General features: G+C 49.2%; 1 protein-coding gene across 1 annotated transcript; it reads right to left on the minus strand.

Moving 5' to 3' along the window:
• Positions 1–23,913: 23,913 nt before the first annotated feature.
• On the minus strand, positions 23,914–54,802 carry LOC149332580 (neprilysin-3-like). Its single transcript, XM_089555814.1, has 10 exons — positions 54,653–54,802; positions 49,779–49,922; positions 44,018–44,197; positions 43,031–43,196; positions 40,195–40,293; positions 37,770–38,090; positions 35,496–35,693; positions 29,294–29,526; positions 27,798–27,941; positions 23,914–24,267 (listed from the first exon to the last, which is right to left on the minus strand). Exons 2-10 carry the CDS (start codon positions 49,887–49,889, stop codon positions 23,914–23,916), a joined length of 1,806 nt encoding a protein of 601 aa, XP_089411940.1. The 5' UTR covers positions 49,890–49,922; positions 54,653–54,802.
• Positions 54,803–72,089: the final 17,287 nt, after the last annotated feature.

Here is a 72,089-nt window from a genome sequence, read left to right on the forward strand (position 1 = left end):
GAATAACCTACAGTAAAAGTGTCGGCAATGACAATTTCTTTACCAGACGCTGCTGAGAAATGGCCGAAGTAGTTATTACTCGCAGCTTGAAAAATTCAAGCATCTTGTTTACTTCAGTAGCCCAACGCCAGTGCTTCAAGCGCCAGTGGTTAGGGCGTTTTGTTGCTGAGCTCTAAGTGATAGGCTTAGTGTAAGTTAGCAGTAACAGTTGTACATGAGAGAGAGAAAATAACACTGGACCGCTGTGGATTGAATGACCTTGTGCAGTGGAGTCAGCCTAGCCGCCTCAAGTTCAGTACTCCACAGAACACCTGAGCCTTAATTATAAAGGTGATTTAGTGCCGACAAATTTGAAGGATTTCATTTTTTATTATCCCTGAGGAAAACACACTTAAAGCGGTAATGTAATATTATATCAGTACCAACTTGGAGGTGTATAATGTGTTGCTGTTCTGGTACGTGCAGTATAGTACCAACGACGCTTTAGAGCTGAATTCTAGCTATCAGGATAAACAAAAAATTATGTTGAAGTTTATGTACTCCCCTTCAGCGAATAGCAGACGTATGGGCGAGTTAGTGTACAGGCGCGGACAAAAGTAAACGGAACACGCAACTGTCTTCGAATATTTTTCACACGTCACCTAACTGAAATTTCCAGCAGTGGTGCGCGCATGCTGGTAGCGTAGGTTGGTGGGCTTTCTTGTAGACAAACAACGCTTCTTAATTACCAATGGAGAAAGCGTGATTGCACTTCGAACGCAATAGCATGCTCCGTTTACTTATGGCCGCGCCTGTACGTTATAACACTGCCTATGTCTCGAATGCTTAAAACTGCTTTTGCTACGGTCTTCAACCCTTTACTAGTTATATCAAACAGTTTTACGTAATAAGCAGTTTATTTGCACAGCCCGAAAAACCAACTTTTGCACAAGTTCCTTACTGGTATTTGTAGTACTGTATGGTTGGGTCCCTTGCTCCTGTGCGAGGAGTCACGTGATTACTTTTCTTCGGTGTGTACAGTACGGTCCATTGTTAAAGGGAACATGCGATCGCGTGTACTCTGCGCTTCACGAAGCCCTGCCGCTTAGATGCGGCGGGAAAAGGCGGCATCAGGCGCATATCGCTGAATGACCAGCCATCATGCTTACTGTGCATGCGTCTTGGGCCGACAATTCCCACAAGTTCTCGGCGGCAGCGCTCCGCGAAGCGTGGAGGCCACGCGATCGCATGTTCCCTTTAACAGTGGGCCGTACTGTACATGCGTACTTTATAAGTCGGGTGATTAGTCGGTAGTGTACGCTATTTAGTCTTCTGTCTTCTGTTGCTTGCTTCCGACCTTCAAGTTCATAATGTGTTCTTTCAGTTCCACGATAACAAAAGCATGCGCCTATCGAGGATTAATAGGCCAGCAAGAGTGAAAATGGTGCAAAAACCAGAACTGGCCGAGGAAATCAAGCACAGTGGAAAATGATGAATATAATCCAAATGATCTTATGCACAAAAACATATTACCAGTTTCGTGACTTACCTTTCAAAAGCCGTCGCAAAGTGTGAAACCAAATAAATCTCTTTTCTTCTGCAATGAGCAAGAAGGCCTCTGGTATTTATTTTTTTTGTGTGTGCGTGCTTAAGTGGGTCACAAAAAAAAAGATGCCCAGGCTTAGCTTGGTTAAGCCAAGAATGCGTTGCATATTGCGCGGTCTTTTTGCGCGAGGTATTGCTTGGCGGCACTCGATTTTCTCAGCAGCTTTTCCTCCGTGACGTATGGATGGATGGATGGATAGGAGCGCCCCCTTTGAAACGGGGCGGTTGCAACCGCCACCATGCTCAGCCGTCCATTTTTTTTCTTTTCTTTTTATTCATTTTGTTTTTGTTTTGTTTTGTTTTTACGTGGTTTGGTGATGTCACGTGACGTCACCAAACCACATTACGCCATGTCACATGGTTTGGTGGCTGCCAGGCCGCGCCCAAGGGCTGAACTGAGCGATTGCAATATGCTACGCATAAAAGTAAGGCTTGACGCCAATGGTATGATGTCACTACCTAAACAAAAAGGTGAGACGAAAGAAAATGCGAGAAATATGACTGGAAAAGAGAGAAAGACGGCAAAAACGGTGCACGGCGTCAAAATCTCGGTACAACCGAAAATGGGCGGGAAAACGTATGGAAGTCACGAGGTAATGGTAGTCTGAACCCTCAGTTGTCTATGTGAATGACTCCACATTTTGAAAAAGCATCTACGTACACTCACTAGATGCGAGATGCCATGGTAGCGCAACGAATAATTTCATAATTTTTCGTGGACGGGATAGCGCTTGTCCCGTCCACGTCTCCACTTTGTCTTTTTTTTTGCGCTCTAACTTCCTCATCATGAACTACCAACAGGCCCAAATTACTACTCTGCTGAATAATTTCAGTCGGCGATCTCGTCCCCATCAGCAGTTTGCTTCCGCTGTACATTTTGGCTTCGAAAAACTTGGTGTTATATGAAAGAAAGCGGTTATGCCGGCGACGATTAAGACAAATAACCACCTTCATAATTTGCATGACTTTCGAATGTTCAGTGGAGAATTTTGTGGCACAACATTATTGAGGCGAACATACTGACTTGAGTAGGCCAACTGCGATTCTTCCCAACTGACATCCACCAAACTCAGTTTGCAGCCGCGTAAGTATTTTTTCTCTTTGCCAGCAAGCCCATCGTTCCTTGAGGCAACAAACCTCTCAGCATCGTCGGTGTCGGCGTACTGGATGAACTGGGCAGGAGGAACATCAGGAAAAATTTCGAAATCATTTTCTTGTCCCCTAGCTAAAATTGCTTGTGGTTTAGCCCCGGTTAAGCCTAGAGTTAGACTCGGGTTCAGGTCTTCCTCTTTTGTGATGGTGGAGATGGGGGTCCGTTTGGGCGCGACACGTTGCAGGAGGGAGATGAGACGTAGACGAACTTCTTTGTGGAAATGTACAAGCTGGGTTTATTTACAACTATTTACACATATACACATCGACCAGGGCGGTCGCTAGGATTCAGGACGATCGGGAGCGCCAGGCCAGAGCTCGCCCCTACGAAACCCTGTCCTGCCTGGCCGACTGAACTCGCGCTACACGTAGCGGCTCCTCGTCCTTCGGAACGTGGCCAGCGCAAAGCTAGACCCTGTCCGTCTCGCGATTCCGACTCTCCACCAAGAGTCCCTGCCCAAGTCTCCCCCTTTGGCGCCAAAACGCCTCCTTAAATAAGTTTCCCCAGCATGCTGGGGACCAACTTAGTGACCAATGAGAGATGGGCTTCTTACAACCAATCAGAGCGTTTTCTCTGCAACTCAACAGACCCACGAGCTTGTTTGCTCGCGAGGGCCGCATGCCTTTGAAGAAGCCGACAGCGCTTTTGCGCTTTTCCACACACAGTAAAAGCACTTTGACAACACCACAAAAGCACGCAAGCACCACTTCCATCAGCTGTGGCTCCAAACACTACAGTGGGCATCTGAGCCCTCTGGCCAGAGGCAGAGTAATCACAACTCGTTACCCGAATGACCACTTTCATCAGCTGTGGCTCCAAACACTACAGGGTGCATCCGAGCCCTCTGGCCAGAGGCAGAGTAATCACAATTCGTTACCCGCCATCCGGCCTCACGACCATTCGTAATTACACTCAGCTGCCTCCCACGCAAGCTTCCCCCTCACGTGTCCCTGAAGTTTTCTTTCGCACTGTTCGACGCCGCCGTCGAAAAGCCATTGAACTTAACCCCGACAATAGCCGGGGTACGCGACTCGTACGCACTGTCCGCGGAACGGGTTCCCCTTCCGGCACCCCTCGCTGTCATTGCTGCTTTTACCTTTTGGGGCGGCAGCCCTTTGACCCCAGCGTTTCCTCTGTCTGCTTAAAAGCTACGCCGCCTAAAACATCTTAAGATAAGGACCAAGTCGGCGGCGCCCGGGGGGGATATGGAGATGGCCCGCTGCCCGGCGGCCCGCAAACTCAACTCCTAGTAAGACGCGACAGCTTCACATGTTAATCTTGGTAAATCCCTTTATTCCGCATACTTCATACGGTGGTTGTAACTTCGCAGCTCGACGAACGGCTACGGCGGGGTGTCTAGGGCGGGGTATTCCATCGCGCTGCATATGGCCTGGGGGCGCTACGCGCTCCTCCTTATATTCACAAATCATGACGTCATCAATCACGTGGATCACGTCATGTCACGTATGCGATGACGTCACGCATCACACGACCACCCTCTTTTGACCCTGACCTTGGGTACCAAGGGGTAGCACACCATGGTAACACCATAAGCTCTTCATGATTTGACCTCTGGCTCACTTCATGGTCAAAACTGAAATCACGACGACGTTTGCTTTGCATGGCCTAGTGAAGGTATCGCTTCAAAAGTGTACTGCACTAGCCTATAAATGCCACAAATGCACTCCCAGTCTCCTTTCGTTCTTGGTGATCGTCTGTAGCGGCGAGGCGTACTGCTAGTGAACCCTAGAGCGCTGCTCCGATTCCTGGCTACGGAGGCAGTATTGGGGACGCGGGCGAAATGCGGAAACACCATTGAGATTCCTGTGCACATCAAAGAACGGAGGTCGCCGAAGTTAACCATGTTCTCTTCACGGTGGGCCTCATCTCGTCACAGCGCGGGCTCCTTACACCGCAAAAGCAATGTTTTAATGTACGCGCAGGCTATTTGGCACTAACCAATAACTGCGCGTTGAGGCCGACCGTTTAACTTTACCAGGCGGTGTAGTTAACAATGCGGTCAGCAGTCGTGCGGATAAAGGAAAAAACCTCGGAATGAATGCTTTTGGATAACAAGCTCCGATAGACCACAGGACGGCATTCTCGCTCCTGTTCCGCCCATTCACGCAGTACCGGCAAACAGGACACGAAGTAGCGTAAAATGACTCGGTGTCGACGACAGTTTCGATCCATCTGCGCTTTGCTTAAACAAGCCCACGAACGATCTCGCAACACCTGCAGTATGGCCGCCGCAGCTAGGCGACTTGTCAAGCAATGCACTGCGTACCTTAGGGGGTGGCCTGCAGAATCTCAACGAGATCGCACACGAGGCGGCGCGAGGGCTCATCGGCCGCGTCCCTCCGGTTTCCCCCGCTACTCCACATATCGAGTACAGGGATCAATTATTCGCGTACAACGAGCTCACTAAGCACTTTTATCTAGGCAGACGAGCGTTTCCCCTCCCGGATAAGAAATTAACCCGCAGCTAGTCGGTCACGTTACGCTTGCTCCAAACGAACTCATACCAAAACCCCTGGCGCATGAAGCACATCGACCCAGACTACGACGGACAGCATGTGTGTGACCAGTGCAGTGAACGTGTAGACTTGACCCATATGCTGTGTGGTTGTGCATCAAGTGACGCCTACGCCCAGAACAAGGAACATTGGGACAAAGTACTAAAGAGTGCTTCACTTCACGACCAGCTTCGGGCTGTCCAGGAGGCCCGCGCGGCGGCGGAGAGCTTCGGGCTCTCTGTGCCTACGTGGGAGCTGCCTTCTACACCTGGCGCCTAGCCGAGTGTCCTTCAGGACCCCTACTGTGGGAAATAGTTTTACCACCACTGCGTGGCGCCATATCTGCGCTTTCAAAAGAGGCACGAGGAGAGGTGGGTAAGATCTAATCGGACCGTCGAACGGAATGTCAACACCTGAATATATTCTAACTCCATGGTATGAAAAAGTTCGCGTTCACGTCCTTTAGTGCACGTTTGGCCCCCTCGCTTGTGTGCGATAGTCACATGTTTATTTCTGTAGCGTATAAATATGTGACCTCATATTTCGAATGAATAATCTATTGTGTCATCTAGTCATATGGTCATTTGTATTTTATTGATTTAGCACCTTCAAGTTCAGAACATGTTCTTTCAGTTCCACCTGAACCAGTATTTCTCGGGCATCGACAGGCGCAGTAAGAGTGAAATTAACGCAAAAACTCGAAATTGCAGAAAAAAGCCCAGCCATTGGAAAATGATTAAAATAATCCAAATAATCTCATATATAAAGGCATAGTATCAGTTTTTTTTTAGGAGGGTAGATGTGTAGGCCAGTTGGTGAGACATGAAGGAGCTAGACACCGCAGGGGACACGGGACAGAGAAAGAAGACGACACAGGGCGCCCGCCCTGTGTCGTCTTCTTTCTCTGTCCCGTGTCCCCTGCGGTGTCTAGCTCCTTCATAGTATCAGTATCGTTCAAAAGTTTGAAAATAAATAAATTGTTATCTTTTGTAATAAGCATCAGGTTGTAGTTTGCGCACATTCTAAGGTAAGTGTTTTTGAAAAGGAAGGCTTGAAGCAGTTGATAGTGGAAAGAGATATGAGGCGCAAGACGTGCCATAATACAACGGAAGGATATATTGCTCGCGGAACCAAGGCCCTTTCTATTTATGGAGGGGACGGGGGGTGGGGTGTAGGTAAGTTGGGGGAGTAGTTACTCCGCCGTCAGCAAGGCAGCGTTTAACCGCATTGCACTCGAAAAAGCGGACGTAGAGAGCGGCGAAATAAAGTAAAAGGAAAAGACATCACATGCCGCTAAGTGCGGCCTAGGATTAGGAAGTAAAAGATGGAAAATTGTGAATCGCTCGACACCAGCAATCCTGTAAGGTGAACCGTTCCACGCAGGGACACTGGACGGGGCAATAAGCGAACTCTATCGCAGTTTGGTCACCTTTATTCTCGAGAAAGTGCAGAGGTTGCCGGCTTCTAAATTATGCTAGGAGACTGTTCGCCTCCATTTTCTTCATTGTCAGGGCAACGAGACACGCCTTCGTTTCCACTCAACCACAAGCATTCCATGCGCAGGTCTTTTCTTTTTTACACTATCAGTGCATTATCAGGACGCGATACCCGGTCTTTTCTGGCTTATAGAAGCTGCGTTTACGGTGAAAGCATGCTAATTAGAACGCGGTAATTTCTTCACTCAATCGACCCACATCTAAGATCAAGACTCTCACCCAGAATTCCTCGACATCTGGAAACACTTTATCATCGACTTCGTCTTAATGCTGCATATACAAACGGCTTACGATACCATTTTAGACAAATGGACAGTCCGCACTGTGACAACTGTGCCGCGATAGAAACTGTGGAGCATATCTTGCTTGAGTGCCCTGCATATGCTAACGAGCGTGCGTACTATGAACATTGCATGCAGAAGCTCTGCTCAGTGCCCCTTACAATGGACAAAGTTTTAGGTCCCTTAGCCTGCCTTAGGCAACAGAGACTTGCAATGACTTTTCTATTCACATATTTAAAAGACATTGGACATCTCGATAAGCTTTAAATTCACTTGCACGCCACCTTCATGCATTCTTCATGCAGTGAACTTCGTCAGCCCATTTGACGGACTATGCACTCCATCACTCCATAGGTTACATCAATACTCGCCATTGCATCCTTAGTACCCATTTCATGGCCGCATTTTATCTTCGTTTTTTTTTTACCTCTTCCACTCTGCTCTCCTTCTGTCTTTATCTCCAAAATTCCCCTCCCTACGCAGAGTAGCATGCCAGCGATTTTTAAACGCCGGCTAAATTCTCTGCTCTTCATTAAAGAGTCTCTCTCTCTCTCTCTCTCTCGATACTGCCAAAATTGAATTTATTCTCAGTGTGCCTAGCGGTTGGACACAAGTGTTGTGGCGGGGACACGTCCCATCCGCTAGTCCAAGCTTTACCATCAGTGCAAGTTCCCCGTGCCCTTATTGGTGTGAAAAGAAAAAAAAAAGACGAAAACTTCACCATTGCCAGAGAAAAGCCTCAGCACGTCCGTTAGTCATATCGCTGGCAAAATATGCAAATTATCTAGACAGAACGAGCTCCCCCCACCAAAAAAAAAAAATCCTTTCTTATCCGCCTTGCTCCTGCAAAAATGAACAACAGGGTCGTGGATGTGCAAAGCTGTAGTGACAGAAAATGCTGCTTGACAACACCTAGACACTACAAAAGAGGTCAATGGAAAGAAACACGGCAAATAACTCCATATGCAAATGTGGCTGCAATTTATTCCCAGCTTTTTACCGTACCTTCCTCGATGTGTGTTGCTCAAAGACTTCCTACAGTGGTGGATCGAATGGGCGTCGACTGTTTCTGATTAATTCGAAAAGACGGCATTCTCTGCCACCATAAGCAGTAATGAAAGCAATTGCGGACTATTTAAACGTGCATTAACGGAGCATTATATGTGTGTGCATGTGTTTGCTTGCTTTGGATCATGAGCACAAAAACGCAATGTTTTTTTCCTTCGAATCTTAGGCTCTAGTCCACTCACCGCAATTATTGTGCGCAAAGACAAGAGGTGCTATCGTAGCCGATGCGATGTGGTCGATTTGACGCTTCCTTTCCCGCTCCATATTGAGAGATGACTAAGATATTGCCCTTTCTCAACTATATTTCTACTCTGTCTCCTGCGTTTTCCTCGTAATAACTCTTCTGTGGCCGCCGGCTTATGCATTGTATTGTATTGTACTCGTATAGTACTGTATTGGGTTTTATGGAGCAGGAGCAACATGCGTCAAAGCACCGAGTAAGAGTTTTCGAATTTATATTTTATGTTATATTATAGCTTGTTTAAGACTGAAAACAGATCAAATATCTAGAAGAGGATTATCTTCTAAAAGTTCGTTGAAATGGAAGGGAATGTGTTCATTGTAAAATACAGTAAAATAGTTTTCCTTAGCCGTTAGAGTTCTGTGCACGAAAATAAAATACGATTTACTGCGAGTTCACCTCGAAATTTCTCACATAGAGGTTTGTCAGTAGAAAGTTATGTTTTAAGTGTGCGTGTGTGTCCGATGTATTTTATTTTCTTTGGGAGGTTCTGTTTGAGCACTCGGATAGGATGAATGTAGCGAAAACGTAACGAACAACATAGTCAACGTGCACAATAAGTAGCTTCGAGGATGGAGCGTTAAAAACCCGTTGCCTCGTGAAGGACAGCAATTGCAGATTGAGGCCCATCTCAACAGGCTATATCCATTAGGGCTAATTGTGATGTGTTGGTGAAGTCTTTTTCGAGAATGGAGAAAACATCACGCTCATCGACATTGTTCATGAACGGAAATGTGTAATGAAGCTAAATATCCTGCTGAATTGACGTACCCTTAACGTGTTTGTTGCCTTCGCCTGCCTACCTTAAGTGATGCTCTAAACAAGAATTTGCTTATTTTGCAAATTTGTTTTGAGAAAAGTATTTCATTGAAGCGCGTCGGAATTTGGTATATTTGCAAATACAAATGCAGAAAAAAAATACCAGCACCGAGGTATGATTTCGGGATGCATAAAACAAGCGCAGTGAGATGTGTGTCAGCGGAATTCGCTAGGTACAGCCTTTGTCAAATGCTTAGAGCCCAGGGGGTTTGCTTCTAAGCACTATTGTGGCGCTCCTGTAGCACTAATGGAAGTCCTACGCATCGGAGGGAGCAGGACCAAATATCTTCTTGCCTTCAGGAGATTTGGTATGCTGAGGACGCATTACGAGCAAAGCAGTGTGGCCCAGAAGCAAACCCCCTGGGCCCTAAACTTCTGACAGAGGCTGTACGTCTGTTTATATGCCTGCTATGAATGCGAAGCTTCAATGAGCGAAGGACTCGACCAAGTGCAGATGCCGGAGATATTCGTTCTACTCCCCAACGGAGGCGCCCCTTTTCGCTGAATCGGCATCAGAACAATCCATTGCAAGCTTCGCGATAAAGTGCGTCTCATCTCAACCCCAGGAAGGGTTGTAATGACGTCGTTTACCCCTGAGTGGCTCGCATCCACATCCCGAAGAAGGTGAGCTTCCTTTTCCGACCTTCGCTTTCATCTCTTCCGGAGACCGATGCTCGTCATCCGCTCAAATCACATCCACCCATGCGGGGACATGGGAGAGCGCTGGCATTAAGTCGGGCCTGGAAGGCTCGGCGAGTCCTCTAGCGTCACTCTATACGCGCCGAGGAAACTGAAGGGCTCCCCTGGGTCCTCGGATTGCTTTCGCTATCCCCGTGTGACATTTTTTTTTCCTTTTGCACTCTGCGGATTACACCGTTTCACCCAAAAATGTAAAGCTCAAGAATTCTTCAGGCGGCTGGAATTGGTCAAGTACGAGACCTACACGCTGGCGCTACGACAGTGAGCGTCTCCGAAGCTAGAGCTGTCTTTCGCTGTTTGCAGACAAAGCGCACGAAGCTCTCCATCGGTAATCGTCCCTCCCTCCTCCTCATGCCCTTCATAGGTAGCCATTCGTCTATCATTTAAAATAGGCCCTTGAAGCCCAATCGGTATATCTCATTTGCGCGATATTCATGGTTACACAGTTGAACGGACCTCTAGTTTTTTTATATTTACAATCAGAGATGAAAATACAAATAAAAAAAAACATATCTCGCGGGTTGTATTTCGGGCACATAATGAACTCAAACTGACTGCAGCGCTCTCTGCACCTGCCTCTTGCACTTCTATGGCAAGAAAGTAAAAACAAATTCTCCCCTACAGACGCGAGGAATTTCGACAAGAATAATTTAGACAATGCAACCTTGGTTTTACGGGGGCAAGCCACACGCATTTTTGGTTTGCTCTTGTACTGAATCGGCCACATCTGTGGCTTAAGTAATTATTCGCTTGCATTCTTTGCGGCAACATGACTATGTCTGGTTTCCCTAGGTACCGTCTAATCAGGTTAGTGCGCTGTAGTTTTCCCCAAAAGTGGCGCAGGACATCGGCCTAGCAATGAAATGCTGTTTCTACCCGTTTCCCTTGCTACACCTCAATACCTCTCTCCCTTTTTTTTTTCGGGAAAGTTACTCTTAAACATGAGCTGATTTCGTATCATCGAAGGGGGAATTTAATTAATCCCTCTCTCACTTCGAAAGGTAGCGCCTGAGCCAGTTTTGAAGGCAGGTTCTGGAGGCTGCAATTACAGTCACTTTTTCTTGTCCCTTCATTGGCGCATTTATTAAACTGGTAGCACATAGCAATTACCATAAATTACGGGGCTGCCCGTAGAACACCGGTAGTGAGGTTCTTCTAGACTCCTAATACGTGACATGTCGTTCTTCTATTCTCTCCGAACATAGCTGCATATGATTGGTATTATTTTTGCTTCAATGGTGCATGACACCCGTGCCAAAATATTGCTGCGATTTTTGAAACATTGATTTTAAAACTGTGATTATCATGTTCGAAGGAACGAGAAGTGTGCCTGCAGTGAATTGTAACACAACGTTAATAGCCGGGCTGTGTTCCTCTCAGCCTCATCAAGTCAAGTGCTGTCAGCTGGCCCGCGGATGGTTTCTCTAAAGCAGTTTTACAACGCCCACCCGCAAAAATAAATACGGAGTAGAGACGAGCTCGAACCTTCAATATTTCAACACTGGGGTTGAGGTAGAAGAGAAACTTTTCAAAATCAATGACAAAAAGTATTGTGAAGAATCAGTGTTCTGGCGGAGGTAGGATTATTAAAGTTGATTGAAGTAGTACTTAAAACACTCAGTTGATAAGTGCTGAACGCCTTGTTCAAATCATAAAAAACAAAACTCAAGTACAATACAAATGACGCAATCAAGAGCACAAGCCATAAGAAGAAGGGGCATAGCCGCACTCAAGAAGTCACTTGTAGGCAGCGCTTACAGGGAGCGAATAAGACCGTACTGATATCTTTCACGTACAAGAACACCCCGGTCGAGTTTTCCTACACCCTCAGTGACCTGACCGTTACGAGGGTAACTGCTATCTATGACCTATAAGTGTCCAGGTGTGTACCCGTTGCAAGTTTTGCTCATATATTTGGGGCCAAGAACACGTGTTTGCATCTGCTAGGCATAGTGACTCAGTGGAGCATGCTGTATAGACAAATGAACCGGAGCCTTGTAATCCTAGACTTGAGTATGCCAGCGTTGGCTGGAGTGTAACCTGAAACACCTTTTCCCTTCTCCTCTATAACGTACAGAAGTGGTTCGTAAGGAAAGCCATAACTCGTCGGAATTCCTTAACTGGTCATATTACACCAAATCGCACCCCCACATTACAATGGCACATCCCGTGGCGAGAAAACAAAATGCAACGCAACGCAACACATAACACTACGCAAGTGTACGCCTATTCCTAGGCGCACATAGCAGAAAAGGAAGGTGAGAATGTTCTCCATCAACTTTTAGGCGTGCTTGTTATTTAGGGCCGTTTACTGTAAAAAAAAATTATAGTGGTTCATGCCAAACTCATAGGCAAGGATACCAAAGTTTTGTTCTCGGCAAGGAGACGCTATGCACCGTATACTGCCGGTTGTCTACCATTGCTGAAGAGGCGTGTTAAGCTCTTTTTCTTTATGCAGCGGTCGCAATCTCATGGAACTCGGACCCACCCGCTGTTTGTGGAGACAAGCCATCGGTCCCGGTCTCCCCTGGCTTACCATTTCTTCGCCCTCCTGCCGAATCTCCCATATTCCTTCGCCACCCCTTGGTGCGTTCATTTTTCACCGGGAGGGGTCGCGCCATTCGTGACCTCCGAGAACTGCGTGACGGGCGTTCGAGTCAATACTGCTATCAGCAGAGCCGCGCGTCTTTTATGGTGCTGGACATGGAATGGGTAAACACGAACGCTTGTTTTTACGGATAGGCAAATCGTCGTCTTTTTCGGCTGTGCATGTAGGAAAAGCGAGCCAAGGGACGCTTTTACCCAAGATTGGTTTCGGCCGATGACAGTTCGCGCATCGGGGCAGTGTTTGATACCAGGTTTACTCTTTTCTTTTCGCTTTGCTTCGGTAGTCATTCCTCTCGGCTACTTTTTTGGAATGTTCGTGCTGTCGGGAGAAACAAGTGGTGGATACTGCGAGCGGTGGCATGGTTGGCTGCTCTGGCGACGCCAATTGGCGCTTTCGGTAAGCTGGAGCGCCAAAGAACGGAACGAGCTAAGTAACATAACTGAAGACATAAACGGCCACTCAGCTTATCTTGAAAGTAAACGCTCCCGGAAAGTCGGGCAGCGAAGCACTTAAGTCGATGCTCACATGGTGTAAATTCTTTTACTGCAGACCGTTCAAGAAAACACTGGTGCGCGGCCATTTTTTGTTTAGGCCCAGACCCCAAGGAAGAAAAGGGTCGGTACTGAAAACCTCTCACAGACAATGTCGCCAGAAGCTGTGGACGGTCTCCATTTAAGTTCCTTCCTAAGCTACAGACCAGCCTTCATGCCGTGTAATACCGCCTCTTCTAAGCGAGGAATAGGCCAAAGTTTAGCACGTCTGTGTTTTAGCGATATTCTTTATACATGCGAATCTCGCGTCTTCCTGAAGAATACTAAGATTCATATTCAAGCTTTAAAGGCGTACAGATACGAAATTTAGAAAGCTAGCTAACTGTTTGATAATTTTCATGAATGTAGGAGGTGCCTTCTTGAAGGTTTCAATCACATGCACTCAGTGAAACATAATGTAATTTTTTAATAATGGCCGAGGTGCCACTGGACATTTTCACCCACAGCAAATGACGTCAAGGGACACAGACTCAAATACTGTGTCATCATCGAACTCACCCGTCAACAATCGGTGCTTGCCGACGACGCCGACGTCGGTGGGCTTGTCTGCAGAGCCCGTCGCTAAACGCACTGGTCTCTCACACTCAAGGAAAACATCTGTGGTCACAAGTCTTGCAGGTTCAATAACTGAGTGCAACTTATTGTCATGTAATATAGGGAGAATTGTGGGAGAGGAATTCTCACGGCTGTCGGGAGAATAACAAAATGTTATTCTACCGGCAGTTATCATGTGACCGTGTACAGCCAATCAGAGGCGAGTGCCGTGAGAATTGTGGGAGGGGAATTCTCACGGCTGCCAGGAGAATAACAAAATGTTATTCTACCGACAGTTATCATGTGACCGTGTACAGCTAATCAGAGGCGAGTGCCGTGAGAATTGTGGGAGCGGAATTCTCACGGCTGCCAGGAGAATAACAAAATGTTATTCTACCGGCAGTTATCATGTGACCGTGTACAGCCAATCAGAGGCGAGTGCCGTGAGAATTGTGGGAGGGGAATTCTCACGGCTGCCAGGAGAATAACAAAATGTTATTCTACCGGCAGTTATCATGTGACCGTGTACAGCCAATCAGAGGCGAGTGCCGTGAGAATTGTGGGAGGGGAATTCTCACGGCTGCCAGGAGAATAACAAAATGTTATTCTACCGACAGTTATCATGTGACCGTGTACAGCCAATCAGAGGCGAGTGCCGTGAGAATTGTGGGAGGGCAATTCTCACGGCTGCCAGGAGAATAACAAAATGTTATTCTACCGACAGTTATCATGTGACCGTGTACAGCCAATCAGAGGCGAGTGCCGTGAGAATTGTGGGAGCGGAATTCTCACGGCTGCCAGGAGAATAACAAAATGTTATTCTACCGGAAGTTATCATGTGACCGTGTACAGCCAATCAGAGGCGAGTGCCGTGAGAATTGTGGGAGGGGAATTCTCACGGCTGCCAGGAGAATAACAAAATGTTATTCTACCGACAGTTATCATGTGACCATGTACAGCCAATCAGAGGCGAGTGCCGTGAGAATTGTGGGAGCGGAATTCTCACGGCTGCCAGGAGAATAACAAAATGTTATTCTACCGGCAGTTATCATGTGACCGTGTACAGCCAATCAGAGGCGAGTGCCGTGAGAATTGTGGGAGGGGAATTCTCACGGCTGCCAGGAGAATAACAAAATGTTATTCTACCGGCAGTTATCATGTGACCGTGTACAGCCAATCAGAGGCGAGTGCCGTGAGAATTGTGGGAGGGGAATTCTCACGGCTGCCAGGAGAATAACAAAATGTTATTCTACCGACAGTTATCATGTGACCATGTACAGCCAATCAGAGGCGAGTGCCGTGAGAATTGTGGGAGCGGAATTCTCACGGCTGCCCGGAGAATAGCCACTCCCTAAAAATGAACATGCAGAAAACCAAGGTAATGTTCAACAGCCTAGCAACGGAACAGCAGTTCGCAATTCGTAGCCAGGTGCTGGAAGTACTAAGAGAATATGTCTTTTTAGGGCAGGTAGGGACAGCTGTTCCCGATCATGAGCGAGAAATAACTAGAAGAATAAGAATGGGGTGGAGCGCATATGGCAGGTTCTCTGAGATCATGAATGGCAGTTTACCAATATCCCTCAAGAGAAAAGTATACAACAGCTGTATCGTACCGGATCACCTATGCGGCAGAAACATGGAGGCTAACAAAAAAGGTTCACCTTTAGTTAAGGACGACGCAGCGAGCTATGGAAAGAAAAATGATAGGTGTAACGTTAATGGATCGGAAGCGGTCGGAGTGGGTGAGAGAGCAAACGCGCGTTAATGATATCCTAATTGAAATCAAGAGGAAGAAGTGTATGTGGGCAGGGCATGTAATGCGAAGGCAAGATAGCCGCTGGTCCTTAAGTGTAACGGAGTGGATTCCAAGAGAAGGCAGACGTAGCAGTGGGCGGCAGAAAGTTAGGTGGGTGGATGAGATTAAGAAATTTGCGGGAATACGGTGGCCGTAACTGGCGAAGGACAGGGTTAATTGGAGAGACATTGGAGAGGCCTTTTGCCCTGCAGTGAGCGTAATCAGGCTGCTGCTGATGATGATCCTGGAAGGGATGTGCTGCACCTGAGGGGATTAAGGGTGACGTCGAAAGAGCAAACACGCTCTGGGCCTGGCAATAAGGCTCATGATTTCGCTGGTCGCTTCGATATTTTAATTCGCGTCCCTTTAGCATGTAGATAAGCTTTCGCAAAAGTGTAATTAAACCTGATTGTTTTTGTTTATCCATGCATGGATGGAAACATTTCATTTTGACACAAAGCAAATGTGGGCGATTCCGTGTTAGATAGCCATTAATCCATGGTTGACGGCGACAAGGGTGGCACTCCACTTCCTTGGTCTGGACCTTGGTCTCCCACTACTGGAGATAAGGATCCCGCATAATATCCGCCGCGGTGGCGTTATGCTACCCTTCCATAAGATATAGTCATAGGTAGCTAGCTCCTGTCATCAACTGCTCTCTGGCTTAACCTCTTTCCGGTACATTACAACACATATGGATTGAGGAAAGATCTAGTCTGCTGTCTTCTCCAGACGCAATCCTGTGCCTTGAGCAACTGCTTGTCCAAGGGCAGATAAATCGTCCGTTCTAGTTTATAATTGTTTGTAGTGTCATCAATCATCAGCCCATCTGCGTGAAGCTGCCCGGAACAGGCGGCTAACCTGCTCTGCTGATGAAACCTCCTGCATTCATATGAGTCCTCTCGTTCCCAGAGTTTGCAGTGTGTGCCGGTATGCAGAAATATTCCACCTCCCTTTGGTCCCTCACCCCTTGGGCCGTCCAGCAGTCGGACCACTGCGACAGATAATCCGCCACTCGCGAAGTTTCGGATGGCTGTTTTAGATCGCAGCTCTTTGGCTCCCGTTTCTGCGTTTCGCGGCGTTGCCGTCGCCGCTGTCCGTTGTAACCGGCAGTGGACACCTTAGTCGCGTTTTGAGCTGCGAAACCAATGGAGCGGAAACTTGGAAAGCAGAGAGCAAAATGGGTAGATTGGTTTTTGAGGAGAGGAAATGACGCCCTATCTGTCTCACATATCTTGTGCACATCTGAACCAGAGGTAAGCCGCTCAATTACCCTCTTGTCTGTCTGTCAGCAAAACTTTGTTATTCTTCCATAATAGGGAGGAAGTTAGAGGTATCCCGGAAAGGGCCACCTCTCACAACGACTAGGTGCACTCGTTAGTACAGGAGCCCATTGGCAACCGCCGCGGCTGGGGCGCCCTCGACCAGGGCCTTCTGGCTCACCAGGTCGGAGCAGCCGATAAGGGGTGCCTCCCATTCCTCCCAGGTGGGGTTGGGTTTTGGGGCAAGGTTCGGGGTCGTCTGACATGCCCATATCATGTGGAAGATGTCCGGAGATTTCTCGGCCCAGTACGGACACTTTGCTGTACATGCAGGATCAAAGTGCCTTAAAACTGCCGGGCACAGCAGTGTTTTCGTGTAAAGACGGAGGAGTGTGGGTTCCTCCGTCTTTGTAAGGCCCTTATAGGGCTTAGGATAAATTGCATGGCCGGATTGGTATAATTCAGTAATTTGTCGAAAAGTAAAGCCGGATTGGGTTCAGGATCCGTTTCGCAAGGGCCTGAAGGCGTTTCTTGGAGAGTGACCGCTCGGGCGGCGGCATCTGCGTTTCATTGCCTCTGAGGCCCATGTGAGCAGGAGCCCATGCGATCGTTCGAGATGCGGGGACCCCGAGGTAGTCGCTATTTTGAAGGATGCAATACGCAAAGAAAGGAGCGTATCCCTGTTGAATATTTTGTAGGCCTCTCTAGAGTCGGTAATGATGACTCGCGAGTCCTGGTCTACGACGGCTAGCGCAATGGCGCTCCCTCCTCCGCATGTGTTATGTCTTGAGCTCGGAACGTTAGGCCAACACCACGACGTTTTTGTGGGCGTCTGCGGCTGTGTACCACCCCGTATTGTGAGGGCCGGAGGCGTACACGTAGAAGATTCCGCGTTTGTTTCCATAGTGGCAGGTCAGTGCCTCCGTCCGCGCAAGGCCTCTGTGGTCGTTACGTGTCATGTTGGCCGGAAGAGGACGCACGTATAGGGCGTATCTCCAGACTTCGGGGATGCGTACGCGCTCTTCCATCAGTGTTGGGTGGTGGATGTGTAGTCGGGCTAACAGGCGGCGTCCCGACGGCGTCTTTGAATGTCTTGTGTATTGATTGGTCAAGTGTGCCTCCCGAAGCTCCGCGAGAGTGTTTACCATCCCCAGGCCCATGAGGCGCTGGTTGGACGTGTTCACCGAGAGATCGAGGGCACGCTTGTACATATTTCTGAGAATCACCTCGAGGGTGTTCTCGTCAAACTTGCGCAGGTGAAGGTAAGGAGTCGAGTTGAGTACTCGATTGGTCCCGCAAGCATGCGCCGCCGCAAGGCGCCTTTGCTCCGTAACCCCGTGCGTTTTTTGGAAACCGAGCGGACCATCCGGCCAACCTGGTCCCCCACCTTGCGCAGTGTGGCTAGTGTTGTATCTACCCGTCGATGTTTGTGGATAAAGAGACTAAGTACTCTAACCTCATCGTGTGCGGTTATCGTGCCACTGGCCAGAGATAGTTTAATTTTGGTGGTGCACTTAAGGCCGTTGTACGATAGTTTTTTGTGCGGATTCCGCCAGCGAGCGGACCACTCGCTTTCAGCCTCCGCTTGGGCTTGGGGCGGAAAGGTATTGTACGATCACTTTGCTGTTGGCGGACGAGACGGATGGTTCGAGCATTCCGATTGGCGCTCGCGGCAGTGCCGCAGTGCCGCCTGTCTAATCGCGTGGGGGGGAAATCCAACTGTGCGGCCTGCCCGTGCCCCCCCCCCCCCCCCCCCCCCCACCACCAAATACGGACCGGTGCGGTTTCGGCTGCTAGGTTTTGTTTTGGTGCAACGCACAGCGGTGAGTGGAGCCGCCGGAACCCACTGTTGGGGTTGCGAATCTCAAGGAAAGGTTCAGTAGACTTTCCGCGACATTGTGAGCGTGTCTTGCCCACGATGCCCGTTGCCTAAGTGGGAGGGTAGGTGCGAGCAGGAACACGGACTGGGCACGTGGAATCCGGCTCAAAAGGAGAACTGGTGACTAGAACGACTTGTTTGCTTTTGGCGTGGTCGCCCCGGTAGACGCGGTCGGGACTTAGTCGTTTTGCCGTTGGTGTTCGCGCCTCGGTAGACGCGGTTCTTAGTCGTTTTGCCGAGCGACGAGATCGCCCAGGTAGACGCGGTCGTTCCAAAATTCGCAAAATCGAAAGTCACACGGTTCCCTCTCGGTACGAGGGCCTACCACCCAGCCTCGGACGCGTTGGTTTCCGATTCCGGAGAGCTCGGTGCCTCGCGGGGGCATGCGGCTAGGCGAACCAAGCTTTGGTTTTGGGGAAGCCGCCTTTGGCCCGAAAACACGAAAGGTGATGGAGTAAGTAGCACGCTCGGGAGGCCAGTAAGCTCCGAAACGCGGGAAAACCCGGCGGTTGTCTGAGTAACGGTTAGTAGACCTGGCGAAATCGCAGAGAGACAACATGCTACCTTGCTACCTTATGGTAGCGTGTGATGATAACTGCGGACATCAATGGAGACTTCAACCATGAAAGCGTGGGAGAATGGATTGGAGTTTCACATCCTATGCCAGGGGTGATCGTCGGTGGGCACGAACGGCGCGAAAACCGTTAAAGGATAACTGTTGCGTGTGCGAGTACCAGTGGAGTAAGAGCCGAAGCACCGAACGAGTGGTGTGAAAAATCCGTCATCTTAGTACTGTGGGACGGTCGGGGTGGCGGAACCTGGCTTGGGGGAGGGGATCCTAGTCGAGCCCCTGTAGGTTTTCCCTGTCTCAGACGGTCGGAGATTGCCCACAAAACGTTCTCTGTGGTGTGGGAGTACGCTCGACGCCGAGGGTCCACTATTGGTGGACTGAGTGCTCGCCATTCAAGGAGGCCTGAAAAGGAACTCAGGATCAAATCAAATCAAATCTGGTCAAAATCCCTGCTGTCCCTAATCCCACCTAATTCCCACAACCCAAACCGATTTCCAATTTTCCATCCATTTGCCCATCCCTTCCGCTACTGCCCAGGGGAGATCAGGGGAGTCTCCCCGGGCCCGCTCCCCCGGTTGTGGGTCGCTACAGTAGCTTATTCCTTTTTATTTTTCCACCGTGGTGAAATGACATTTTGCCTACGGGCCTATTTTATTTTCAAATTGGGTTAAGCCTGTTGTACGTATGTGGTGCAGGCAGGGGCTTATTATTTTTATTTCCTTTTGGTTGCCCCAACTTATCGAATGTCTAATCGCGTGGGGCGATACAGGCATGTGTTTGTAGCGAAACCCGCAGATATCTTGTAGTAGAATTTACCCGTATCAATTGCGACGTATGTAAGATATCCGTTGCGCCAACGTTTCTTTTGAAGCGGGATTTTAGTCGAAGGTGAAATCGTGGTCGGCTGTGATGGCACGGATCTCGGTTCAGAAGGCCCTGACGGCCGCGAACCAATTCCCTCTATCAAGCTCCAGTGACATCTTTTTGACAGCGCCCCTAACATCTGGATGATGTAAATAAATATTTGCTTTGATTAGTTTCTTCAAGAAGCTCTCATTCCTAATACAAATTCTTAGTTCCTATTTGATAAAGTTCTGTCATCACCAAGAGTCCCTCGAGTGCAAAGACAAGTGACAGTCGAGAGCATTCAAAGAAACGAGATGTGCTCTAGCTTCAATTTATTTATGAAATAATTTCATCCTTGAGCTACATTTTGTGCGCAATGCACCTAGTATATCCAATTTCAAAGCAGCAAAGCACAATATAGAAATCTTACCCGCACCGGAGACAGCTTTAGTTTACATGCTCAATTGAGAAAGCTGCGTGATGATGATGATGATGATGATGATGATGTAGCCTTCCCTTTGTAACGGGTGGGCGCCTACCAAAGGTGCCCCGGCTGGATATACACACACATAAAAAACACCACTATCAAACGCGAAGCGGCAAACACACACGCAAATACCGACGAAACAATACTGTTCTAGTGTCGCACCAGCGTCCACCACTCTGTCAATCGGCGCTTCGTCGCTGCAACCGCCGCCTGGTTTGCCGCATCCGTCGTGCAGCCCTCGTTCGCAGAACGGAAACCCAACGCCTGCGGAAGCGTAGCGCCCTCGTGCGGTGGCGTTGGTAGCTTCTCGCAGAGTAGGACGATGTGCTCCGTTGTTTCGTCGTGCTCTCCGCAGGCTCTGCACTGGGTGCATTCGACTGTATTGTCGAAGCGCTTGCGATAGGCCTCTTGCGCTGGAGTTTGAGGTAACGTGGCGGCGCCTGGTGGCAGCAAGGAAAAGCTGGCTGGGTAGTACCAGGTTGGGTAGTAGTGAGCGCTGGCTATGGCGGCGTACCTTTCTAGCCTGCGTTTTGCGTCGATTCGCACGTTTTTCTGCACTCTTGTGAGTGCGACAAGGCTCGTCACTTGTGACCAACCACGCCGCGGCCTGGCCGTGGCTTAGGTTTTAGAAAACCGACGCTCCATGTGCCTTAGGACGAAATGCAGGCAGCAGAAGGAATCTGCGACGCCGATCCGCCCGAGAGACCTAGATCAGTCTCGAAAAACCATCACCGTCATTACTGCTGCGTCGTGGCCTGCCACGATCAAGAAGGTCTGAATCCCAATATCAAATTCCACCGTTTTCCTTCAAGGTCTCACGAAGCGGAGCGCCGGGCGCGCTGGATAGCTGCAGTTCGACGCACTGAGTAAGCGAACCTTCGCGTTTGCTGGCTGCTTCGCCTCCCTTGATGTTTGTTTGGTTATCCGCATTGCTGAAATTCATTCTTTTAGCACATGCAGTCCGGACGGCAAACCGTGGGATGCAGTGCCGAACACCAGCATATGCAAGCCACTTTGTGGGTAACGAGCAAAACAATGCCAGTCATCCCTCATATGTACCTACAATCTTCTCCGCGGTCTACAGCCGGTCTCATCCTCCTTGTTTTCGTCTTCTTTTGGCGCTTACCTCTCTCAAAAAATGTATATTTAGCGAGCAGCCGCATATGCAGGCGTAGAATGAGAATTTATGCATTCTACAACACAACTTGTCTAGTAGATCCCTACATAGGCAGTTGGACCAAGCAAGCAGCAAAGCAGCAAAAAGTGTACCATGACAATCACCAAACAGTAGGGAATACGCAACAGAGCAAGCAGCAAAAGGTGAGAAACGAACAGCATAATTTAGAGATCATATCAAGGGAATGCACAACACAGCAAAGAGCACAAAAAAAAAATGCATGGTATAATTATGTCATGTCAACATCTCACTTCAGATAATCACTATTAAGGCAAATCGGCATATCAGCAGGCATGGTTGGCGATTCACGACTAGAGACCCGGCCACTGAGACAATTGACAATTCGACCGGTGCAACGTGGTGAGGTGGCCAGGTGCGTGCAAATGACCACAAATGGGGGGGGGGGGGGGGGTTGATTAGGTGCGATTTCGCTGCGCACTACGAGCAGCCCAGCGTCGAGAGTGAAATGTGCACATTGTCGACCTCAAACCAGCACGTATGTGGCAGCGCGGCATCACTGATAGCAGCGAACGTGTTCGAGCGATGTCGTTTTAAGGATGAAAAGCTACATCAACAATCTTGAATAAACAGCGAGAACGAAGACGATCACAAAAGACAAGAAAACGGACGACACAGCGCTGTCAGCGCTGTGTCGTCCGTTTTCTTGTCTTTTGTGCTCGTCTTCGTTCGCGCTGTTCATTCAAGATGCTTAACCAACTAGCCCGCCAAAACGTGTTAATACAGCAAGAAAACGACATCAAGCGCGCAGCGCACGAGCTCGCGCTGCAGCGTTATTCGGCTGCGAGCTCATATATGCATTGCATCATGTTAGCATTTGCTGAAGGAACAGACGGCGGCTACTACAAGGCAGTCATGACTATGTATACTTGTTTAGCAAGATGCAGTGAACAAAGACTGCAGGAGGCCCACCGTTTCATGGCATGCTGAAAGACAGGTGCTGGCGCGGCGTGTACCGTCGTGCGCTCGAGCAGTCCCGTATACATGTCTGTTTAGCGCTGCTGCGAATTCATATATTGCAAGTATTTCAACGCGTTGGTGCGCTTAAATCTCGAAGCGTGCAGACCTTACATGAAGTTCAACTTCGTACGCGACTCTCTTCACTTGCGATTGACACCGCGCTGAAACTTCGCCGCTTATTTCTTGAACAGAGTACACGCACTTGGCGTTGCATAATTTCTTCCCTTTACACAGCGTGCCAGCCCTGAAAAAATCTTCGGCGCCCGATATTCGCTCTAGGTCATGGCACAGCACAAGCGAAAGTCGCGGGTCCGTACTGCCAACGCGCTTTCCGAAGCAGACGCCAGAGCCCGGTACTACCCAGCCGAGGGCAGAGGGCGCTCTTTAGCACCTTTTTCGCAGCGCCCCCTGGGCAATGCAAGAGGTCTATACACAAGCGTTGGCATGGCACCCGCGCGTGCCTCAAACAACAGGCGGCTGCCTACACTGTTGTCGTAGAAGCTCTCGACGCAGATGTCCTGCTTGGCTGCCCGGTACACTTCCAGCGTCGACTTCCCCTCCATGGCAGCCCTCCACGCCTCTCGCTCCTGCGCACGCACATGGGCATCAACTGCTTTGGCCCATTTCCTCGCGCTGTCGGCTTGTACTTCATTTCTGAAGAAGCCGAACTTGCGACGAAGGTGTTGGAGGCGCTTCACCCATGTGGTCCGCAGGCAGTTTTGACTTACATAGTCAAAGACTCTGCGCGCCCACCTGTTTTTGTGCATCAGGCGCAGCCTGCCGTCGTAGGCTATTTTGCTATTTTGTGTGGTCTACCATCAGCGCCATCTACTGGGCCTGCATCGCACTCTGCGACGACGGTTTTCAGTGTTTGCCGAATGATGGCGCTACGACTGCACGCCAAGCACGGAGGAAATTTACAGGAAACGGATAGAATTTGGCACTCGCTTGATTGCGACACCTGTACTTAATGTATTCATAATTACTCATGTAGGTTTCAGTACTTACCGCGGCGATACGTTTTGAGAACTGCGCATCCACTAGACGTGCCTTATTCAGCTTCAAACGATGAAGTGTCGTGGCGGAGTGTCGAACCCGGCGGCGCGGGTTCGATTCCGCCAAGTTCCCAGTTTTCTTTTGAACGTTCATTCATCTGGAGTGACGCCATCGAGCGGACAAGTTTTGCCCACACGTTCTGCGGTCACAACTGAGCTATATAATGCTTTCGCATTATTAAAGTGGTGAGATTGCCATAAGTGTCTGAAATGACGCACGTGAGCGTCGTCCTGCTCGCATAAATAGTAGCGAGTTGACACCCTGCAACGAATCCGAGATCGTTCGTCTTTATTGGGGCTGCCTACCACTCTACTACCAGAAATAACACCTTTCCGCTGGATTCATCATGTCTCCTGCTTTGCACGAAAATACCTGGGCAAACTCGGGCATATTTTTGAGGGGCACGATGCAGCGGGACCGGTAGTGCCAGTAGAGGCTCTTGGCAGAGCGCCGCCGACCCGTTTTGTCAGCTCTGCACAACTTCAAACAGTGCGCCACAAAGAAGGTCTGCTCGGCGGTGAGTCCAACACCTGGCACGGTCTCCGTGCGCTGCTCGAAGGGCAGGCGTCGGAGCGCGTCGTACGCCAGCAATATGCCCGAGAAGTCGGCGAAACCTTCAGAGTCTATCATATCGTCCAAGGCTCTCGCCCGTGCGTCGGACTCCGTCTGCTCGCGCGGGTAAGGTTACGCATTCATTAGTAACACGCACCTATGGCGACTCAATCCGCACAGCCGATGTCAGCCGCCATTCTGAGCTCATTCGCTAAGCCCTCAAACACTCAGGTGGTTTCCACTTGAGGGTGAAGCGAAACTGGTGGCGTTAGTACAGAAGGGAGTTTAAAGGATGAAAACTTATTAGTTGACGCTCACTACTCATAAAACTCACTCTGCTAGTTACACATGCAACCGCTCGTCACCTGGTACTGATCAGTTAAATTCATAAACATAATAATAACCTGTTTATTTCCCCTCGGTATATAGAAAGGAGCAGCCATAAAAAAAAAGCTGCTTCCAAGAGCAGCTTGACGGGGCGACTGCCCCCATATTTGACATTTGGCAGCACGAGACACGTCTGCACATGGGAAGCAAACATACATAGGTAATTAATGTCATGAATTAAAATCAAAGCGCAAAAAAAAACACAACGAGTACTTCAGGTAAAACTCACGGCATTCATACAGAGAATCACACTAAAGGAAACAGTGTATCCTTAAAAGGACTTCTGTCTGGAATGAATAAACATTTATTACGCCGACTGGCTTGGCGCTGAAGGGGAGGAAGAACAGGGACTTCTGATCGCCCAGGCGGTCGACATGCTCGGCCTATAAGTTATGGTCGAATAAAGGTCTTTTACTGCTACTACTTTATTACACTGCAGCACACAAGGCATCGTCAGTGAGCCCGGAATATTTGAATTGTCCTTATTGAATTTGGTATTTAGTAGTTTATGGTTGTGGTAGTGGGAAAGTATAAACCCCGCGCGAAGTCACCGGTGAAAACATATGTAAACGTTCATATAAACATTTCGCGGAGTGCTTTGAAGGAAACAAGTGAAAATCTTTACCTCTTTTTGATGAGTATTGGTTCAGTAAGGTAGGAAGCCTGACGCGGGGCATGTGGTTGTCATAGATACGGCAGCCAGTAACGTGCCAACGTTACGGATTACGGACGTGTTTGAGTTATTAGCACGACATGGTTGTATCCGGAACGGTAATAGGCCTTGCATGTGCAAATCGAGGAAAGTGGGCAGTTCCCGGACGCAATTGTGTGGGCGACCTTTTGTAATCCCACCAAATCACTCGTGTAACAAATAACACTATGTCTCCATGTGCCTCGGCCGCGCATGTGGTGTGAATTGCCTAAAAGGAGTTTAAGAAATCTATTACTTCAACCTTCTTACTCCGCAGACACGTTATTTTAGGTGCATCACTTATTCTTGCAACTGATGGGTTAGAAATTACAAAACATTGTTCATCACGTGGTAGTCGCCTACGACGGTTAAATAATAAATTAACTGAATTTCTTAATGCTCGTTCGGTCTCGGTTTAATCAGTCTAACGATGATCGTGACGCACTGGGAGTGTTTAGTTCACGTGATGCACGAAATAAAATTCCATAATTCAAAGCTCGTAGGTACTTCTAATTCAGAACAACACTTAGGCTGGCCTGCTTCAACGCTGGAATAACAATGAATGATGTATTACCGATTATAAGGCCATTTTATCGTGTTTTACGTGACGAAAACAGCCCCAAAGTTCACAACCATCATGGATTGGAAAAAACCGAAACAGCATTGAAAAGAAATTGTAAATTATTTAGCGCTCGTACGCGAATGCCAAATACTGAGTCATGCAGTATTCTAAAGTCTAACCATGATTGGGAAGAAGAATACACGCACGTAAAATAAGGCGTCTATGAGGCTTTTGTGGGCGCCCCAGGTACATGCAACATTGAGACTTAATGGGCCAGTTCCGACCTGAACCCTAACTCAAAGCGCATTGCATGGCTTCGTCACTCATAAAGCCTGTAGGAATGCAGCATATGCTTCGAAAGTCGACTCGCACTAAGCAGCACAATTGATCGGCCCAATATTGGGAACGTATTGGAAAAGGCCGGCTCAACAAAGGACGAGAGTGACACCGTCCCTCTACATTACAGGGACGATTATCTGTGCTCCTAGGGAAGCTGGTTGTCTAACAAACGCCCGGAAAACTCAAAGGCTGCCCTGGTGTGCAAAAATGCTGCCTTAATTCAGGAACAACATAACTTTTCTCCCTGTGACGGGTATTTGTGCCTCGCTCATAATAACATGCACGGCGCCGTTTATTTTTGTTTTCACACGGGGCGAATGTAACAATACTGTCGTTATTACTCTAGTCTTATTAAAATCACAAATAGAGAACTGTTCGTAGTCTAAATGGCCAGAAAGTCGTCTCTCAAGACTACAATGAATGTTGTACCCGTACACGGCGAAGCTTGCGTCGATGCATTCATCATTTGATCAGAACCTCAAAGAAATTTATTACTGTAGACGGGCGGACGACCTGGTGTAGGACCCTCCGAGATAAGATCGCCGAAAAGCACGATGCTGCAATTTTGCGTGCTGTGCATACAAAGCACTTTGAGTGCTTTTTGCGCGCCTACTGTGTACACAATTTTCTCTAGCCAGCGTCTTGACATTCTGTGTTCCTTCTCGGAAATGAACTCAAGGTAAGGATGGATTTGTTTTCGATGCTTTAAGCGGGATGCCAAGATTATGTTAGTGTTAAGTTGGTTCCAGCATTCAGGCTTCGTTTAGCCAAGGTAGACGTCTTAACATGCACTGCATAAAATTCAAGTTCTCCTAAATAGACTGATTATAGACTTCGATGACAGAAGGCCTATTTAACGGATATTTTATCAGCAAAAATTGTGAAGAAATGAAATGCGCAAATCCGCTAGCAAGCTCCGATGATGTCAAGAAAACTTTTTGAGCGGATCGCTGAGTCTAGAGAACTCTACCATTCATTTGATCCCGTTGTTCCTTTTTGGACCTGAAGTGGAGTTTATGTTTGGATTGGTTTGGTTTATTGGGGTTTAACGTCCCAATGCGAGTCAGGCTATGAAGGACACCCTAGTGAAGGGCTCCAGACGTTTCGACCACTTGGGGTTCTTTAATTGGAACCGACATCGCACAGTACACAGGCCTCTAGAATTTCGCCTCCATCGCTTTCGGCCGCCGTGGCCGGGATCGAACCCGCGTCTTTCGGGCCAGCAGCCGAGCACCGTTACCACTGAGCCATCGCGGCGGGGCTTGGTGTAAGTTGAGTGGTGGAAACTTCTTGAATACAATTTTTTTCAGCATTAATTCGGTGTTTTGCTTCTCAACATATATCCACATATCCAGAAAAAGCTACAAACTTAACTCTCGCTACAAAAACCTCCTGGCGATCCTCGGTCCATAATTTAAATGCGTTAGCAGGCAAGCTTTCGTTACATCCGAGGTTGACACAAGATATATCGATTCTTTAGGAATACCCCTCGGTTCGACCGACAGAAAGGATTAGCGCGGACACAGAAGATGGAGATCAGCGATCGTCCAGTGTCCGCCCTTCTCCATTGTTTCATGTAAAGCCATCTAGCCCGTAGGAGCGATACTGTGAAATTTCACTGAACTGAAGCACATTGTACGTCACATCGGCGTCAGGATTCCGTACCTCTTGGTATGAGCGCCGGAGGCACAGCACCTTGCTTTCATATGCTCTCATCGTGCTCGTACCTTGAAAATTGAGCTTTTTGCCCCTGTAGTCGAGAGTGATGCCTCCGACGTCGAAGGCGTGCATCAACTCGTGGCCAGCGATCTGCGAACATCGTTGACAGGGTCATATGAACTTCATATAAGGGCAAGAAATAAATTGCAGGAAGAAATATTGGTGGTAGGCTCAAAATGCCATCTTTAAGGATCATTCCTTGCTTGCATAACAGAGTAGAGCAGGATGCCCAAGCAATAAGTGTTCAGGCGGTATAGACAAGTGTTGGGGTTCCTGTGTTACCTTTAAAGAGGCCTAGTAATCATGAAAATGACCTGAAAACATGAGCTCGCAGCGTGAATAATTAATCATAAACGATTTTGTGCAGGCAGTTCCACTCTGGGTCGGCGCCAGCGCTGAGCAGCACCATGACGGCGCAGTCGGACGCATAACCCGTACCACCACATTCCTGGTGACGTCGGCGTCACCGACAAGCACTGACTGTTCCCGTGAAAGATCAGTGGGTCCGGCTACGTCACAATACTTGGGGCAAATGCACCTTGACGCCGCTCGATGCAGTGGAAATGCCGAGTAGCTGCTCCTACAACATCCAAACTAGAATTCATATTCTCAGAGCATAGAAGCAAACATGCTGTGAATGAGTTGTGTCCTAAGATGCCTTCTGAAAAAGTTTCCTTTGAATACGACAGCATTATACGTATAGCGCATCAGCATTGCGACCCGGCGCTGTTGTCCAGCAGTAGTGCTCTGAAATTCCCAGTGACGTTCCCATGAGCTCGCATTATTTCAGCAGTTGTCTATTAGGTACTATGGGTGATCATCACTTTAGACGAAACAGTAGTAGTTAAGAGTGTTTGATGGCGATAGTTAAGTTATTGATCGCGATAGTTAATAAAAGAGATACTGGTACCTATGGAATGGTTCTATTTTTTCTATTTGGGAGAGAAAGCAAAGTTTGATTCCATAAAGGAACTTACTAAATAATTATTGTTAATAATGAAAATGGCCATAATAAAGGCCCTTGGTTCAAAATTCTTTTAAGGCGTGCTTGAGGCATTTAAGTTGAATTCATATAGTTCAAACCTTTTTGTGGTAAACGCCTTGAGGCCAAACTCTTTTATGGTAAACGCCTTTATGTCAAAGGCCTTTATGGCACAGGACTTCAGGTAAAATGCAGTCATGGTCAAAGCTTTTGGGTCAAAGCACGTAAGGCCCTTAAGTTCCCGCCGTAACTTTTGATGCACGGCCTCAAGGAGAGAATACTACTAAAAATTGGTCACTTTTGATATGATGACAGAGGACACCGTAGATTGAGTCTCAGCGTGCCGTATCTCGTAATTCAGACTGGCTCTGAAAATGTTGCCTACTTGAAATGCGGAACATATTTTGTTATGTCTCATCATGTGGTTCTCTGAAAACACGAAGGAATTCTCAGAGCATACCTGGCCGAAGCCACCGTAGTTGAACACAGCCGGGCCGTCCTTGATGTACACTGGCGGAAGCAGAATGCCAGCAAAGACAGTGACGGTGTGTGTGCTCGGGTGATACCGAGCATTGGCGGCGTCAGTATCGAAAGGCATTTTGGGCCCAGCACCTCTGACGTTGCGATCCGTCAGGACGCGGCGGGACTGCACGTACGCATCCAAGAAATCCGCTCCGACATCTGGGAAGTCAGCTGGGAACGGCAGAAAGGAAAGGATAGGCCCGTCCACTTTTGATACAAGATATTAATATGCAAATATCTAACAAAACAAATGCACCAGTGGTCGTACGATGTGACGAGAGAAACGTGTGGCAGCAGTTTTGGTTGTATATTTCGTTGTTACGTTGTTTGCATTCCCATTGCGCCTATGAATTTCATTTAGAGTCGCTTTTTCGTTTAGAAGCGACGTGTGATTTCGACGGGTGGAGGCTCTGGATATGAGTGGGTGCTTGGGTGCATCCACCGAAAGGTGCCTCCGGAGGGCGAAAGCTGCACAAACACGCGTAAGCGCCGGCGTTTTGCCCCTCCCCCATAAAAAAAAAGAAAATAACTGCTAACGCAGTAAAAGAGAGTCAATAACTTATTTCTTAGCCGTGGAGACGCTTTCGGCGGCAGCAACAGTTCCTTGGCCGCCATGAGAAGGGAGACCACATATCTGGGACCTCACCATGGCGTATAGGACCACTACACATAGCGTTAACGTCACAATGACTAGGTAAGTGACCAGATCGGTAACTTAAAGGGCCAATGTTTTATTCACATCTACAAACGCTCGATCACTTTGACGTTGGATTTCGTGCTTCACGACCGTCTAGTTTCCGACAATGACAGCACTTGGATACGAACAAAAGGACTTTTCCCGTAGCTTGTGGCTCGCCAAGAAGTGACAATGTTAGCTACGCCGTGTGTCCTCCTCTCATAGAGGGGACTAAAAATGGGCATTCCTGCTTGTATTTTTGTTTCCAGAGAGCTCGCTTGTCGAAATGCTTTCGTTAATTTATTCAGACAAGCATTGCGCAGTCGCTGGCCAAGGGGTTCTGGCGGTTGTAATTCAGGAAGGCATATTTATACTCCGCTTGCCCAACACTAACAGTCAAACCTCCGCCTCTACCTCGCTTTTTAATTACATGGAAGCTATGACGAAATGAAACGTGCACAATTTTAAATATGCACATAATAGACTATGCACCTACAATGAAAATATCAACACTGTGTTAACGAGTAAGCATTTTTTGAAGTCAGTTGTTGGTACAAATTATTGTGTTTATAACAACTTGAAGGCCCACATGAAGCTCCAGGAATGCCTTAGGGGAGCGCTAGGCATTAATTTAGACCACATGGGGTTGTTTATTGAGCGCTATCATGAAGCACAAAACTGTTTATACAATTGTTTTATAAGGAAATTCTATTGTTTGCTGGAAAAAAAGATCCATTTGTAACATAGAAAGTAAGGTTTTCTTTTTTTTCTTTCAAACAACGACGCGTATAGTTTATCACAATCCTTACCTGGTTTGGCCAAATGTGGACTAGCATTGCTGTTCAAATATAAGCCGCATGATCAACACCAAGAATTTTGATGAGCAACTCGCTGATACATAGACAGTCAGCACTCTAAGAGAGACCGCATTTTCAAACATTGAGAGCACATATTAGCGCGAAAGAACTACAGTAACAGCGACTAAATTCCTGCGATGTTTGTGGGCTTGTGCCAAATGAAATAAATAAATAAATAAAATAAAATGAATATCCGGGACTGGGATTCGAACCCGGTGCGGCGCGTGGAGATCCGCTTCGCTGGCAACTGCGCGAGAGCACCAGCTAGGCCATCGCAACAGCTGCAACACATTTTCGCGCTGTGCTTAATACGTTGCACATCGTTTCTCCATCAGATAAGAATACTGTCAAACTAATATTCGCACTATGTTGTGGTATTGGCAGGGGGATGTGCGCTACATGCGCTGGCGTGGGCAATGCTGCTGCAGAAACAAGGCAGCAGAGTAGTACGCCTTGGCGTGGGTTTCTAAATTAGCATTGATGATGAAAAAGTTGAAGACGCGCATAACCCTATTGAAAAATCCGGTATCGCGGCAAACCGGATTTTACCGGAACATATCGGTTTCATACCGGTCCGGTATCACTCTCATACCGGCGAGACCCGTCCGGTTTGATGGCTATACCGGTTCATACCGGTCCGGTATCGATCCCAAACCGGACAGACCGCTCCGGTACGGAGCTCATACCGGACAGTCCATTCCCGGTTCGAAGCTCAAACTGGACAGACCAGTCCGGTACGGAGCTCAAACCGGACAGACTAGTCCGGTACGGAGCTCAAACCAGACATACCAGCCTGTATTCAGAGCGATATGTGCCGCGGTTTTGGTGCTTGGTCTGCAGATTGACTGTTGTACGCCAGCAGATATTTTTTAGGGGAAAGGTGGGGGCAGCGAGCGCATAAGTGCGATAATCAACACATACGCGGTTTTGTTGAAAGGGCTAGGAAAAGAAAAGGGCTAAGCGTGAGCTTCGCAGTGGCAAAACATGCAGTTTGTGCATGATTTGGTGATTTGAGGGCAACCGCCATATTGGCTTCCCGTGCAGCACCCTGACAAAGTCAAGGCGGCTGTGTGCGGGCACACGGCTAGTATATATCCGCCAGCAGCCTTCGTAAGTCCTGCGCAGATTACTCTGGATTTCACAGTGCAGAACTTCACGACTGGCTGATAAACATGGCGAGCCTCCGGTGACTGCGCCAGAGGCTCCAAAAGGTTTGTTACTGTCGCGTTCATTGCAGCAGCTGTTCGCTAGCGGCAGTCTGTAGCGACGCATCGATGAAGAAAGAAAATTCTTGGTTTTCGTGCAGGAATTATTTGCTCTTCTTCTTCGTCAAGTGATTGCCCATTGATAACGCAACTTGTCCAAGTGCCATCCCGAGCGGCCCCACCCTTCACTTTATCAGGAAGGCATACTAATCACAAATCGCCCAGAACATTTCTATCGACGAACAAGATATCAACGGAGCCGGCAGCTTGCGGTGTTCCCTTAAGGGCGATGCTTCGTGCTAGCTAGAAGATACAGCGCTCGAGAGAACAAAATAAAAACAAAAACCACCTGTAGAAACCTTACACGAGTAACCCGTCTTTACGCAAAGTTTTTAAAGCTTTTTTTTTTTCTCTCATCACCGCCTTCTCTGCTTTTCCTGGGTCCGTCACAACAAAAAAACCTGCGCATTCCTGGTCTTTCTATCGGGCTTTGTTCCTTCCCCTTGGGCTCCTCTGTGTCTGTCAACCCACGACCGAAAATTTTAAGCCGCCCTCCCGACCACGCTTCCCGCGACTTCCATGAAGTGGCGAGGAGGTTCCGATTCTACTTGTTCACTGTCCCCGGCCGCTTCGCGGTGACTTTTTGCAAAAGTGCCCCCCCCCCCCGCCCCCCCCCCCCCCCCCCCGCCTTTCCTGCGTTTGTTTGGAACAGGTTTTTACTTCTCTCCTGCGGCTGGGTTGAGTGTCAAGCGATGAAGGTAGCTGGGAAAACACGCTGGCACTCGCTCGTTGGCGTTGAATTTGTGTTATACAATTTTTTGCGACTTTCTTCGTGTTGCCTTGATCAATCCATGATCAAAGATGACATCGCCTTTCATGCGTACGTCCAGTGCAAATATGGTGGAACCCTGTCATCCTTGTCTCAGTGATGAATGACTTCGCTCCGAAAGACGTGAGTGGTGAACATTTGACCGGTGGAGGCCGGTGGTGAACATTTGACCGGTGGAAGGCGGATTTTATGACGGCGACGTCGTGCTGCTAGGACGTAAGTACGCATTTTAAACCACTCTGTTCTTTAAGTACTGCCTCCGTCTCGGTTATATGCTCGGCGTCAACAGAAACGTTCTAACTGTTCAGTGTCTTTTTAACTAAAACTTTGTAGACTGCACAGCGTAGAGGGACGAAATAGCGCAAAATTTTCTTTCAGTTACATACCGAAATTGCTTGTCCTTCATGATAGCACGACTAAAATTAGTTTTATAGTTTGTATTATTTCTTTACAGAGGCACATGGTGTATACGTGCGACAGCAATCATTGATAAGCGTCCTGAGGGGGAGCGGCTCAAGACCTTGAACAAACATCACGCATCGCATCAATGCTGCGGTATGTGCCGTAAATAATGGAGGATGACCACGCAAGCATCGCAATCGTCTGAGCAACCTGTTTACACACCAACAATGTTACGACGCAGATTTGCAATACATTATTGATTCAAATATGGAAGGCGGTAGGTGCATTCACGATACTGAGCATTGCCAATGCTCAGGGCCTGGCGTCTTGAGACGCCTGGCTTGTCTGTGGCTTGTCTGGGCCCACGGGGGCCCGCAATTCAGAGCCCCGTTTGTGCTACTGGGGTATGCATTTGTTATTGCATACAGGTCCACCTCGGGAATGGAATTTTTATTCCTTCGGCAACGTGCGCAGCAGTTATGGTGGCACCCAAAGATTCGCGTTTCTGTAAAGACGCAGCCTTTGGACGACTCCACAACTCCTGGAAAGGGGCGTTACAGGGCAAGCTTGCCATCGGAACCTGAAGTCAGAAGCCTCCACAGTGGGCAGAAAGCCAACGACCCCTGAAAAGCTACAAGCCATTGGCCGTAAGTTGCATGTCACAGTGCTCAATGCATTATGTTGTGTGTCAGTGCGCAATTAAATGATAAGCTGGGGGCATTATGTACTACCAATCATATTTTCTTTTCTGCAGGTGCTTTTGACTACTTCATTGGCCAGCACCCTGTAGAGACCCCAGCGCCGGTAGATCGTCGCAAAGCGTTAAATTATTACCTTAGTGAGCTGGTTCAAGACATGCGGAAAAAATAAACATCTTTTGGAGTTTTTGATGCATTATAATACTCACCAAGCTACCAATACTTTGGTAAAAGGTGGGAGCAAATAACACAATGGCACATCGACTGCAATGCGAGTTGCTGATAATCGCAGATTACCAGTTTTTGAGGCTCTGTATATTTCAGCATTTGGCATGTACACTTATGGCCCCAGTTTTTGGGCAGATTTAGTCCAAGTGGGATATATTTGAAGCATTTTATTCTGCCTTTGTCATGTGATACAGGGCCCTCCTGTATAATACGGGCCTAGCCTGTTTAATACAGGACTGTCCTGTATTCCGGTATGAATTTTAAACCGGAACCGCATACCGGGTTATTGTACAGGATTTGCGATACCGGATTACTGGAATATCCTGTATAAAACAGGACAGTCCTGTATAATACAGGACTCTCCTGTTTTGTACAGGATACTCCAGTATCGCGATACCGTATTTGCGATACCGGATTTGCGATACCGGATTACTGGAATATCCTGTATAAAACAGGACAGTCCTGTATAATACAGGACTCTCCTGTTTTGTACAGGATACTCCAGTATCGCAAATCCTGTACAATAACCCGGTATGCGGTTCCGGTTTAAAATTCATACCGGATTTTTCAGTAGGGAACTAGGTTAGTGGACACATGAATAGCGCTTTAAATATTTCCTGCTTAGCAATGCACCAACCATATGTTTTTATTCGAATGCATGTCTTGGGCACTTTATCATACAGAAGACAAACATCAATACAAAAGGAAGTTCTTAAATATAATCTCTGTTCCTGGTACACAATGCAGCTTTAGCGCGATTAGCATAATTTGCTACATCTTTATACAGCCTGACTTTCGCGCCCTACGATAGCTGAACTGCACTGGTGGAACCAGCATATTTCATTCAAGTGTATCCTAAGTATGCAACAAAGCTTTAAGCCAGCATTATTCCCGCATGATCTTGGGATGAGTATACATTTGATTGTTTTTATAGGTGAGAAATTGTTTGGGTAAGATGCTTGTACTTTACTGGATAGGAAACGACGACCACATTCGCCAAATTAGATCAAAGTGTCACAGGTCAGTCAGGGTCCGTTTTGAGCTATCTCTCTAGAACTCGGTTACCGTTGATCTGCACAGTAGAAATAATTCCATGAAAATATTGAACAAAATGGCATGCTAAGAGTCGATTGCCCATTCATTGAATCAATAGCTCGACTAATCGACTAGTCGAGGCGACTAAGAAGTGAATTTACATAAAGAAGCTCAGTATTCCTGCTGCTCAGCGGACAGTTTCGTGCTCACCATACATGGCCTCCACAGCGGTGTCGGTGGAGATCTCCTCCGGGTAGCCAACGATGAAGCCATAGTTTTCAGCCTTTTCCACTGTGACGTTCTTCACAGGCGGCCTTATCCAGTCTGTTGTCCGCATCTTCCGGACGAGGGATGATCTAACGTTCAGCAAAACTTGCCGGGCTGCCGAGAGTGTTTGCCCGGGAACGACTGTAAGAAGAATTGTTCGCAGAATGTGGGAGGCCAGCCAGCGAAGGACAAGCACGGTAATAAGGTGAAGCATTGAGTAGTCATCTGCTGGTAGTGTTCAGGACGGATGTAAGTTGCAGTAAGTGGCAGTTTCGCAAAGGCGCCCTCTATCACCGAAAGGTGCTCTAACGCACTTTGAGACAAGGTGGGTTGATCAGTAAGACATGTTGCCGGACGAGATCGTTTAGCGTCTTGAAACTTGGAAAAATCACCTTGGCGCAAATAAATTCAGATACACAAAACAGACAAGGAGACAAGGGCCAGGAGCAAACTTTATACCAACTAAAGATGCAAGTAAACTATGCAAGTAAAAGATGGCTGACCAGATATGCTAACTTGATCAGCCATGTTAACATGTGCAAGTGTGAACCTCGACTGGAAAAGGCTAGAAGTCTAGGCAGAAGCAAGATCAAGCAGGCGAGGCTTTTATTACAAGCCTTTCACATAAAAAAAATGGCTGAGGCTTAACTTGGTTAACCCTGGTCAGATGCGAAGCATATTGATGGCTAGGCTTGGTAACACATGGCTTTCCTTGGTTGAATACTTGGTCATTTTAATACAACCACTAGAAGCCTTCGTCGTGGGGGAAGACAACGGCATGGCTACAGCGGAACGCCGACTAACCCCGAGACGCGCGTTGGGTGAGCGCCTGGATTGCCACGGAAGCCGCGTCCGCCTGCCCGGTGGAGCGAGCGTTTCACCTACACCGTGTGTGAACGCGCGTTCGAAATGCGCGGGAATGCCGCTCGAGGACATTCCGGCGTCTGTGCGATGGCATCGTTCTCCCTCTCCCAGCACGTGACGGCGATCTGTCGTGACGTCATTGTGTCACGTGGTGTGACGTCACCATACCACGTGGTCTGCACGGCGTGCAACCGCAGCGACGGCACAAGTTGGAGCCCCGTCTCTCATCTGTCGTGACGTCATTGTGTCACGTGGTGTGACGTCTCCATACCACGTGGTCTGCACAGCGTGCAACCGCAGCGACGGCACAAGTTGGAGCCCCGTCTGTCATCTGTCGTGACGTCATTGTGTCACGTGGTGTGACGTCACCATACCACGTGGTCTGCACGGCGTGCAACCGCAGCGACGGCACGAGTTGGAGCCCCGTCTCTCATCTCTCGTGACGTCATTGTGTCACGTGGTGTGCACGGCGTGTAACCGTCACGAAGGGCTTGGGTTACCTATTGTAATATGCTTCGCATAAAAACGCACCCTTATGTGTGAGTAACCCATCAGTTAAATTGTATGCGGCGGTGTAAGATTTTCTCCACAAGAATGGTGGTGCGAGGTAAGTCACGGCTGCGAAAAGGCACGGGGAGTGAAAACGTGGGCGTAACCTGAGGCTAATGATGTAAGTGCTTTTCTTGTGTAATAAAAGTTGGAAGTTGGCGCCTGTCCGTTGTCTCCTCCTCCCTTTTTTATCAGAGAGTTTATTCGCGCCGAGGTGCTTTTTCCAAGCTTCCAGTTGGGTTGGTCGAGAGCCCCCGGACCCTGTTCCGGCTGTTGGCCTTTGAAGTCTGGCATTTGTCACACGCCAGAGTTCAAAATCTTTGCACAGCAAGACGATGTCTCTCTCACTCCTCAGGACGATGTTTGTTTGATAGGTGAAGCAAGTTCTCGTCTGTACTGCTTAAAAGCTTACCTTGCAGGCTTGGAAATTCTAAGGTAAACAGGTATCAGGGATCCTATCTGAACCTCCTTCAGCAAGATTTAACTTTCCTTGCGTTCCCTGCATCGATACATTACTACTTGACGGGGACATCACGCGGTTAAACGCTATGCCGGGAAGCAAACCTTGGATGCATACACCACATCTTCCCCATCCAGAATAATAGCGCTCCTATTAAATATGTTACGGTTAGTATGTTACAAATACACAATGTTTTGTGTTCTTTCGCTTCCCCTGTTGCAAAGAAGCAAGGATTAGCTTCACAAGTCACGACACTGACACATCTATAATCAACACCCCCCCCGGCTTCCCGTCATCCCTGCTCATCCTTGGTACGCTGTCGAAATAAAAATAGAAACACTAACACTTCTCGAAGTATCGCCTCTGGACAGCCGGTGCCATGACGGAGACATCACTCCGGTAGCAGAACGCACGCACAGCATCTGTACCCGGCCCAAATGCCTTTCTTGCTGCCGTGATCAGTTCCAGGCCGTGGGAAAGCTCCAAAAGCCGGCGAACAACGCTCCAAGCCAGCAGAAGGCGAGAGTTTTTTCGGCTCATGGGGGATATGCCCTTGAACAGACGGACGCCATTGAACAGAACGACGATTGCAGTCGCGTTCTTCCACACCCACAAATCGTTGTGAGGCTGCAGAGTGTAGTTCGGGATCAACCGCTGCCATCGGGCTGGAAATGAGACCCGCAGTGACAACCGTAAGTTTTCTGGAATACAGCGACCGCGCATCGTGTTCGTGCTCAGCACGCACTGACAGCTACAGCAAGCCAAGCCTGATTGTACTGGCTTGGCGGGTCTGTATCACGGCATCCCGATCGCATGGTACTGCTCTCATTTGCGCAGAGAATGTGATCGCTTCAAAACAACGATCGGTATTAATTAAATTGGAGACACACACGCCCTCAAAACCCTTGGTGACACTACAGGGAAAAGCCATTGAAAAAAGAGCGCCCAAAGAAGCCCCTGTTTATTCTAGCGACCCTATCTTCAAACCTAACGCTGGAACAGCGGATCCACGCACCTGCGCGGCCCTATATTCATGTTAGGCTTTCAATAGTATTGGTGGTATTCGTTGTTCCCTAGTGAGCTTGACCTCGAATATATTCTGGGTATCTTTTCAGTCGCGCGTTAATTTTAACCTGTTTACATAACCTGCGGATGTTGAACTGCGTAAGAACCAGGATTACAAGCGCTTGAGTGAATTTAGGGAATGAAAGCTAACTGTGGTTCTGTATGATAATCCCTTCAAAACGAAATATAGACCTTTCGACAACTTACCTTCACGCCGCAAATATGCAGAGTGTGTTCTCTCTGCTTTGTGTTTTTCGCTAGCTACAGCTACTGATATTGCGTCGAGATGAGTGTAAAGATAAAAAATAATAAGAATAAAGAAAGAAGAGATGTAACGAAGAAGCCTGAGCGGTAAAGAACCAAAGGTGGCCGAAAAAATTCGGGATCCCTCCACCCCGGCACCTCTTTCTTCTTTCACTCATGCCTCGGTTCCTTCCTTCACGGTGCAGTTGAGGTGTCCACCGCGAATTGAGACAGCTACTACTCCAGTTCTTTTTCTCAAAAACCACTATTTGTTTATGAGCATAAACTCACTTTTTAGTTTACTATCTATGAATGGTTGTATGATTTTTTGCTACTTCACCCAGAATTTGGAAGAAGCAAAAAGAAAATTCTCAAGTGAGAATTATTGCACTTCTGTTGTTTGGCTAACACTTGCAGAAACATCCAGGAATTTATTTTTAGGTTGATATGTGCATACGTGTTGATACGGATATGTTCAACAGCATGCATGTATATGCGCAAGTGATGCTGCATTTAAAATATTGCACAAGACGGGTTTTTGTCATGGGAACCTAAATTAATATAAACTTAAAAACGTGAACACTCTGGCCGTTTCTTGACACTCAAGAAGTATTCTGTGCACAAACGTCACATCGGAGTCAAAAGCGCCTTCCTTAAAACTAGAGATGAACATTCGCTGTCCTATTCGCTTTTAATGACCGGTACAACATTTCCCCTCGCATTTCCTTCACTGCAACAGATCTATTAGTCGATATTTACGTGAAAATGCCACAGGGCAGTCAACGAACCGCCGTGTAGTGATAAGCTCCAAATTATTTTCAATATCAGGACTGTTTCCACGTTTCTAAGTATCGCCACTATCGGTATTAGACCGCAAAGCCGCACCGAACAACGTAGCTGTCAGAAGTCAAACCCCACAGCTCCTTATCTGTTGACAGAGGGTACTTCCTTAACTGAATATTTCAGACCTAACTTTAGCGAAATTAAGTTCGCTTTCTAAAGAAGACTGCGAAGAACTTCCCCACAAAATCTACGTGCGAATAAGAATTCAAAACGGTACAAGCACTGCCAGAACAGAAACGCCCTGGAAAAATAAAACTGGACAAGTAGAGCGCCAGAAAACAACAGGACTCGTGGCACAAAACTAGACAATCAGCGAAGAAGAAGACAGCACACGTAGTTGCCAGTATTTTTCGCGGGTTGCCCAATGAAATTTCCAATTATGGTATCTGCACGCTAGAGGGCTTTCTCTGGAACAGACAAGGTTTCTTTTATTTATAATAGGGAAGACGATCCCAGGCAGCACAAGTAATTGGCCCGATACTGGACACATATTGGAAAAGACCGCTTTTACGGTCACTTACGCCCGCACCCGTACCCAGACGGCAGTATTAATTAAATGCATTGGCCTACTAAGACAAATTGTGCCGAGTGACATTTCCCTTGAAGAGCCCAACGTACCTTGTGACACGTAATTGTTTGTGAGATTTCTCAGCTGCTGCAGGTTTGTCTGCAGAAAATCGGCGGCGTCGCGTCGAAGAAGTCGTATTGTTTGCCGCACTGCACCAACAAAGATCAAATCATAAAAGCCGTAACGTCAATGCAACTAGTCACACGCCACTGGGCCCGACAGGCGTCTAAATTTCATTCGGTATAAAATTGTGACCTCTGCGTTTACGTTAGTAAATGTAATAACGTCAGTTCAAATCATTTGTTGGCTACTATCACAATGCAATATGAAAGCTGATAATAACGAATACTGTATTGTTTCGATAATTTCCTGGAACTAAGACATCACAGCCTAACACGTGAAGTTATAAATTGTTTAAAGGTAGGTTCATGAGTTACAACAGCCATTTTCCGCATGGAATTATCAGCAGTGGTAGTCGTTTTAAGCGCTTGTGCATCAAAATACAGCTAAGTCGCTTTAACTACTCCCTTATAAAAATGGTCTAGAGAGAGTCTATGAACTTCTTACGACCCCATTGCCTTCCTATAGATATTTCTTTTTTTCCATTCATAAGTCTGCTAAAGGTGTAGGGACATAAATCAATAGATTGTCTATAGACTATATAGCATTTGTATTGCTTATAGACTGTTTTCTACGTTTTGTCTACACGGAGTCTAGACTTAATATACAGAAGTGTATGGACAGTCTATAGACACACTAAAAAATCTTTAAAGGGCCCGCTGGGTAACACACAAATATACTACAGTTTTTAATCATTAGACGTGGGCAGCTCACTTATTCAGAGGTTTATAGCCCAGCGTCATTCATATTCCATTTTTTTTAGGTTATTTCAAATGCCAGTCTCCTCGCCATTGCAGCGCATGGAATTATAGCCCCAATAGGGCCAAACCTAAACCAACTGGCCATATAGAGCATTAGCCACGCCTACGAGCCTCGCACGTGCTCTCTGCGTACTCCCCGCTACCACCTGGGTGCAGTGAAAAGAGCACGAGACAACCACATCGATGGGTGACGCCCTGTCGAATCAAAGCGAGAAGCTTCACAATTCCCCCTCGAGAAACACTAGTCACCTCCCTTCTGCACACCATGGCTAGGGGGCTGTCCGCCCGAGAACCGTCTCCCTGGCTTCCGCGCCCGAGAACTAAACCCCCCAATCCACGATATGCGTATGCTGGTCTATCTAAAGTCCCTCTCCGTGTCCTTGAACTTGCTCGGAAAGAACAGCATTGGTCTCACAAGTCCCACTGGTGGCAGCACATGCCATTGCAGGGCAGTGGAGCATCGCTTAACATTTGCACCTCTGCTCCAGGAGTGGTATGAGGTTCCCAGGTATCTCTGAATAACAAGCAGAGACTGATCCTATTAACGCGATCGTATCACACTCTTAAGGCGAAGCGCAAGTCCTATTTCGCCGATCTATCTCCGAAGCCTGCATGACATCAAAAACTAAGCCTCGAACCTAAACCAGAATGAAAACCGAAGTGCTAGCGAACCTAATTTTCATTTTGCCGGCCACACAAATAGACCGACATTTTTTTTTCACCCACTCTTCATTATTTCCCTCTCTTCGAACATCACTGATGCCATTTTTTTTCAAGGTCGCTGAGCTTTCCTCAACTTAATTTCAATGGTTTTAATTAGTTTCTCAATCGTAGTTTATTACTTTTAAAAGCAATTGTTCAATAGCTTTCCCCTTAGGAATATTGGCCAGCTCTTATTCATCACCTGAGGGTACATTCCAAATGCCATTCGTTCCTCATTTATCCTTCAAGCTATTATCTTCTCATGACCCGGATCTGCGGTGCACTACTTACATTTGTTAGGTGCATTTAAGACTTGCAGTACATTGCTGGATATCGCTATCGTGAACTGTTTTGTTCTTTAACTGATTACTGTCAATTTCTAATTCCTGACCTTCATTTTAATCCTATTAATCTGCTTTGGTCAAATGTGAAAGGGAAAGCAGTACAGCTATTCCCTGAAGCCGTATGGCTACGCTCTGGTGGACGTCTATGATTAATTACTCCCTTATAAGTAATCTACTTTGAATTCTTGCCCCTGCCTGGCAGTGACCCAGGGGATAAGGACGAATTTCCCTTGAGCAGCAAAACTAGCTATGCTTTACCTGTAGAAAATGGCTGCGCTCAGGGAGTCGTTAATCAAGTATATTAAGCGATTCCATAAGGAATCCGCTAAGGTGTATCTCGGCGTTTTTGTGTACCTGTCACCCTCAATGAGACGGCAGTTTCTAGGGAAGCGATTGTGGGCCCCCAAATTGTCGCCCAAGTTGGTACTGAATGCGTTATTGTCTGTGTGACATCTCGCACAGAACTGCGAGTCGCAACTTGCGCCAGACATCGGTAGCGAGTTTCACCGTCAACCAACAAAAGCAAGGGTGCCTAATGCAGCGGTCTACACTACGGGTGTCATTGCACAGTTGTCCAAGAACAGAAGCTTTGCTAGCGCTTTGTAACACGTAATCAGCGATGAGGTGGCCCCCTTTGGGGGTGACTTTACACCCTGGACCCTTCCTGATGCCCTAAGCGTCTCAGTCATCGACTTCGAATCCCAGCGCACTGTAACTCTTGGCCAATAACTACGGCCCTCGCCGCGTCTTCCTTCCAACCATCATAGTTCAGCTCACGGTGTTCACGTCGGCCGCTTAGGTTCTAATAGTGTCATTTTATCACGCGTCGCACTCAGCAGCTTCCGTCAGAATAACTGCAAAGTTGAGATCATATTATTTGTGCTTTGGATTTCAGACGGTCAAACCTCACTGCAAATAAATTCATGCAACATAACTTTTCCATACAGGGGGGTACGTACCAATGTGCTCGGTTCGCACAATGCGATAGGAAAGCCTAGTGATGTTTCGGATATTCGGGTCGTAGACGTTGAGTTTTCCGGTGTAGAGTTGCGCGGCGCTCCCGTCGCCGCCAGAATGCATGAAGCTGTTCTCCATCCATTTCTCGTCATTTCGGTTGATCGAAATCTGCATGAAAGCGTCGCAACACCACAGAGTTGCAGGTTTCAAAAACTGGAAGGGACACATAAGCTTCGCCTTAAGGATATGGCACGACAGCGTTGAAGATATAATGCCCATACATGCAGCTTTGGCCATTCTCAACTTCACATTCATATGTCCCCTTGAGTCTTCGTTCCACTCCTTGCACAATGGTGCAGCGCTTAAGGGAATGCGCCACTGCCCTGCGATGACAGTTGCTGCCACCGGTGTCTTGTGCAACACAAGTGCCTCTTTTCGAGCAACCTCTCGCGATGAACCATTAATTAAACAACCATCTGCGAGTGTGGTTAGGTTTCTTGAAATCTGGTGGGTAGTACGTGGTGACTTACTGATTCCCCAAGAGAATATGAGTCCAATCAGCAATTGTTCTGAGTTAGTTGTTCACTATCGCTGTAGTTTCTCCACTATTGATTTTTCTTTTAGATTCAGAACTGGCTTCACTGAACGGAACAACCTGGCAGAATATCAACCGCCCAGCTGTTCTTGTTCAATAAAGAGTTTGAAAGCTTCGTTTCAAGATGCGGGAAACACCAAGTACCAGTTTCTGGACGTCACCATAATTACGCCCCATCTAAGGGGGTGGCAACAAAAAATAGGCAGCGCATTTTGTCACCTTCGCCCACGTTTGAGCGTAAGTGGTCAGTAATAATATTAGCGGCGTCACAGCCGGCTAGTTTCCAGACTGAGGATAAATTTGAAGGCCCTATAGTAAGATGCATGGGAGTACAAGAGAGTTTCAAAAATGGCACGCTGAAAGCAATGTATTCAACATTCCCAAGCTGACATACTTGCAAAATAGGCTGGCGGGGCCGTCGGTTCGTCCAAGTTACTTGAAAGTTCACGAAGGCTGGGAGACCGTACACCAAGGCAAGCTGCGTCATCTTGTCCCAGACGTTGAAATTCGGGCCAATGCGCATAGTTGAGAAGCCCAGGTCTAGCCGCCGCAAAAGTGACTGCAGCGATGCTACCTGCAAGCCAGAAAAAAAAAAAAAATTCAGATGAGGGTGGTGGTGAAAAAACTTTAATACTCAAAGAGAGTTTGGGGTTCAGAAAACCCCGCTGCATGGTCGTTATCCTTAGTCCGGGAAACCGCACGACGAGGCCCCGTCTCGCGCTGGCTTTACTAGAGCCCTTTGGGACTTATTTCAGGACATATTTTATTCACTTCCCCACAATAGCCTGCTAGAATATGTTAGCAAGTGTATAAAAGACGACAACGATTAAAGGGATTTTATTTTGAAATGCGGGATCTCTGTGGGTGCCTTTTTGGAGCTTTTGTCTTAATATCTTAAGTCCACCTTTATTGAATGGGAAGGGAAATTGTACACTCAGAAACAGGAGGTGTGCATTGGTTCAAAAGTGGCTCCTGTACTAAGTAACATCTTTCTCAGTTATGTAGATCAGGCTATTAAAAGTAATTTGGGCGACAGTATAAAACGAATCTTTAGATATGTGGATGATTATCTTGTTTTTGTCGAACATCATGACTTCAATAGGCAGGTCGATGAGGTGTTAAAAGATTTTCGAGGAAGCGGACACGGCCTAACTTTCAAATTTGAAAAACCTCACAACAATGAGCTGTAGTTTTTAGATATAAGATTGGCAACGAAGCAAGATCACGTCTGCTGGTCCTTCCTTCAGAGATCAGAGAAGCCTTTGCTCAGTTTTCATTCAGCGCATTCCGAGGTTGTTAAATGTGGCATAGCAGTTTCTTGCTAAGGTGCTGCCACAGCAAAATCATGCGTGCATGCTATCAGTACAAGTTTTAATCAGCAGGTTCAGAGGCTAAGAAGTGCGGACTCTCAAGATAATGTTTTATTACTTGCTTAGAGTAAGATAATTAAAAGGGTCAAAAGGCATGAACCACAGGAGCCTTCAAAAAAGGAAAAAGAAATTCGTTGTTCTACCGTACATTCACCGAATGCCACACCGTTTGAAGCAAGTAGGCAGTAGATATGGCATTGATGTTCTTTTTTCTGCACCTAACAAGCTCGGCAAATTTTGCGCCATTGTAGATAGAAGGGCCAAGGAAGAGGAAAAGAAACGAAGAAAAACAAAAAAGGTTGCCAGATTAAGCATGACGTGAGGTTTGTCCCTTGCGCTGAAGGGGTTGTGTATGACGTGCCGTTCACGTGCGGGAATACCTATATAGGTCAAACAGGAAGGTGCTTGAACACCCGCTTAAGAGACCACAACACTTCTTTAAAAGGGACTTCGTCGTCAAACTTGGCCTTGCATTACAAGAACTGTTCCCAGAATAACCAACCTGATTCTTCTGAAAATCATGTACCACAATTTTTAATGAAACTAGGATCTTGTACAAGCACAAAGATAAACTAACACGGGAAATCAGTGAAGCCTTCCATATCCAAAAAAACAGTGACTCGTTCTTGAGCATCCCCTCTGTAACAGTTCATGACTGTGAACTAAAGTATCTCGATCCAGGTCAGTGATGTATCATTGTAGCTCTTGGTGTTGCCATGCGCTTTTGGTTGTTGATGGAGTATATATTGCGTGTTGTTTCTAATAAAGCTTTCAGTTGATGCTCAGCGCCGGTCCTGTTGCCCTCTTTTCTTTGTCCTTCGTCTTCGCGCTGTTTTTTCCCAGCAACATGTGGCAACTAGCTCAACTCTCCGCTTTATTGAAGTTTAGCAGGTGGCACCCAGGAACCGTCTGCGATAGCCGCGTATATTGGTTCACCAGGTGGGCCTGCCGCAACTCCTGATAGGAGTTTACCACTCCGAACGCCTTCAGTTTGGCGTTGGAGGTAGCCACCGGAAGGTCCAGTGCTCGCTTTCTTGCCTTCCTGGTTACCACAGTGCAATGCGAGATTCAGAGACAGTTGTTAACGAATTTATATTTCACGATCTATGACGGTTACCACAGTGTAATGCAAGATTATGCGACAGCTGTTAACGAATTTATATTCCACTATATGTTGACAGACACATTGAGAGCGAATTGATATGTGTATAGTTATACAGCGCCTAATTTAATTTTCAACACATACTCGGTCCTCGTGTAGCGCTCCTGCCCAGTTCATCGCTGTAGGTGCGCGGCGCCACCGTCGCTCACCCTACCCACGGGTGCCAAGTTCCGCCGCAGGCGCCACAGATGGACCGTGCTTTAGTCGCATACAACTCAAGAACGAAGCGGCTTCTCGCCGGCAAAGGACCCCGTTTCAGCTCATGGTGCCGACCGATTCTCATAAATCGGCTAGCCCGACATGGCAGGGAGTGGAAGATGGAGGAGATGAAAGGAGATGGTCCCCTCTCTCCGTGGGACTAGAACTAGCCATTCGCTGTAAGGGGGTTCCACAGTTCGTTCTTGTGATGTATCCGACTATACATTCCTACGCCCTTGCCATAACCTCCCTCCTCCTGCCAAGCTAACCACTCTTCTCATCGTTCAACTGGAAGACACCTCTGGTTGTTGATTCCTTGCACTCGCCATATCCTCATCCTTCCGCGTCAACCCTCCACCTCCTTCCAGGAAAACTTGCCTCCGGGTGGTTGCCGTAGCAACCACCCACCAGTTACACATTCCTCAGATCTTGCCATAGCTTCATACTGGTTCCCATGGCAACCACCCTACTGGTTATGCGAACTACTAGCACTACATCACCGCGTAACCCAAGGACGAGCGGATAACATCGAAGTGGAGAGGGGGATGCCCTCTCCCAGATTCTCTGCGAAAGGAAGGAGAGGGAATCAACTAGTTTTTGCGTTTGGCCGTATGCGCTTCTCCTCCATCGAAAGCGGCCGTCGCTGCAGGGTTCGAACCAGGGTACTGCGGCTCAGCAGAAGGAGAGCGAAGGTGCGAGAGAAAAGAGAAAATTGGGAGGTGAAGGGTGGCCTATTTGCTTGGAAGATTATTACCAGAGCAGAGAAATGCGCAACCGGAATATGACTGTCACGGGGAGAACCGCCAGGATGGCTACCGTAGAAGCAGGAGGTTACAAAGAGGAGGAATGCGTAACCTGGGAATGGTTCCAGAGCAGATGTCAGGCGTGTATAGATGAACCAAAGTGATAAGATCTTGCGCTAATTGTCATGCCCTAAGCCGACAAGGCTAGCACTACAAGTTTTGTTTCTTACAGTACCTTCTTCGCGATCATGGTTGGGTGCCTTATAAACTGAGATTTGTAGTTCGCCCTCTAGAACGGCCGTATATGATTTTTCAACTTCGAAAGCGCTATTATTTTTTGAACCGTGTTAAATATAAACCACGAAGTCGTGAATTGTGTGCACCCGCGCCCGTCAGTGCACACCGCTCGAAGGTGCCATTATCACGTGACTTCATCGTGCACCCGGGTTGGAGGGCTGAAGGAATGGAGACCATTCTAGTGCAGGAGGAAACGATAGTTTAATTCAGCGGAGAAGTGAAACGAGTGCATGATGTGGATTCGTAATATCAAACTGATTACTTGTGAATCTGCTGACTTGCATGTTGCACTCAGCTCTTTGGTGTATATGCGGCTGGTGTCCACATAAGTAGTTGTGCAATGTTAAACCTGTCAGCAAAATGCAGCATGTGATATCCTCGGTGGTTATGATGCCTGGACACTTGGCAGTTGTGCTTGTTTGCGTTGGGTTCTGTTTTCCGAATGTCTGTTGCTTTCTTGTTATCCTACATTGATATATTTCGTAATTGTTAGTATAAGCTTGCAAAGTTTAGTTCGTAACGAAAAGCATAGTTATGTTCTACGGGCTTGGTTTCGGTATAAACTTGCGGATTGTATTCTGGTTCACCATGTATATTTGTCTTGTACTGCTTTATTGTTGCATTGCATCTGACCTGTATGGAGAATAAAGTGGTTAATGTACTCGGCTCCCGAGCCTGAAGACGTCGGTTGGATTCCGACCGCGGCGGCTGCGTTTCGAGGGAGGCTCAACACAAGGCCTCCGTCTACACTATCCGATGTCGGTGCACGTTAAAGAACCACTGGTGGCCGAAATTATTCCCGAACCCTCTAGTACAGCGTCAGTCATTGACCATGTCGATTTGGGAAGTTAAATTCCATATACCCGTACACTTTTGCATTGCGCCAGTGACTGGGCCTTGTCGCTTGGTCTAAAAAAGAGCCCCTCCCCCCCACTCCCGAAAATTCTTCGTCTTGAGTCAGTTTTCCTTGCGTGTATCTGTGTCTAATCTCAGTTCCGCAGAATGTAGAATGAAATTCTCGAAACGAAAAATCAAGCATCCCGATTAACAGCTGACCAAGTCTGCGAGAGTATCGTAGTCGAGATGATGCAACACTACCAAAACACACATTACGCAAATTTCCTGGGCTATAGGAGTCTAAACGTGATGTATTCCAGTTTTTCGAAACGCAAGTTCAGCGCCACAAATAATGCTTCTGTCGTCTTCAGGATAATTGTAATAAATAAGGATTTCTCAAACAAATTTCAAATTTACCCAAATATGATTTCGTGACATGGTTTGGCGAATGTCGTTCCAATTTTTTCTCTAACCTACGCTTTCCAAACGTTGCCTTAACTGCACTAAGGCGCAGCCACCAGCAACGAAATTTGACTAAACGAACGACAATCTGTGCGAACACAGCAGCTGCGTCATTTTTTCAGCAGGGCTTAGCTATTTTGGTAAGCCGGGGAGAGGTACTACACGCATCAAAGCCGAACCATGGTCAGGTAAAATAAGCGAGCAGCCTGACTAAAGCGGTCTAACTCTATCTGTGACTGCTCAAGGGAGTCGGCACCTTTAAAAACTTCGGGACCTTCTTGACCCCATCGCCTTTAGGTTGCCTGCTATGGTGTATTGTTGTTCCAGATATCCGGTTGCAATTGGTTTGATTGCCTTTCTAGGGTCTGAATGTGTCGTCACCTTCTCACCTTCTAGAACATCCTAGTATCTTCTATTGGAGTGATATGTTTGGTTTGGTTTGGTTTATGGGGTTTAACGTCACAAAGCGACTAAGGCTATGAGAGACGCCGTAGTGGAGGGCTCCGGAAATTTAGACCACCTGGGGTTCTTTTACGTGCACTGACATCGCACAGTACACGAGCCTCTAGAATTTCTCCTCCAACGAAATTCAACCGCCCCGGCCGGGATCGAACCCGCGTCTTTCGGGACAGCACCCGAGCACCATAACCACTGAGCCACCGCGGCGGCTGTGATATGTGGATTATACTAATCCGACCCACTAATCCACCCTAGTCGAGCTGGTAATGCCCCTAATCCCTTTAATTCATTTTTGGGATGGGCCAACTTTCAAAATTTCGGTCATCCTTTGGAGCTTTGGAACTGCACCTGCTAGCTGCCAGGGTGGACAAGTTTAACACAGTCCGGTGGCCAGGTGTCCATCCTGCCATAATGACCTGTTTTCATGACATCACAAAGTCACGTGATTTGTCTCGACCCGTCAGGATGACCCATCGGGGCGGTTTGCGTGACCTTAAGACCATTGAGGGAATTTTGTTAGGGAGAGACTGTAACACCATGACGACATTCTAAAAGCTATCGCATTAAAACGGGAGTATGTTTCTTTCAGCGCATTGAGATTGTCGCGAAAGGAGCGCTCGTTCGTGCCTCGGAGTTGCGGGTGCTGGATCCGAGGCGGACACAGGCCTGGAACATGGCAGCCGCCTTCTCCGCCGCGCTTTGTCCTCTGGCAGGGATTCCAGTGGTGTTGAGGAGCATTTCTTGTATACCTGTGCGCGTGTATTGCTGGATCTGTAAGGGGGGAGAACATAGGTGACGGCATTTCAGACTCGAAGGGGAGAGAACATGAGCCTTAGTTACATGGCGTTCGAACTAATTTTAAGCAAGCTTTTCAGTACATTTCTTGAATATGGAACTAAAGTACCAGTTCGAATAAAAAGTTTGAATCCGGAAAATTTTAATTAATTAGAGTGTACTAAAACTATTCGTTTATGCTATCTAGCCGGTAGTAGTAGTGGTAGTAGACCTTTATTCAGCTATAATTTACAGGCCGAGCTTGTCGGATGCCTCTGCGACCAGACGTCGGCGTTCTTCCTCCTCTTGAGCATCAGGCCAGTCGAGCCAGGTGGTGATGGATAGAGAAGGCGGGGGGTAGGAACCCGACTGCTGAGCAGTCGGGAAATAGAAGTGGCAATGGGCCAGGTCCGCATAGATGCAGGGGCAGTTCGGACAGGAATGGTCCTATCGGTAGCGATAGAGAAAGAGCCGGGACGGGGTGATGACTGGATTCACTTGGATGTGCCGAAGAAGGCGAGCCTCCGGCACCGTGAGTGATAGATAGGGCAGGGTAATGGCGTTTTTCGAGCCGGAGGTCGAGGTAGACCTCTTTTTATGGTGCGGCGAAAGGCGAGTCTCCCAACGTCCTCCGAGGGCTTGGGTCAGGGGATCAACGGTGGCAGGAAAGGTGCGTCGCGGGCGAGCTGATGGGCCAGCTGATTGCTGCATTGCGGAGACCGCTCGTTCGACCTCCTGTTGGAGAGAAGGGGTCAGGGTGCGTTTCTGTACGTGGTGTATAACGGCTTGTGAGTGGGAATAGACTGTGTACTCTTGGAGAGATGGAAGGAGGGCAAATAACTGGAGGGCATGAGCAATGGCGAGGACCTCTAGGGACAATGCGTCTGGAGGGTGTAGATACCCCGCTGGTGTGGGTTTCAGGAGCAGGGAGGTGTGGATGGCACAGGGCGTAGCCGCAGGAACCTCGAGGAGCCTCGAAGGAGGCATTCGTGTAGGCTACACCCCGGGTATCAAAGAGAGGGGAATGTTGCTTTGCGGGCGCATGACGACGGCCGGCGTTCAGGACGGGGGAGATGGTGCTAGGGAGGGGGAGGATACGAAGTTTGGGATGCGAGGTGAGAATAGGAGAGGTAAGCGGGTAGATTGGAATGGGCGAGATACACGCTTGAGTCAGTAACCACTGACTCTGACGGGTAAGGGAAAGCCGGGCAAGCTGCAAGTCACGATGAAGAGAGAGAAGATAACGGAGAGGATGAAAGAGGCCTGCGAAAAGACCTTAGCGGTAGAGGTAGTGATAGGGAGGTTGAGAGCTGCCTTGTAGAGGCCCACAAGGGCAGTCTCAAGAGCGTTAAGTTGAGTCTGAGTGAATAAAACGCAGGGTGCAAAGTACAAGACCTTGTTGAGGGCCAGCGCGAGGCCAACTCGGCACGCATGAGCCTCGTGGAGACAATCGCGCCGAGTGACCACGTGCCGCAGGAGGTGAGTTGAGGAGTGGCAGATGGTGACAGCGTGGTGGAGGTCTTGCACGTTCTTGGCTGCATGCAAAGGAAAGCCAAGATATTTGCACTGCGTCACGACAGGAATGGGAGAGCCAGAAAGCTGGAGAGAGACGAAGTGGTTGTGTGAGCGCTGGTACGAGGAATGGTTGAGAAGGAGAAGCTCGAATTTTTCAGGACCAGGAGAGAGGCCAGCGATGGTGAGAAAGGAGTCGATGAGATCTAGGCCACGTTGCAAGGTGTTCTGTACGGGACCGGGAGAGCCAGACGAACATCACAGAGTGATGTCATCGGCGTAAAATATATGATGGAGGTCGGGAATTTCAGCTAGGTGGGAGGCGAGAGGGGCCATAGCAAGGTTGAAAAGGGTAGGAGAGAGAACAGCACCTTGAGGAGTGCCACGGATAAGGTGGTAGGGGTCGGACAGATAGGTGTCAGCTCGAAAGCGAGGCACACCTCTCTCTAAAGGTGTATGGGCACGTTCTTAAATAAATAAGAACGTGCCCATACACCTTTAGAGAGGAATGAGCGGATATAAGAGTACATGCGGGAGCCACAGTCCAAGGAGGTGAGTTGAGAAAGGATGTGGTCGTGGCAAATGGTCTCTGTTTAAATCATCCTTGGCACTAGCCGCCGCGGTGGCTCAGTGGCTATGGTGCTCGGCTGCTGTCCCGAAAGACGTGGGTTCGATCCCGGCCGCGGCGGTTGAATTTCTTTGGAGGAGAAATTCTAGGCGCGTGTACTGTGCGATGTCAGTGCACGTTAAAGAACCCCAGGTAATCGAAATTTCTGGAGCCCTCCACTACGGCGTCTCTCATAGCCTTAGTCGCTTTGGGACGTTAGACCCCATAAATCAATCAATCAATCAATCATCCTTGGCACTAAGCCTGCCCTTGGTCCCACTCTAGCTAAAGCCCTCACTCAGGGGACTCCTTCCGATGTTTTCTATCAGCTCGCCTCTCTGTACCTCCCACCCCCTTTGGTACACTCCTACTCGGTGCACTCGGGTGGACCTAACCCCGATCTGGACCACTCCTTCGCTCTCCGGGAGCTCGAAATGGCTCTGGTTGCTGATGCTACACGGTCGGCTCCCGATGAGGATGCCATTACATATACCACACTTCGTAACCTTCCTGACTGCGCAAAAGAATTCCTCCTCCAAACCTACAATGAGACCTCGTACAGCGGCCCTCTGCCGAGGTCCTTGAGCTCATCCCTCATTTCTATGATTCCCAAGCCGGGCAAACCTCCCTCTCTCCAACCTCCGCCCAACCTCCCTGACGCCGTGCGTTAGTAAGACCCTTCAGCAAATGGCCCAGACTCTCCTCTCTAATTTTCTCGAGGCGCGGGAGTTCTTCCCCCAATCTCTCATCGGCATTCGATGCCGTGCCTGTGCACAGGAAATGTTTCTGATTCTCCAGCACACCTTTCTGTCACCTACCTCAACCCAAATTCATGCACTTGTGACGGTCGATGTTCGCAAGTCCTTCGACGGTGTCTGTTCGGCCTTCGTTGCTTTAGTGCAGTAAAAATTGATCCTCACCACTTTGATATTAGTGTCCAGCTTCCGAATTTGCTGTCATGAGTTACGTGACTAGGATCAACCTGCTTCAGTTATGCTGTTTAGTAAACTGGGAAGCGTCATATTTAACTTGACGGCTACCTGAGGGCGACTGTAGCACTAGGATAAAGAAGAACGTTGCCTGAATTCAAGACAGTCATTTATTTTTTTACTTCCCATACCCTCAGTAGCGGAAGCATAAGAGAGGGGGATGGGCTACAGAATTCAAACATGACATAGCAGCGGCAAGGCATACAATACAAAAAACTACAGAATAAGAATTAGTAGCATGGAATTATAGGCGCAATAAAACTAAGTTAGCAAGCAGGGTGGCAAGACGCAATAGCGATACGAAAACGGCAAGAAGAAAAGAACAGCAATGATAAACTAACAATAACAATAATAACAAAGTCCCCACCACAAACGATTGCACATAATGTACCATTACTCCTCGCCTAACCGGTACACGGCTATTAGAAACGCCTATCCATATGATTCGATAGAAATCTTGAGTCGGTGGTGTATACTTGACGCTATTGGGCACATATTGTACTTCTTAAATAACATGTCATTGTGCCTAACTAAGCCTTTTCATCTGCTACAGAAAACTTTCGCATTTGTAACCAGCACTTGCAAAATGCACATACACTCGTGAAATTTATTTTCATTTTGTGCGGTACACTCCAAACACGAATTAGCCTATATAAGAGCAAAACTAGAGTGAGCTGTCCTCTGGTATACTTCTTTTTAGGGGCAGGGTATGCTGTCTTATTTCCAGGGTACATTTGCAACCCTAAAAATAAGGAATACGTACGGCTAAGAAGAAACAAGTTTTCTTCGAAGCATGCAAACTTCTCTATTTGATAACCTAAAGATCTGCGGTGCCGAATTAAAAGCGTGTTCCTATTGCTAACTGCATCAAATTGCTATGTTTTGCCATGGAAATATGAATCCAGTGCGAAGGGTGAGAATTCCGTACACTTAGTAATTGGAATCTGCTCCGGGGCACCGCGCCTAAATGAGAGATTGGGCTGGAGGACGGCTAACTCCTTTTTTGATCCCACATGGCCTCATACGTGTTTAAACTGTAGTTCAATAAAACTGCTCACTTCATTTATCTTCGTACTCTTCTGCTTCATGTTTACAGCACTTCATTGTAGATATGCCTATATGCTTTACAAGTTACCGGCGTTTTATTATCTGTGCAGTGTCAGGAAAGGTCGAGATGTTTTAGCGTGCGTTGTGCTTCAGTAGAGTACAGTCAGAACATGCCTCTCAAAGGAGGCTCCCCGGCCAATGGCGCCGACATACTGGGAGAAAACGCGGCCAGCCGCCTTGCATCTATAGCATGAGCTTACGAGCGGCCGTGGCAGGTGCGAAGTCGCTGGCTGAGACGTTGCTCAATAATCTAGGCCGTTCATTTTGGGCGCGCTTGAGGAGTCCTTGCTGCTTCCCTCTCTAGTTTAATCAGACTACAGCTAGAGCTAATGGTTATTCGGAATACACAAGGAAGTATTAAGTATATTGTTAGAACCGGAAACATTGAGCCCGACAGGCTCAGCTGAATTTGGTCAGGTGGACTGCCGCAGGCTGAAGGGCTCTTCTGCGAACAAATAGCGCCGGCTGCGGAGTGCCCGTCTCTAAATGCAGTAAGCCCAAAGATAACTCACCTTGGACAGCGTGGTACGGCCCCCTTCGAATCTGCTGCAGACGAATTTGTGGAAATCATCGCAGGGCGAGTAGTTCCAGGAGAGCGACTCGTTGATCACCCGTGCGGCCAGTCGGAGGGCGTCCGCAGAGGCCGTTTCGCCTCCGCGGGTAGAAGTCCTCGGCGTTGTCGTAGTAGTTGCGGCAGTCGACTTCGGTACTCGGGACTTCGTGTACTTTGTCCGCTTCCGTTTAGTAGTGCGCGTTCTTCGTCGGCTCCTCCGGGTCTTATTTTTAGCTGAGTACATGGAAGAAGAGACTATTTTCAGTGAGGAAGGGCATGCCCAGTTTTTGATTTGGGCAAAGTGTTCATGCTTAAAAAGCTGTCGCGGTTTGCACGACCCAACCACACAGGGAACTCGATGTTCTGGTTATGTTACATGTATAAAGCAAGCCAGCGATTATTGAAGCGCTGGAAAACATATGCAAATGCCTTTGTAGCGCCCGGCGACGCTATAACGCGCTGGCGCTGAGATCGGCGTTCCCGCGCTAGAGGAAAATAAAGATGAACAGCGCGTGCTGGGCGCGCACGCCCGGCACGGGCAGTTCGGAACGAGAAGCCTGCCACGCTGGTCGTCTCTCTCTGGTGCTCCGCTGCGACCCCGCAAAATCCTCAACAGTGGTGACCCGGCGAACCGTGCCGTGCCTTCTATCCCAGCGGCGTCCTCGCATGGCGTACTGGCAGCACCCAAGTTTCGACCCGCCGCTCCCGGCGTTCCGGCCTGCAGGCGTCGGCGGGTGGTTCGCCCAACTGGAGGCTGCGATGTACCTGAATGGCATCACCATCCAGCCGTTAAAACACGCAGTTCTTTGCGACATCCTCCCGCCCGACCTCTTGCGTCGGCTCACCTACTATGCCTTCGGCTGCCGGCCATACGATGAGCTGCGTGCGGCCGTCTTGGCGGACTTCGGTGCCTACTACGTTCCGCCGCCGCTCTACGACGCAGCGGACCCGTTTTCGCCGCCGCCAGCCTCTGGCCCTGCACAGGCCTCGCTCGCGCCCACGCAGCCTTCATCAGAACCCGGCCCGCCTCAGCAGCCCCTCGCCGCCTCGCCGCCACTCCAGTCCAGCGTCTCCGGCCCAGCTTCTTTATCACCGACCGCACCAGACGCTGCCGCATCGCTTCCGGCAGCACATCCTGCTAGCCCGGTTACGTTAGCAGCACTGTGCGACGACTCCACGGCCCCAAGTCCGCAGTCATTCCCTCAGCAGCTCGGTGAGGTGCCTGGCCCACCGCCGTTTGCCACGTTAGCGAACTCAGTTACAGATGCGCCTCGTGCCGCCCTGTTCAGCACCTCCGGCCATACCGCCTCTCTTACGGACGATACAGCATACGGCACAGCCCGGTGAGCAACTTCTCTCATCTGCAATAGTGCCGCCGTCAGTCGAGCTCTTCCTCGACGCGTGCCCCACTGCGCCAACTTCTGCACCCTACTGCGTAGCATCGCTGCCTGCCGAATGCTCACCTGCCGCCTCATCGCTCATTCCGCTGAAGCCATCAGTCCCTGACCTGAGCGATCGTGCTAAAGGCGAAGTGAGATTGCCGCTACCGCAGCTTATGCCACATACCAGCCCCACTACCCCGGCGGCCACATCGACTGCCCAAGAGGCCCCACCCCAAGCCCTCAGTACGGTCAACCGCTTCTCGGATTCTGATCCTGGCAGCTCGGCACTGTCGCAGCAAGCGTCTGCTTTGGTGCCTGACTTGAGCAACCTTCAGCAACGAGTGGTAGAGCTACCCGCACCGAGCAGTGCAGCAACTGTCCATCCACCAGCTGTGTCTGTTGCTGTTAGCCAGCCGTCTGACGTAGCAATCTCAGCTATGCGGCTGCAGCCACCCACAGCCGACCATGCCCACCCGCGAATCAGCACTGGCCAGTCGCTCCGGACTGTCACTCCCGCTTTGCCCAAGCCCCTGGAATTGAGCACAGCAACTTCCTCCCGCATCGTCCCAGCTGTCACCGTTGTGTCGACGGTCACGCCACAGCTGCTGTCAGTCCATGGAGCCGTTTCATCCGCTCCTGTGCTTGTGATCGTGTACTCGGCGCGTCAGATTCCCATCGGCATCAGCTGCAACGTTCCGACACTGATGACACTTGTGCCAGCGGGCAGCACTACAGTCGGTGACGGCCCAATCATGGCCTCACCTGCCCCCATGTCCATTGTCAGCTCGGCACGCTGCATCATTCGCCCATTGCGCAGCAGCCAGGCTCGTCCACCTGAGCCCGCGCACTCCACCCGACAGCTCTTCCCGGCCCCTGACATGAACTTACTGGAACCTCATACTCTCCTTTCTTTTACCGAGCGCACATCTCGACGTTCCGTCTAGGCGGGGGGCCCTGTAGCGCCCGGCGACGCTATAACGCGCTGGCGCTGAGATCGGCGTTCCCGCGCTAGAGGAAAATAAAGATGAACAGCGCGTGCTGGGCGCGCACGCCCGGCACGGGCAGTTCGGAACGAGAAGCCTGCCACGCTGGTCGTCTCTCTCTGGTGCTCCGCTGCGACCCCGCAAAATCCTCAACACCTTCTAAGTGGGAGTGCGGTAATACCCATATCCCTCAAGGAAAAAGTATACAACGTGTGCGTCTTAACGGTTCTCATTTACGGGGCAGAAATGTGGAGGCTAACGAAGAGGGTTCAGCTTAAGTTATGGACAACGCAGCGAGCTATGGAAAGAAATATAATAAGTGTAACATTAAGAGCCCAGAAACGGGTGGAGTAGGGGAGGAAACTCGGGTTAATGACATTCTAGACGAAATCAAGAGGAAGAAACGGGCTGCGAAAGCAAGATAGCCGCTGGTCCTTAAGGGCAACGGAGTGCATTTAAAGAGCAGATTAGTGCGCAGGGGGCGGAAGAAAGTTAGCTGAGCGGATGAGAGTAAGAAGATTTCAATGGTAAGGTAGCCGCAGCTGACGCCACAGAGGGTTAACTGAAGAAACGTGGGAGAAGCCTTTGTCCTTCAGTGGGCGTAGTCAGCCTGATGATGATTTTTCATGGCCGCAAGTCAACGGTTGGACCCGGACACAGAATCTCCCCATGACGTAAAGTTTCGCCTTCTTCTTCAACCAAAAGCGAATAGGTTCTTTTTCTCTTCTTTCTTCGGCACCAGGGGTGCCCCGTCGGAGACGGCTTGTTATTACTTGAAGGCTGAAGGTCTATAGGAGATGATACTTGCAAACAACAGAGAACTTGCAGGGAATATAAATTGAAGCTTTATATACAATAGTTTACATATATATACACGTTGAGCAGTGAGCACAACAACAACATGAAACTGGCTAAGACTTAGGGGAGGCCCCTACTCGGCATAGCCGAAGATGCGTTGCATCTATCTCCGTAGCCCAGAATCTCTTTTCCGGGCTCCGGGACCCAGTTTTAAAGACACATGGGCCCGGCCCGTATTCATCAGCATCCAATCGTGTCGAACCCCTAACACGATTGGTTATTAGGCGTGTGGCCCGCCCTCCACATACGGATTGGCCCCCCCGGGTTACGTGCCCCGCCCCACACTTCCACCGTATTAAACAAACTCTCTCCCCTATGGAAAGAAAAGCAAAATACTTACAAACCACATAGCAAAACACACCCACTATATCAGACCAACTCTCTCCCCTAAGAAAGAAGAAGCAAAACACACAAAACAACATAGCAAGACACTTCCACGGGTGCGTCTGTCTCCCCAGTACCCGTGACCTTGACGCTTCCCGGCACTAGGGCAATTGTCGGCCCCAACCCAGCTGCGACTGTCGCAAACAACACCCGAGAGCGCAGATCCACTTTCCGATAAGAGTTGGATCACAATGGACTGCCGACCCCATCAGTTGTCCTCCGGGGTCCGGGCGGCGACATAAGTCAAGCGGCCGCCACTGTCCCCAATTAAGCAGGTGGCAGTGCTCGTTCCGGCCGGTGGTGTCTTCTGCGCGCCCCAGTTTCTTCAGACCGTGTCGTCGAGCCTCGGGGCTATCCCGGACGCCAGCCAGCTGCACCGCCGCCCACAGCTCCCATTCATCCGGACGCACCGGACACCGCTTCGTTCGGCAGTGTTCTCTTCTCAAAAGAAAAGCGGTCGAACCTCCGAACGAAGCGTCCGAAACTTAATTGGGCCGCAAGTGGTGTTTGTGAAGCCGGGGTGAGCTGTCGGCGTAAGATGAAACGGCGGCTTGACCTTTTTATGCTCTTGGTTCTTTGTGCACTGGCACAAAGCGGCCCCGGCGAGAAACACGCGTCCTTCCCCAAAAGGGGACAATGGGAGGCTTGGGTGAGCCCGCTTTGCTGCTGGCTGCTGCCCGCTTTGCGCTCTCCTCGCAGCCCCCCCCCCCCCCCCCCCCCCCCCGCCGGGGGCTCTCCGGGTTCTGCAGCGGCGACACCAAAGGCGACAGAAAGATGGGCGCTCCTAATGAGACCGCGCGCATCCACATATCTCCCTGGGGCCCGCTCGATGACGAAGCCCCCCTTCCTTAGCCGGGAAGAAAGGAGGGGGGAGGGGGGAATAAACACACATGGCGCATGCTAGCCCTCTACACGCCCCCCTCAAAATTCATCTAAGGGTTGCAGCACGCTTAGATGAATAAAACACACAAACAAAAGGGCTAGTGGCTTAACTACAACGTCAGCAGTCCCGCAACTCGGTTACAGCTTCCGCGTTACGCGCTACCCCTGCGGCTGCGGTCGGTCGTTTCCCTCCCGCGTGGCCAACAAACGACGTCGCGTACACACATGGCGCGTGACAAATAGAGACGGCACTCTGCACTTGCTGTCCATGCCAGCGAGGAATTGCCGTTCAAGCCGTGCTTACCAACGCGCGTGCCAACAATGTAAGCTACGGCTTCACGGACTGCATGCAGTGTCCTTCACAGCCCGCGGCACAGTGTTCTCATGTCTGAACTGTGCCGCTGGTAGAGTTCGCACTTTTCACCACACGTTCACATCACTGCTGCGGATGACACCAGGGATTCCTCCCCGTCCTCCGCCACGGCCCGTACGCCGCCGTCCGAATGCCAGCAACAGTTATGTAGCCGAGATAATGCGTCAGCATTGCTGTGCGAGCTCCCTTTGCGGTGCTGCACCACTACATTGTACCTTTGCAGCGCCAGCGCCCAACGTGTTAGCTTAGCCCCGTGTGGAGTGCTGAGCGTTAGAAATGCAAGGGGGTTGTGATCCGATACGACTGTGACCGGTGCGCCGAAAAGCCAGATGTCGAACTTATTTAGGCCCCAGATTACTGCAAAGGCCTCCCTCTCAATAGTGGACCATCGGGTTTGCGTCGGAGAGAACTTGTGGCTCGCGAAGGCGATCGGGACCTCCGCACCGTCCTCATCCCGCTGAGAAAGGCAGACCCCGGCGGCGAACGCGGAGGCGTCGGTGTAAAGCCAAAATGGCTTGTCCGGTCCGGCGTCCCAAGAGCAGTGGCCTCACAAAGCGCAGCCTTGAGGCGTTGGAACGCGCTGTCGGCCTCGCTAGACCACGGAATTTTGTTCGCGACCCTTTTTCCTGTCAGTTCTGTCAACGGCCTCGCCACCTCAGCGTAGTTGCGGACATACTCTCGATAGTAGCCGCACAAACCCAGGACACTGCGGAGCTCTTTCTTTGACGTCGGCGCTTTCAGCCCCTGGATTGCGGCTAACTTCTCTGGGTCGGGCGCGTGCCTCCCCCCCGAACCGACGATGTGTCCCAGGTATCTTATCGACTCTCGCGCTATCTGACACTTTTCTACCTTTACCTTCAGGTTCACGCGCCTCAGAGTCTCGAAAAACCTGTGTAGGTGCTGCAGGTGTTCCTCCAGGGTATCACTGAACACCGAAATATCGTCCAGATACGCACACGCGTACTCCGCATGTGGCCGCAGGAGGTCGTCCATCGCCCTTTGGAAGGTTTGAGCGGCGTTCTTTAGCCCGAAGGGCATCACCTTCCAAGCGAACTGCCCCCGGTGGCACACGAATGCTGTAAGGGGTTGAGCGGAGGGGGCCATCGGCACCTGCCAGTACCCCCTTCGGAGGTCTAGGAGTGTGATAAATCTCGCCCTACCTACTCTCATTATTAGTTCTCCCGGTGGTTTCATAGGATAGGTGTCTGCGACCGTTCCCGCATTCAGCGTGCGGAAGTCTACGCATAACCTTATGCTGCCATCCCGTTTTGATACGCAGACGACGGGATGGGCGTGCGGGCTCTCGCAGGGGACAATTAAGCCGAGATTCAGCAGCTCATCTACCTGCTTGCTCACCTCCCCTCTCAAACTGGTTGGCAACCGGTATGCATGCGACGCTCTAGGCACAAAACCTTCTGCCAGGATCATGTCGTGCTTTTTTACTTTAGCCACCCCGGGTATCTCGTCGAACAGGTCTCGGTACCTCTTAAATATGTCCCGAATCGCAGTTCGGTCCCTCTCCTGCATGTGGGCGGTCATTTCCGCGGAGAGTATCTCTGTTCCTGGCTGGGAGCTCTTTGGGCTTGGTGCACATTCAACTTCCCCGAACGCGTCGTCCTCCTCAAACATGACGCTGAGCGCCATTACCCTACTCTGATATGCGCGGAGTTTCCCGGCATGAACGAGCCTTTTACCCCCTTCAGGCATCTCTACAAAGTAGGAATGGTCACGGTACTTACCGGTGACCGTACCTGGCCCCTTCCACCTTGGGAGCATTTTCCCTCCGCGCTGATCGTCAAACACGAGCACCGCTTCCCCCACCTCGAAGCTTTTGATGGAAGCACGCTGATTATATTGGCGGGCATACACGTTCTGCTGCCTTTCACTGATCAGCTCCGCCGCTTCCGCCGCTTGCTGTAAGTGCGCTTGCAGCTGCCTCAAGTACTCTGTGGGGGACGTAGCTAATGTTGGTGGCAAGTTCGTTTCGCTTGTCCAAGAGCGCTTCAAAATAGATAACGGGCCCGTCGGTTGCCGCCCGTAGAGCAACTGGAAAGGGACCATCCCGGTCGTGTCATTGGGCACCTCTCTGTAGGCTCACAGAAGGACAGGAACGTACCCGTCCCAATTCCTGCCCTCCTTCTGTATAACATGATACAGCATGTTCTTAAAAGTCCTGCTGAAGCGCTCCACTGCCCCGTTACTTTCCGGATGGCCCGGGGTTGAGAATCTCGGCGAACAGCCCAATTTTGCCAGAAACTCTTTAGTGAGTTCCGCGGTGAAATTCGTGCCGCAGTCCGACGCGACTACTTCCGGCACACCGGTCCTGCTGAACACCGTCAGGAGGGCGTCGCAGGCCGCCCTGGCACTGAGGGAGCGTAGACAAACCACCTCAGGCCAGCGAGTGCACAGATCGATGACGCACAGCGCGTACCTGTGACCTCTCCCTGACGGATGCTCCAGCGGCCCGATTACATCAATATTCACCTGCTCGAAGGGATAGCGGGGCCTTACTAACGGTAGAATGGGCACGTTGTCCGCCCTGCGTAGGTCTGATCGCGTCTGACAGCTGTGACAACTATCGCAGTGTAGTCTTACGTCTTCCCGCAGCCCCGGCCAGAAAAAGGTATACTTAATTCTAGCCATTGTTTTCCGAAACCCCAAGTGGCCTCCCCAGCTCGACTCGTGCGCAGTCTGAAGGACCTCTGCACGCCGGGACTTGGGCAGTAACAGCTGCATTACCGGCTGCCCCACTATCCTATCCGTGTGGTAGAGAAGCCCATCGACTACCGTCATACCTCCCTTGCCTGTCTGCGCATCTTTCCATGCCTTCTGTAGAGTCTCATCTTGCCTTTGCTCCTCCCTGAACACCTCCGCCATGCTTTTCGCATTCCCTGGCGTTACTGTGGGCTCAGCAATTCCACTCTCCGCAGAGCCTACTCCTTCATCGTGTAGGGAAGCCTGGGCGACTAGCGTACCACTTGTCTCTCCCGCGGCTTGCTCAGTATCACCTGACTGTATGAAGTCCGCGGTTCCCCTTTCATCTGAAGCTATAATCCCTTGGGATTTTCTTTCCACCTCGAGGGACTCCCATGCCTCCTGCGACAGAAGGCAATCGGTTTGCGTGACCAACTTTTCAGTGAGGGCGCATAGCACCGGTACGGCTTCCATTACGTCAGCGAAGACTCCTGTGTCCTTGTGCATAGTCATTGGCAATACCGCCAGCTTGGCTTCCACCTTTTCACCGAATGCGGATATTAAATTTATTTTCCCGTGAGGCTTCGTCAGCCCAGATGGTACGAGACTTTCCCTCACAACCGTAATTTCCGCGCCTGTGTCAAGAATAGCGTTTATTTCCTTACCCTTGCAACGGAGTGCCACGGCCGTCAGCTCACTACGCCCGCCTCCTATACACCCCATAGCTACCCGAGCGGACAGGCTATTTGCGTTCTCATTGAGTGCCTTCGGGATGGTCTGGCTTGAGCTATGCGGACAGTTCGATTTCAAATGTCCTGTTGAGCCGCACCTGAAGCAGCTGATGGAGCGCGCCTTAGCGCTCGGCACCTGAGAATTTAGCGTCAACGGTTTACCCCTTTCCTTGACTGGCGCGATACCTCGTGCGCTGGGACCCTCGAAATTCTTCTGCTCGGACTTTTTGCCGGCGCTATTCTTACCCTCCGCCTCCTCAAACGTTTGAAGGAGCCCGGCCATCTCGGGCGCCTTCACCCACTCCTTCCCTTCTTGAAGGATAATGTACTTTAGAGCTTCCTCCGACAGGTGGCTCTTTACCTGATCCGCCACCAGTAACGCGTTTAGTCCCTCTAGGGTTTTGACTCCTCTCGACTCAAGATACAAGTGGAGGTAACTCTGGATGTGCGTTACAAACGTCCGCCACCCTTCGTTCGCTCTCCTGTGCGAGCCTCGGAAGCGGAAAGCCTCAGCTCTTCCAGCACCGCCCTTTTGAGCGCGTCATAATCTTTATGCTGAGATGGCGTCAGCCTAGTTGAGAGAAACTGCACTTTTTCCGCTATTAGCGGAAAGATGATCTGCCCCCATCGGTCTCTTGGGACGTTGTACGCCTGGAGCGTGTTCTCCGCGGACTCAAACCACACTGGAACCTCAGCGTCCGCCGGAAATTTTGGGAGGGCTCCTGCGAGTAGCTTCGAGAAGCGCCTCAACTCCCCGTGCGCGTCCCATGCCTCTGGCGAGCCCGAGCTCTCTGCTCCGCCTCTCCGCAGCATAGACTGCAGTTTTGCAAGCTCAATTTATCGCTCTACGAGCAGTATCTGTTTATCTAACATCTGGTCCCTCGACGCAACCGGCTCCACCGGAACATCACTCGTCCCGGCCCCCTCACCGTACTCCTCGTCACTCATTTCCTGGAGTTTTTGTCTGTCGGGGTTTAAGTGACCGAAGCGTGTTTCCATGCATGCTGGAAGCCTTATTCGGACAGCGGCGTTCGCACCAATGCGAAGAACGAAGAGGACTCACCCCTTTGAAGCAGAGCACTGCTGTCCCTCGCAGCTCGCCGCTGTCCCTCCTGAAGTTGGCCGCCTGCGATCAGCTGTCCCTTGCCGCCCGGTGGTCTCGACTGTCGCCGCTCCACTGGTGCCGACGTCAGTTGACTTCCGATGACCAGGCCTGGCTTCCTCGACGGCTGCCGCTTCTCTCCGCCTGCACCTTGTCCTCCCGAACCGCCAATGTTCGACTTGTTGATGCCTGGGCGTCTCCCCTTCTTTGCCTTCCCTTTTTCCTGTGCTTCCTTCTGATAGCAACAGGATCCTGTCGGCTGCGCCAGTAAAGTTTCGCCTTCTTCTTCAACCAAAAGCGAATAGGTTCTTTTTCTCTTCTTTCTTCTGCACCAGGGGTGCCCCGTCGGAGACGGCTTGTTATTACTTGAAGGCTGAAGGTCGATAGGAGATGATACTTGCAAACAACAGAGAACTTGCAGGGAATATAAATTGAAGCTTTATATACAATAGTTTACATATATATACACGTTGAGCAGTGAGCACAACAACAACATGGAACTGGCTAACACTTAGGGGAGGCCCCTACTCGGCATAGCCGAAGATGCGTTGCATCTATCTCCGTAGCCCAGAACCTCTTTTCCGGGCTCCAGGACCCAGTTTTAAAGACACATGGGCCCGGCCCGTATTCATCAGCATCCAATCGTGTCGAACCCGTAACACGATTGGTTATTAGGCGTGTGGCCCGCCCTCCAACTTCCTTAAGGCACGTCACCCTCTCTCAAATGTACATATTGTAAAAAGAGCATCGTTTTCACTTAAGACACAGTGCATTCCGAGAATTCACACACATACGGATTGGCCCCCCCGGGTTACGTGCCCCGCCCCACACTTCCACCGTATTAAACAAACTCTCGCCCCTATGGAAAGAAAAGCAAAATACTTACAAACCACATAGCAAAACACACCCACTATATCAGACCAACTCTCTCCCCTAAGAAAGAAGCAAAACACACAAAACAACATAGCAAGACACTTCCACGGGTGCGTCTGTCTCCCCAGTACCCGTGACCTTGACGCTTCCCGGCAATAGGGCAATTGTCGGCCCCAACCCAGCTGCGACTGTCGCAAACAACACCCGAGAGCGCAGATCCACTTTCCGATAAGAGTCGGATCACAATGGACTGCCGACCCCATCAGTTGTCATCCGGGGTCCGGGCGGCGACATAAGTCAAGCGGCCGCCACTGTCCCCAATTAAGCAGGTGGCAGTGCTCGTTCCGGCCGGTGGTGTCTTCTGCGCGCCCCCGTTTCTTCAGACCGTGTCGTCGAGCCTCGGGGCTATCCCGGACGCCAGCCAGCTGCACCGCCGCCCACAGCTCCCATTCATCCGGACGCACCGGACACCGCTTCGGTCGGCAGTGTTCTCTTCTCAAAAGAAAAGCGGTCGAACCTCCGAACGAAGCGTCCGAAACTTAATTAGGCCGCAAGTGGTGTTTGTGAAGCCGCGGTGAGCTGTCGGCGTAAGATGAAACGGCGGCTTGACCTTTTTATGCTCTTGGTTCTTTGTGCACTGGCACAAAGCGGCCCCGGCGAGAAACACGCGTCCTTCCCCAAAAGGGGACAATGGGAGGCTTGGGTGAGCCCGCTTTGCTGCTGGCTGCTGCCCGCTTTGCGCTCTCCTCGCAGCCCCCCCCCCCCCCCCCCCGCCGGGGGCTCTCCGGGTTCTGCAGCGGCGACACCAAAGGCGACAGAAAGATGGGCGCTCCTAATGAGACCGCGCGCATCCACATATCTCCCTGGGGCCCGCTCAATGACGAAGCCCCCCTTCCTTAGCCGCGAAGAAAGGAGGGGGGAGGAGGGAATTAACACACATGGCGCATGCTAGCCCTCTACAACACATATTAATCATAAGGTGCTTTCTTAAATAAAACCCAATCTCATCCAAACGCTGCTTGCTTCCGCGAATGTACTTGGCCGCCAGCGTAATCTGCAGGGACTTTAACGCGACAACGTGAAGGCTCCCGTACAGCACTGATCCCGGCGTTGCTGGCGTGTCGAGAAAATCGGCATTAGTCGAGAGGATTGTGACGTAAAAGGAGAATGAGCTCACCCCTGTAATGAAAACGACAGACAACATTCACATAACCCATATGTTCACGTCACTACACAATTGCACATTGGTCTACAGGTGGTGACGTAATTCCGCCACCGTTACGTGTGCCTAAGAAGAAAAAAAAGCAACTTCGCTGCAATGAGGAATGGCGGAGCGCCCTTTCGTAGAGACCGAGGCGGGCTGTCCCTAGACCACTGAGGAGTTTGCATTCTACATCGGTAAAGGGAGGCCTGAACTAAAAATGGAAACGGAAACAACATGAAATAAAATAAAGAACAGTGTCAGTGTCTGCAAAGTGAAATTCAGAGAGGCACTCGGGCCGCTGAAGGAAACGCTGTCTCGCCGTACCCTTAAGGAGGAGCTTAACTGTCCTTCAGAAGTTATCGTGCACTACATTTTTCCGTTTCGGTTGCACTCTATCGTATACTGTAACAAGGTAACCATGTGGGCTAGTTGGTGTATATCAGCCATAACTTCACCAGCGAAAGTACGAGACACCAGGAGAACACAGCACAACGCTGGTTGCAAGGCAGTGACACATACTTCAGTGCACCGTCCTTGCATCTCACTAACAAGGAAGTTAATTTGCTAAGCACAAGCGTACGCGTGCAAGTTTGATAGGCAAAATATCGGTCTTTTGTTGTTTGCCAGTTATGGAGAGTGTATCTTCTCCTTTATGATTCGCTACATATGTATTTGTTTGTAGTGTGTCTGATCGGCATGCGTCCTCTGGTGACCTAAGCTGGCCGTTTCTCGATTAAACTTCAGTTCTTAGTCCACAGTTGTCCGGTGTTCTCATCCTGGTGTCTCGCTCTTCCGCTGGTGAAGTTATGTATGCATCGTGTACGCTTTTTTCACGCTATGGTTGAAGAAAAGTACCTTTCAACTTAAGCTAGGGCTCTCTTCACTGTGCACGTAAGAACAAAAGCTGAACATAGAAAGTGCTGAATAGCTTGATTTCTACCTAAGCCTACTCTATAAACACGAATCAGCCCACATGGGAGTAAAAAGTGAGTAGGCTCATCGCTAGCTCATTATCTTTTAGAGGCAGGGTTATCTGTCCAAGCCCTGCGGCGACTGGGGTACCGTATGACTGGCAGCCTCAAATAGCCAGAACAGCAGCTTCAGATTGAAGCTCTCATATAGTCATTGGTTGATCACCGACGGCGTGTGCAGTTCTATCCCTTTCAACGCTGCCCCTCCTTCGTGATCATCGAGCTACTGCTGCCAATTGAAACCAGCCGGCACACGCGCACAAACCAATCGACACTGCTGACTATCGTTAGGCGTTTGGCTGGCGGTCTTATTGGCGACTTTTTATTACTTGCCTGGGGAGGCCAAGTTGTTTAGGAAGGAGGGCAGGGCTGTCACGGAAGTTAGGAAACCCTTTTCGGCCTCCACGCTGGCGGAAAAGGCGCGTTTTACGATTGAGGGTTCAATTTAGAGTGCCTCCTCGTTCGCTGTAACCCATTTGCGTTATCAGGGTCATTACAGGCACAATCATCGTCACCACCATCAGCCTGACTGCGCCCACTGCAGAGGAAAAGTGTCTGCCATGCCTCTCCAAATAACACTCTCCTTTGTCAGCTGTGGACACCGTTTCCCCGCATAATTCTTAACCTCGTCCGCCCACCTAACATTTTGCCGCCTCCTGCTACGCTTGCTTTCTCTTGGAATCCACTCAGTTACCCTTAAACAGCGGTTATGTTGCCCACCGATTACATGCCCTGCCCAAGCCCAATTCTGTCTCTTAGTTTCAGAATGTCGACAAACCACGTTTGTTCCTTCACCCACTGCTCCAATGGCAAAGATACAGTGCGACTGCTTTAATACAGATTTTCGTGGTACCTCCACTGGTTTGTAATAAGCGAGTATTCGTTGTAACTGCTAAGTTTTAAGTGTGTTCGGCTGTGTTTCGAAGAATGAAAATATGAAATCCTTTTCACAAGAGCGCACGTATTTAGAGGCGGAAGTGAAGCCAAGCTGTTTCTTGCCGCGCTACTCGACGCTCCCTCAGCATCGCCGTGCCACTGGGGCAGGGAACCAAGGAGAGTTTCTCGGTTGCGCCTCTCTAACCGGAGCGGCATTCCGAAGCGTCACAAGTGCAGGAAATGGTCCCAATCACGCATGTTACCTTACGTGAACGCGCAGGATCACAGTAAATGTCAAATTTCAACGTGAGATTCAGACCGAAAGGGATCGCTTCTATACGTATAGCGAAACGCCGAGCTCTCAGACAATGCACCTCTGCAGGCGTCTGCGCCGCAGCGCCGCAGCGCGGCAGCAGCGAGCAGAGGGCCAAAACTCCTTCACAGCGTAGGGGTGAAGTTTCGTAATCAGGAAGCATCCAAGGACTGTGATGTAAGCATAGCTCTCAAAAACACCCTGCATTTACTCACGGAACGGATTCCGGGTATTTCACCGCCCAGTTCTGTTGCGGCGTCGTGAACCATAACTGTCGATGGCGCCGTCGCCACTCCCACCATCCTCCTTCACCTCGGTGTTCCCAAGGTCGTCGTAGCTGCTGTCATCTGCGAAGCCACGGGTAGTTATTGTACACTGTCTGCTCTTGGAAACGAATTCAAATTCGCCATCTGAAAGAATAATTTTTATTCAAGACAAAAAAAAAAAAAGTTAAGTTTTTAAGCTTAAGGAACATGCACAACCACTAGATATTTATGTTTGTGGGTAAAATTGGTCAGTTTTGCTTTTTAGTGGAACTCCTCGCGCCAAGCTCCAGACGTGCATCATGACGTCTACTGAATCGAAAACTACGTGATCGCCTTGTCGAACTGCCTGGCGACGTGGACATGCTGCAACAATTTACAAAAGCAGCGAAGTTCAAAATCGTAGCAGGTAGCGAAAATGGCATGTGGCGGCAATACCTTTTTTTTCCAGACTAACTCAAACGCTGTTTTAAATGCAAGTAGCCTGCGTTGCAAGAAAGTCGTAATTTCGTTTCGGAATTTCATTTTGACACGTGCCCTGGATGGGATGACATCAAGAATCTAAACTTGAAATTTACAGAACAGGCTAACGTTAAACTCGAATTATTTTTGAACGTATATAAACATGGATTTAATTATACTCGCCAGCTGCGAAATTTGCTTTACCGTCGACGAAGAGACAATATCAGCCGCTCACCTTCGCGCAGAGTTTAAAGGTGACGGAAAGCAACCGAGATAATGCGCCTATAGCACCTACGACAATTTCGATAAAAGCCGCCGTGGTGGCTCAGTGGTTATGGTGCTCGGCTGCTGACCCAGTAGACGCGGGTTCGAACCCGGCAGCGGCGGCTAGAATTTCTTTGGAGGAGAAATTCTAGAGGCCCGTGTACTGTGCGATGTCAGTGCACGTTAAAGAACCCCAGGTGGTCGAAATTTCCGGAGCCCTTCACTACAGCGTCTGTCATAGCCTGAGTCGCTTTGGGACGTTAAACCCCATAAACCAAACCAAACCAATTTCGACAAAAGCGTAAACACTTGGTCTCCTATTATCATTCCGGAGACATTTGTGGGAATCTCGCGTAAAAAAGTGATAATGCGCTAACATTGATCACAGAACACAATCGCAGAAAGCGACGTCTTACGGCATAATAAAGTTCAATTGTTGAGCCCCCCTAAACGAAACTGATTATTTCTAGCAGCCAATAACCACTGATGCATAATACTTATTTTATTTATTTTTATATTCCATTAGGCGATTTCAGCTGATACAGGGCGGAGAGAGTGCGCTCAGTGAATGCAACATAGTCCCTTGCGGTATTCATAACTTTCCAGTGAACATGTTTTATCAATTAAGTATGAATTAAGAAAATTCCATACTGTAAATAGTTTTCGGAGAAATTGAAATTCCGCACCAATAATACATAATTTTAAACGTACAATTATTTTGGTATCCAGCTCCCCACACCAATAATACTTAACATTAAAAGCAACTTTCTTCCCGTCACCAGCGAAACCATACCCGGGTTACAAAGCCGTAATGTATCTAACGTTAGAATTCACGTTCCGTGAATGGCTCGCAAAATTCACCCACAACAGTTTATATCACCCTTCCTTATCGCAAATCTCATCGTATCTCAACATGAGGGGATATGCCAGGCTGCCGCGATGTAGAAAAAGCGGGTGGGCGAAGGAGCGCCTACGGAGCGGCTACGCTCTGGTCGCCAGCCCTCGTCACTTTCTGAGATTACCGCCATGACGGGAACCTGTGCCGCCGCTCTTCTCTGCATGATAACAAGCCTCCTGACGGCGCGAGAAGCGATAATGACCGCGTGGCTACTTTAGTATACGGACAATGCCCTGTAAACAACGTAGTTCAGTCACCTAGCGCTTGTTCTGCGTCCCGGGGGCCTTCACATGTGTTGCCCCGTCTATAAATAGTGCTGGCCCCATTGTTGACTTACACCACAACAGTGCGTTCTGCTACAATGTCCGCTTGCGAAATTTGCACCTCATCAATATGTCATGAAATATGCAAGGACTGCCTCCCTGTCATCGCTAAGTGCAGCGCTCAATTCAGGCTTTTGAGCGAGATGCTAGAGGGGGCTGTCTAGCTCTCATGTCGACGCTCTTACCAGCGCGGGACATTTCGAGGACCATGAAAGTGGTCAGCCCGACAACTCCTACGGCGACGAGGCAGAAGGTGATGCCCATGACTGCTGTCTTGAGTTCGTAGTCTCTGCACGATATGATTCGAATTACGCTCAAGTTGCGCATGCTATGGCTTCGTGCGAAATGGTGTGCCTCGGATCCGCAGCACTCATTTATTAAGGCATTTATTGTTTGAAAGGTTTTAGGGCCACCGGTATCATCTTTGTCGAAAGAAGAGAACAGCTTGGTGTTATTGCTAATGAAACTGAAATGGGACAGAGTAGATTGAGACCCTAGGTTGGGACTCTCCCGCACCACTAATATATCGCGGGTACTGAAATCGGACCATCACACTGAAGCCATCTGCCTCAAGGCGGAAAAGAAACTATGATTATTTTATCACGCACAAAATAGGACCAACCATCTAGCTCGCTCGAGGCGCAGAAAAGCTTCAAGAGGAATATTCTTACACAGTCGAGTCCGGTTAAATCGAAATAATATTTAAATCAAATACTCGGAGCACCCTCTTGAAAATTCCACCCAAAAATTATTGTAACTGTTGTAGCCACTGTAGGGCCCGTTAAGGGCCTTCAGTAAGTGTGAGAAGAAAAAAAGTCAAAGTATGCAATTGTTTCCGCTCAGGCTGTGCAATTTTTTTAATTTTCAGACTTTTGGAGGCCACCATGGCGGAAGCTGAGTAGGGGTCAAATGCGGAATAAGTTGTGCATACACTGAGAGTTTTTAGGGGCGCTAGATTCTTGCAGCCCATATCAGGCTAGCAAGAAAGACCTGGTGGCACGCAGTACTAATTTAACCAAGGACCGTCAAGTAAGCTAATATGTGAAGTCGCCATCCTCCATACCATGTTGAAAGTTGCTAGCTGTCGAATGTACAATGTGTATGGCGAAGTTGCAGTTTTTCTGGTTTCGACACTACCGTAGCCTGTCAGAGTCGCAGGACGCACCTCGAACAGAAGGAGCGTCAAAGTGAGCTAATGTGTGAAGTCCACCCTTTTTCCCGCACTCTCCATTCCTCAACCGCTTCCCAAAAACTGATTTTTCTTGGCTAAAGTTTACTATGGTCTTCCTTAATGGTTTAACCGTGTTCGGAAAGGGAGACTACGACCGCAGAGGCGCCTCCTAAAAGTAAAAGGGCGTCAAGCATACTTATCCTGCGTGCAACAAATTAGCCGCACATGCATATGTGTGCCAGAAAGAAAAGTAACAAAGTTGTCGGCACCTCCATACTGGTTCTAGGTTTGGGCCTGAGGATAATTCGATAATATGCAACATTTGCACCCTTTCATTTCCTTGCGAACAACACCAGGTTGCACGCTAATTTAGGCGACTTGATGACGTC

This window comes from Amblyomma mixtum, chromosome 8 (genome assembly GCF_055824585.1).
Source record: "Amblyomma mixtum isolate Tamu chromosome 8, ASM5582458v1, whole genome shotgun sequence".
NCBI lineage: Eukaryota > Metazoa > Arthropoda > Arachnida > Ixodida > Ixodidae > Amblyomma > Amblyomma mixtum.

Excerpts from the sequence above, each read along its gene's own strand:
- LOC149332580 (XM_089555814.1), bottom strand. The coding sequence starts at position 49,889 with ATGCTCCTCAACACCACTGGAATCCCTGCCAGAGGACAAAGCGCGGCG. Across the intron at positions 40,294-43,030 it reads TGTGCGAACCGAGCACATTG|TGCGGCAAACAATACGACTT; the intron begins GTACGTACCCCC and ends TTGTTGGTGCAG. Across the intron at positions 27,942-29,293 it reads ACTACGGTGGCTTCGGCCAG|ATCGCTGGCCACGAGTTGAT; the intron begins GTATGCTCTGAG and ends CGATGTTCGCAG.